General features: G+C 37.2%; 1 protein-coding gene across 1 annotated transcript; it reads right to left on the reverse strand.

Annotated features, from left to right (window-relative positions):
* Positions 1-12,609: 12,609 nt before the first annotated feature.
* ANXA1 (annexin A1) lies at positions 12,610-29,627 on the reverse strand. The gene is made up of 13 exons (XM_027616622.2): positions 29,477-29,627; positions 22,802-22,881; positions 22,603-22,711; positions 21,985-22,079; positions 21,008-21,121; positions 20,483-20,573; positions 20,162-20,241; positions 19,911-19,967; positions 18,018-18,111; positions 16,717-16,812; positions 15,337-15,395; positions 13,846-13,968; positions 12,610-12,955 (listed from the first exon to the last, which is right to left on the reverse strand). Exons 2-13 carry the CDS (start codon positions 22,865-22,867, stop codon positions 12,902-12,904), a joined length of 1,038 nt encoding a protein of 345 aa, XP_027472423.1. The 5' UTR covers positions 22,868-22,881; positions 29,477-29,627; the 3' UTR covers positions 12,610-12,901.
* Between the last annotated feature and the right edge of the window lie 42,462 nt (positions 29,628-72,089).

Here is a 72,089-nt window from a genome sequence, read left to right on the forward strand (position 1 = left end):
CTTGGAGCAAAGTTTAAAGATCCCTGGAAAGATGTAATTATATAATTACCTGATTTTATATCCTGTCAATGCATGCTTTTTCCCTCTCTAACATTTCCATTTTCAGTACTCTCTTTTCATTTCTCTTCATTGTGTCAGGTACATTTCCTCACTTTGATACTAATAGTCTTAACCATTTGGAAAATCCCCGTTTAGAGTGTGACCTGACTTTGAGCAATCTGCAGTAAACCCAGGGGTCTGTTGGCACAGCACAAGGGCGAGAAGCAAAGAATATTTAAAAGCAAGAATCATGCATCCAAGGACAGAGATGCTTTCTGCCAGATTTCTGTTTTCAAATTACTGAATTCTAAATGAAGTTATGCATTCTTATTAATAATTTGCAATCTTAATAACCAGCAAAATGCTCCTGGCTAGTCAACATAACTGGGATTTGTTTGTTTCTTTCTACCCCAGCATGGGCGGCAGTCAGGATCCTCACCGCATTTCTGTTTCTTACCAGCACAGTAATGATGAGTGTGGTTAAGACGCTGCCGTGCCTTATCCTGTCTCTCATAGATCCCTTCACTTCTTCAACAGGACCAAAATTCACGTTCAGATCGAAAGTGCAGATACGGTGAGCTTTGGTTCCCTGGAGGACATCCAAGTGTTCAACAAGGCTCGAACTCTGGGGAGTCAATGCTTACACAATAGATCGGACAGTCATCAAAATGTGAATGGAAGACAAAAACATATTTGTGGACGATATCACATGACCATTGGTGAGCCAAGTATACCACCGTGGTTAATGTAGACCGAATGTGTCCTCCCGAAATTCATATAGTGAAGCCTAATCCCCAAGCTGATGATATTAGGAGATGGGGCCTTTGGGATGTGCTTAGGTTTTAAGGGCAGAGCGCTCATGAATGAGATTTAGTGCTCTTATTAAAAGCGGCTGCAGAGAGACCCTTCACCCCTCTGCCATGGAAGGTTATGGGAAAAAGACAGCCAGTCGTCTCTGCCCTGGGAAGAGGGTTCTCACCAGACGCTGAAATTAGACTTCTCAGCCTCAGATCTGTGAGAAACAAATTTCTGTTGTGTCTAAGTCATCCAATTTGTGGTATTCTGTTAGAACAGCCTGAAAGGGCTAAGACAAGCACTAACACCTCAAGCCTAGGCAAAGGAAGAGGAACCCATTAAAAAGGAGGAATGGAGAGGACCGGGAAGTCACAGAAGGAGAGGATACGTAAAACAGCACATCAAACGCAGCAAAGGAGCCCAGGAAAATAAGTGCTGGCAATGGTGATTGCACTGAGAAAGCCACCGTGGGTTGGCCAGGGTCATTTCAACAGAGTAGCCAGGAATCAAGGGGAGTGAGGAGGCGAAGCTTGTCACTGAGGCGAACTCTCTTGGGAAGTATGGACTTGGGAGGACAAGAATGACTTGTGCATTTCCTACAAATCTACAGTGCAGTAATCAAATGCAGTGTACGACGGAATTAGAGAAAAATGGGTAAGTTGGCTTTCTACTGCCTCACTTCAAATAAAAATAATAAATATAATACATAAAACCATTACTCTGCTTTTAATACATACAGCTTTTCCCCTTGTTGATCATTTTTATTCCTTTCTATTATTTTAAAAATGTTTTCCTATGCTTCTCCTGTCAACAGTTATGTCTCTGGGCTAAACTGTAAACCGCAGGAGGAAACAGAACGTGCTGGTTCTGGTTCTTTTACGCTTCCTTAAGTAGTTCTTTGTATACACTTAGGAGGAAGTTCTTAAAGTTTATCACTAGATGGCGGTAAAGGTCAAAAGTTGAAGGAAACCAGGCCAGAAAACTTCCGCGAGTAAAAAATAATTTTGAGATAAATGATGAAGGTGCACGTTTGAAATCAATATAAAAGTTATACTGTCAAATGCCATTGATAATACATATCTGAAAATAATGCTGACACACTGTTGGTGCTTAAAAAGCAGATTCTCTTGGGGAAAGCGATGGAAATACGAAAGCCAAATGGTTAAAAAACACAACTTAGTAACGATGTGCCTGTTTGTATGACAGCTACACCCTCCAAGACTCCTAGACACAGACTTACCAGCTTTTTAGGCAATACGAGAATCATACCTAAAATATTAAAGTGCAGTTCCGTACCTTCTGTCAGAAAACATGCATTTCCCCAACAAGTAGAGTAGAGCAATTTCCTCACTTAGTATTTTACCATTCTTCATTCTAGCATTCTCTTCATTTTTCAGGAATAATTGGCTAATGCAAAAAATAGAAAATAACATTAAGACAATGCATAATAATTCTCACTGTATTTAATGGCATTTTTTCAATTTAAAATAATTTTACAGTCTCTAATTTTTTTGCCAGCCTTTTATTTTAGGAAGTTATGGGATTCTTTGCTGTTTTTCAGCATATTTATCATTTGATTCTTTGCATAATGTGAATAGTAATGATAAAACAATTTAGTTGTATAGCTTGCACTCCAAACAGCACCATCTGTGACCTTTGATCAGAAAGAATCACAAAAACATGATGGTTTAGTGAATAGCCTGGTGGATCGGATGTTCTTCCCCTCAGTCTATTTTGATGTAATTTTTCACTAAAGAGCCCCTGTGATGGTTCACCCATTAATTAATTGAAGTGGGTAGCTTATGCTTACAGTGGTATCAGACACCAGGGGCATATACTGAACAAGACAATATTTCTGTTCTTATCTTGTATCGTCTTTTAAGGTGGAGAATCCTTGAATCTTTTAAGTGAAGATAGGAAAGAACCAGTAAAGGGACAGATTTAAAATAACAAAAAAGCAATAATGAGTCCCATGAAGTATAATGCTTCCCTAGGAGATGCATTTATGTATCTGTTCTACATAATCCACCCAAACGCAGAGACACTAGGAAGCACAAGGGTCCAACTGTATCCACTTAAAAAAAAAACAAAACTTCATATAATAAATGATTTTACTTCAGTGTTCCTTTACATAAGAAATAAAATTTGTAATTTTACATGAAAGTGGGGATTTTCTTGTTTGATATTTTGTTTCAGGAAAAAGATAAAAAAAACTCACCCAAAATAAAATATCAATATTTACTTGTAAGTCTTTTTTTTTTTTTTAATCTTGGAAAAACTATCATACATGACTAGGTCCTAAATTTCACATGAGTCATAGCTCAGATGTAGGGTCAATGTACGAACACTTATTTTGTCTTTGGTTAATCAGGTGTTTCCCCCAAGTTCCCAAACACTGGAAGAAAGAATGATCTTTGTATCCTATCTTGTTTAAAATCTCTTAAGGGCAGTGGCTCTGGGAACCTATGGCCAGTCTCTCACATCCCAAGTTCACCTCCAATGTCAAGTGTCCTCCAGGTAGACAAGAGATGTCAGCCAGCAAACAGCAAGGCCAGGGGACACTGAGCAGAGACCTCAGCCGTTTCCTCTACAATGACACCCTTCCATTGAGCATACTCCAAAACATCCTGGAGAGTAGCCATGGGAAAAAAAAAAAAAAAAAAAGGAAGAAAAACAGAAACTAAGCTCTTTTTTTCTGGACAGGTAGAGGAGTATCTAAAAGATGATTAAATCAGACCAAAATTCACACCAGATGGCACTAAAAGTTCATGTTTCCCCTCCTTAAACTGAGTATGAAGGTTTCTGACAAGAATAGATTATTTTTAGACAACATAAAGGAGTTACGTTCTGGGTCGGCTTCATGAGTGCACAACCTCTGCAGTTGCCTAGGTTCAGAAATTGCCCCTTCAGAAGAGCCCCACATTTGGTTTAATGGTCTGCTCCTACCATCTTGAAATTGTTAAGTTTTGGATAAGGACCCTCACATTTTTATTTTGCCACACAGCCATGCTTGGCTATATTTTCTCTGCTTTATATTATGCTATGACTTCATTTTTTTATCCCACTAGAGAAAAGCGATGAAGTTGTTGTTGTTGTTGTTTTTTTCCTTTTCCTTTTGAGAATTACTGTAGCAGTTGGTTTTTCTAGGACTAGAGGGAGAAGTTTTGTGTGTGCTTCTGTGATGTTTTACTTCTATGGCAATAGATTTAGAAAGATTAAAGTAGAGGACTGAGAGTGGAGAATATAAAAGGAAAATGCACAGGATAAAGACATTAAAGTACAAAAGTTGAGACAGTTGAAGTCAATAACTGGTTTGCATCCTGACAACATGAACTTTCCAGTCGTTACAGTCTTCGTGAAAATGGAATGGCAATAATTACTTCCAGTTAGAAGCAAGAGACTATTTCCTTTAGACAGGTCCAAACAAAACAGCCTTCTTTCCAGATGGGTTGTTTGGTAGATGACTCAGCCTGGGACTAAGCTTGAATTTCTGTGGATTCCTGTGGTAGAGCCTAAAACACACACACACAGAAACACACACACACACAGACACACACACAGAAACACACAGACACACACACACACAGACACACACACACACACAGTGAACTTCTTGATGTGCAGATATATTCAAGTCATTTTCGTTTCCTTTTCTCTCATATCTATTTTTTGCATTCTGCTCTGCTCCTTTTCACAGATACTTCCCCTACCTTTACGTCGGATCCATGTGTGGTTCCATATTCAAAGAAGAAGATACTCAATAAGTAAGCTTTCCACTCCTTAAAAAGCTGATGCTATTGAATGTAATAATCTATAGTGACAGGAGAATATACAGGATATAATCCGCAACTAATTTACTCCATGAAACCATTTATTTTTGCAGTAGCTAGGAATGATCTGACATTTCTGATATTCTAGGTCATATTTATAACACACAGCCATAGTAAAGGAGGGTTTTATTGGTAGAAATGCATTGCTAGCCCCTTCATAGTAGCAGCTGCTACTATATATTCTTTATTTCCTGAGTTTTCTAAGTGGTGCTAGAAGCTGATTATCTCACTTAACTTTCATAACAACTCATCATTACAGATGAGTAAAACTGAGGCACAGAGAAGGTAAGAAACTTGGCCAAGCCCCACAGTCAGTGAGTGGCAGGACTGGGCTTTGCGTCAAGCAGCCTAATTCTTCGTTATGGTTGTGAAAATGCTGACTTGTGAGTCAAAAAGTAAACAGCGGTGACAATTGTAGGAAGGCGTGTTGTTTACACATCAACGCTAAAGAAAGGATTTAGAAGGTGGGTCACTTTGGTTACTGAGTCAATATCTAAGTTTCCACCTGACTGCGTTTTAGGTTTCTAGATACCCACAAGCTCGCTCTTTTCCTGTATTTCTGGCTCAGCCTGAAGGAGGTACGCAAACGCCAGGACAAGGATTTCTTTTCAGACCCTTCAGTATTTTTTTTTAAGTCATTTTAGTTTGAAGCTAAGAAGGAGCTTCGTCCAGTTTAGTCACCACAAGGTTTATAGCAAGAGATGGATGGAAAATAAAAATTCATTCAATCGTATTGACTATTTGGCCTATCATTGTTAATCATCGTAGTGTTTGGAGGCCCTAATTTTTTTTTTTCACTTTCTCTCGGGTGGTTTAATGTTAGCTGTCCCTCCAATTTCTTGTGCACCTATTAAATGTCACTTGAACTCCATTAGGTCAATCCTTACAGCAACTCTGTAAGGCAAGTATTAGTACCAACAGTACTAGAAGTAGCAGTAGTAATGACAATCTTACTGATGAAGAAGAGTAGTTTAGAAAAGGTCATTATTATCCTCAGAGTCATTGAATAGGCACTGGAGGTTTGGTTAGAACTCAGATCTCCCTGCTCCCAAGTCACTGCCCTCTGTACCACTCCACTCCCATGTGATAATGAACCCTTAGAAAGTATCCACATATGTCTTCTCTTCTCCCTTTTCTTTGCTAGCAATGTTCCATGATTTTCACAAAGGAAAAAAAAAAGCATAATTAATCTCAACCCTCATTTCCTAAGCATGATCTTTTGAACTATAAAGTAGTTATGCCAGTAAATTGAACATGCCTAATCAGCATCCCCACAAATATTTTTCCCAAGGTAAGGTTATCTAATTCTTGTATCACAATGACCAGAATAGGAGACTCATGACTTTTTTTTTTTTATGTTATGTTAGTCACCATACATTACATCGTTAGTTTTTGATGTAGTGTTCCACGATTCATTGTTTGCATATAACACCCAGTGCTCCATGCAGAACGTGCCCTCCTTAATACCCGTCACCAGGCTAACCCATCCCCCCACCCCCCTCCCCTCTAGAACCCTCAGTTTGTTTCTCAGAGTCCATCGTCTCTCAGACTCATGACTTTTTTAAAGCAATGCCGGTTTGGGAACTTGCATAGCCACCCCATGGACGATACTGCAAGCAACAGTCCACGGGAGGTCACGACATGCTATTGCCCTACCTGTGGCGTATCACCTTTTTACAGCAATGGCTGTCGCAATATCACTGTTCTTCCCCAAATCATCCAGGACCCTGCTACTTTCTCTTTAAGGGCAAAATGTAATTATCCTCCCCCTTGAATGTGGGCAGGATTGTGACTTGCTTAAAACTAAAATGGTGTGTCAGAAGTGACGGTGGGACTTCTGAGGCTAGGTTGTAGGAGGTGACTTAGCTTCTGCGTTGGTAGCCAGGATACTTCTGCTGGAGTCCCAAACTGCAGAGTCAGCGGGCTTACTTCCCTGAGGACACGATGCTGTAAGGAAGCTCAGTCTAGCCTACTGGGAGAAGACTTATGCGTATTACCATACAAGTATGCCTTATACGGTATGCTTGGCCAGCCCTTATTTTTCTGGCTCCGGTGAACTACAATTGTAGGAGATTCCTCTAGCCAGAACTGCCCAGCCAGGAAGAGAGAGGATTGGCAGTGATTCTCCACAGAGGTCTTCGTGACAGCAAAATAAGAAGCTTGCTATGCTTTTTTACTCCTGCTTCTCATCTCGTCACAGCTCCCAAGGTTCTTGCCTATTTCTAAACCTGGACTCCTGGTCTTCTACTCATTCTCAGTCCCTTACCCCAACACACCCATATCTGTAAATCCCTCCTTTGTAAGTTAGCCAGTTTCAGTTGCTTGCAACCAAAGACCAGACTGATTCTCCTGATTTTTAAGCTTATAGATGCCTATTGCTTCGTATCAGCACATACGCATATACTCATCCAGCTTCATGTTTAAGTAAAAGGATGAGTTTAGGGAACCTGAGTAGTTCCCAGACACAGTGAACCCAGACATGAGGTCTGAAGCTCTAGGCAGCCTCGTTGAGACCATGAGATAATCAACATAAGGCAAATGCCAGATAATCATAAGATTTCCTGATACCATTCAGCCTCAATGCAAGCAGTGGTCTTCCCCTGGATTTCTTGTGGAAAAAAAATTTTTTTTAATTTATTTAGTCACTGTTAGTCATCTTTTTCTGTTAATTACAGAGGACCACAAAATTAAGTGATAAATACACAGAAACGATCCTTGTGCATTCCACAGGAGGTCTCTAGGAACAAGGACAGAAGAGGAAGACGAAAAGTCAAAAGGGAGTCGTTCTCAAAGTATTTAACCTTGACATTCTGGTGACAGAGGTTTCATTTGAGGTGCCACATAGGATATCAAGAGCAGAGGTGGGTCTCTGTGAGGGATAGTCTTATTTAATCATAAGAAAAAACCAAACGAGGATAAATAAAACTAATATAGAAGCAAGGAGCAACTACCTTAGGAGACATTTTAGCCATAGATGAAGGATGCAGAGCCTGTGTGTGTTGAGCCTAGATAGAAAGGGATGAAAGGCCAATGAGTAATATATGGGGTATGGATGGTTTTGCAGTGTTCAATATTCTCTCTTTTGTATTGTTCCTATATTTATACTGATCAAAATATCATCACTATTTCGTTTGAGAAACTTATCATTGGTAATATATAGTTTCTATTCCTCCATGCCAGAATCAACAAGTATTCTGTGTGTGTGTGTGTGCGTGCGTCTGTGTGTGTGTGCGTGCGTCTGTGTGTGTGTGTGTGTGCGTGCGTCTGTGTGTGTGTGTGTGCGTGCGTCTGTGTGTGTGTGTGTGTGTGCGTCTGTGTGTGTGTGTGTGTGTGTGTGTGTGTGTGTGTGTTAACAAAATCACCAAAGGTTTACAGAAATTCACGTATCAGACAACAAGGGATTACGGAAGTTTTTTTGGCAAATGCAAAATGCTGGCTACCTGTTTTATGTGTTTGTTTACGTATTTGCATATTTAAACATTTAAGTGTATGTTATCTACTAGGGACTGGGTAGGGTACCAGAAAAACAGAAGTGAATAAAACACAGTCCCTACCCTTAAGAAACCTAGAGAAGGGAAAGGACAACTGAGCCAGCAATTGTAATATGGTATAATGGAAGCATCGAGGTGGAAGGCCTGACCAAGATTTTGAGTTTCAAGGAAGACTTTTTGGAAGAACTGCTGTCTTGACAGAGAGCTGAAGCCTTAGTGTGAGTTAGACACACAAATAGAGGGAATGGGGGGGTTTTCCTAGAGTTTAACCATTTTATGCATAATACTGTCAGAGGTTTAATCTATACCACAGTTTACCAAGAGGAGTATCTTGTCCACATGGAAAGACTGATTTTTTTAGCATTGTGTGTAATTTCAGTATCTGATCATGGAGCCTGAGACTTTTTTATCATCTTTTACTTTCTCTTTGTCAATTAAATCCTGGTAATAAATACACTTAAAACTAATAGTTGACATTTATATCTCCAATCATTTTTTCTTTTAAACCTAGACATTAAAGGGAAATGAGCTATCAAAAAAGAAAATTGACAGTGAATAAATTGCTTTTCATGGCCTTCTGAAGTAGATTCATACACACACACACACACACACACACACACACACACACACACATCACTGTAAGCAGAAGAGGACATTTTTATTTTTACTTATTATTAAAATAACATCTTTGTCAGAAAAGTGGCTTCTGAACTAGCTTCTCATTCAGTCTCACTCCTTCTTTGGCCTTCCTTCCCATACAGAACTTCAGTGAGATGGATCTGGGGTCACGAGACCTGTGTTCATATTTACGTTCATTCATTCACATACTGTGTGAAATTGTGCAAGTCAAGTGACCTTTGGGAACTTTAGATTTCTCATCTATAAAAAGCAGATAACACCTCCCTCACAGATTTGTCTGAAGACGAAATAAAATAAAATCAAGCATCTAAAAATAGTTTTTAACAATGAAAGCTTCTTGATAAACAAACTTACTCGTTTAATCTTTCAACAAAATGAAATACCACTCATTTTTCAGGCATTCCCCATTTTGTAGCTTTTTCCCCAATTCTGTTACCTATTTCCTGTTTTGCTAAAATATTTCATGTTTCTGTATTAATAATCATCATTACATTATACTGTCATCTTTTGCACAATTCTTTGCCTCTGGATTTATTTTGAGCTTCAAAAGTTGAGAACTGGTTTTTAATACACTTTATTTTTTTAGGACACTTTCAGGTTTACAGCAGAATTGTGCAGAGTTCCAAACCCCCTGTCTCTCTCTGTCTCACAGTTTTCTTTGTTATTAACATCTTGCATTAGGTGGTACGAACTGTAACTCATTGTTACAATTGCTGAACCAACACGGATACATTATTATTAACTAAAATCCATGATTTACATGGTCTATGATGTTTTGGACATTTCTGGAGGTTGTATACTTCTCTAGGTTTTGACAGATGCATAATGTCATAGATCCACCATTACAGTATGATACAGAATAGTTTACCCTAAAAATGTCCTGTGATTGACCTATTTGTCCCTCCCTTCCTCACCCTAATCCCTTGGCAACCACTCATCTTTCTATTGCCCCTGCAGTTTTCCTGTTTTCATCACATCATATAGATGGAATGATGTAGTGTGCAGCCTTTTCCAACTGGCTTCTTTCACTGAGCAATATGTGCTTAAGATTCCTCCATGTCTTGATAGCTAATTTTTTTTTATGGGTGAGTAATATTTCAGTGTGTGAATGTACCACGGTTGGTTTTTTTTTTTTTTATCATTAATCTTTTGAAAGACATCTTGATTGCTTCCAAGTTTAGGAAATTATGAACAGACTGCCGTAAACATCTGTGTGCAGGTTCCTGTGTGGACATAAGTTTTCAGTTCGTTTGAGTAAATACATAGCAGTGTCATTGCTGAATTGTACAATAGCACTTTTGAAAGGAATTGCCAAACTGTCTTCCAAAATGGTGGTACTATTTTGCACTCCTATTAGCAATGAATGGCAGTTCCCATTGCTCCACGTGGAATGGATTTTGGGCAATTCTAATAGGTGTATACTAGTATCTCATTGTTTTATTTTGCAATTCCCTAATGATACGTTAAGTATCTTCATATGCTTATTTGCCATCTTTGTATTTTCTTTGATGAGGTGCCTCTTCAGGTCTTTTGCTCATTTTAAAATTAGATTGTCTGTTTTTTTATTGTTGAGTTTTAAGAGTTCTTTGGAAATCAGTCCTCTATCAGATATTTGTGTTGCAAAGAATTTCTCCCAGTCCGGGACTTGTCTTTTCATTCTCTTAGCAGTGTCTTTTGTGGAGCAGAAGTTCTCCATTTTAACGAAGCTGACTTTTTTTTTTTTTTTCCTTGCATGGATCATGGCGAGCTGTGTATTTTTATCTTCTAATGTCTTCATATCACTACTTACCTAATACTCTTTCTATGCAATTGTGTGTCTACTTACCTACCTATCCTAGTGTGTGGAATACAGTCAGGAGCCCCTCGATTAGTTTTTGATAATAAAAGTAGTTTAGCACTTTGGGAAAGCACTATCGATGGGGTCCTAGCAGAAGACAGGTGGCACATCAAGCTGCAAGTTTTAATGAGCGTCTTAATTAAAGAACTGTTTTCAGAGGTGTGAGCAGATTAAAGGACCCCACATGGAATGTTGCAACCCCCAGGAACAACAGCAGGAACCTCTGGGCCCCAGAGGCCAGGAGAGGAAAGTGTTGAGAGCTGGAGCCGTTGACAAGAAATTGTAATTGTAGAAAAACAAAAATGCTAATAAATCTGCGTAGAATCAGGGAGGGAGCAGAAGGAACACCTCCTCCTGATCTCCCACCTTCTACCAGTAACTTCAGCCAGAAGCTGGAAGGCAAGAGAGCCGGCATGACAAAGTCTTCCGAATCACCTCCTAGAGGAGAGCAGAAAGGAGCAGACAACGGACAGGGATGGAAAGGCAGGCAAACAGATAGTAACTCACTTAGGCACTTTCTCTCAACTTAATTCGGAAGAAGAAGAGGTGTGGATACTGTTTTGACTAGCAGAAATATTCATACCACCTTGACGCTATTTTTTAGAATAGTGCTGATAAAAAAATACCTTGATAATTTCATCCTGCCTCGATGTACCAGCCCCAGGTGCTCTCTAATTTCCCACGCAGGTACTTCTCCAACCAAACAAGCACACGAAGGAGGTATCTTACATAATGACAAATGAACTAAAAAATTCAGAGGCTATAATAAGCAGCGTATCTGCCAGCCTCGGTTTGGCTGATATATTATGGCCCAAGTTCATGATTGTTCTACAGGATGCACGGGACCAGGAAGAGGTGAAAGAGAGTGAAGGGCAGGGATCAAGGCAAATAAAGCTACCATCAGGTGAATGCAGCTTGGATGGTCAGAAACAAACACCCAACTTAATTCGTTTGGTGATGAATAAATTAAATTAAGTTAAATTAAATTATTGCCTATGTGGTAAGAATACTCTCAGGGGGAAAATAACTGATTTCTTTTCCAGAAGCGCAAGAACAATTCAATAGAGGAAGGACACCCTTTCCAACAAATGGTGTGGGAGCCATTGGACATCCATAAAAAAAGAGAGAGAGAGAGCTTTGACCTAAGTTTCACACGTTACACAAAAATTAGTTCGATATGGATCACAAACTTTAAATGTTAAATGGAAAACTATAAATCTTCTTTTAAGAAAAAACAGAGGAGAAAATGTTCAGGGATTAAGGTCTATAAAAAGTCTGTCGATGTGACACCAAAAGCACAATCAATAAAGGAAAAAATTGAAAAACTGAACCACATTAAAATTTAAAGTGTTTGCTCTGAGAGAGATCTAGTAAGAGTAAAAAGCCAAGCTGCAAACTGAGAGGAAACATTTGAAAACCGTATATTTGACAAAGGAGTATATGAAGAATTCCCAAAACTCAACAATAAAAAATAAAAAATAAACAGTGTCAAAATGCAAAATAGTGGCAATATCAAATGCTGGCAAGCTTGTGGAGAAACTAGATTGTTTATACATTTATTATAGAAAAGTGAAGTAGTGATCTAGCTACTCTGGAAATAGCTTGACAGTTTCTTTGAAAACTCAGCATGCAACTACCATTTTTTTAAAAAGAGAGAAATTTTCATTGCTGTTATCATTTCATCTTCACACCGGTTTGTGAAACACAGCAGAATATTCAACTGTTACAATGCTGATGCAATAAATCCGTTATTACTCAGACATGCTCTCAATTATCTGCACCCAGATGATAAAATATAAGTCCATTTTCCAACTCTGTGAATATTTTTTAATTTCTTAATAATTTTAATATGCAAAATCTTATTTCATTAAATGACTACAATTTAGGATTCAAGCTCCTTTCCCTTGATACAGTTAAACCACTGCATTACACACACACACACACACACAATCAGAGTAGAAGAACCAATGACACACAATTGTCCTGCAAAATCATTTTATTTTCTACTGCACAAACATCTTTCTCAGGTAATGTTACTAGAACAGCCTGTTTATGAGGCTTTTATAGTTTGGGATAAATATAGTTTAAAAAAAAATTCTGTTATATGGAGTTGTGATATAAAAATGATTTATAGGCTATATTTTTCAAAAAGCATTTAGCTAGACTGTAATCCTGCTGAGAAAACTTTCCTGTTTAAGTCTATGATATGGAATGAAAAGATACGATTAAAAAATCTTCTGATCAAGAAGCTTGCGATCATCAAAGGAATGTTAGTCTCCACAGAGAGCCACCAGGATTTTTTCATAATCTCCCTTGGTTTCATCCTGTTGGTTAAGAAAGAGTATGCTTAATGATACCTGAAACCATAATCAACATACGGTATTTTTAATTATAGAAGAATTATGTATTTGTAGATTAACGGGTGGAGAACATATATCACGTTATATAAGCCCGAGGATCTTTTATAATTATATCATTTATTTAAGTAATACAATTAATATAGCAGATAACTGATATTTGTTAATTGATTATTACATAAAAAGCAACAGCTTTCAAGATTCAGATTATATTGATTATGTTGTATATTAGAGCCATTATTTTCCAAGAACTAAATGTCACACAGAATTGAGTGAGCTTAACACAGTATAATTTCATATCATAGTGAAGGCTATCTGACTCACTCACCAGGGAGAAACTGATAAGCCTGTGATTTTCTCACCTTTTCTTGGTAGATTTAGTTATCCGGTATAAGTGACAACTTAACTTGAATTAGTCATCTATCTTTCAGTCTTTCAATAAGTTTAAAACCCTTGACTTGTCTTCTTATTTTTAACATTATAATGAAAATTTAAACATGCATGTTTTATATTTTACATATCACAAAATTCAGAAAGCTTAGAATAATAAGTTTCTAATCTCTGATCAATATTCATTGCAAAATAAATCACTATATCTCCCTACTAAAATATTTTGCTTGCTAACTTTATGTATGGGAAACTAAATATTTCCATGGCTACTGAAAAATTTGTGTAGTTTTTCAGTAGAGAACTCACTAGTCCAGTGAAAGTTCAATTTACTTATAAATTACATATCCTAATATAACAAATTAATCTCACATCTAAAATCTACAGGTACATAAGTCAGATTTTCTCTTTGGAGAAGTTGCAAAAAGACTGCCATTTGTGGAGGTGGCATTATGAAAATCACAACATACCAGGATGGCTTGGCAGAGAGAGACACCATACAATTTCTGGTAGCATGCTTTGATGTCATTCATGTCAATTTCAGAACGGGAAACCATAATTCTGATCAATGTCTTATGACGAGTTCCAGAACCCTGTTTAAAGCAAATGATGGTAAATATCATATTCAGAGCATACTCTTAATAAAGCAGGTATGGGTTTGAATGGGAAGCTCTTTTGTTCATTCATTAAAACACACACACACACACACACACACACACACACGCACTTGACACAGGTGGAAATAAAATGGCAGGAACCCAACTGCTGCATCAGCTATACGGAAGAGCTTTTACAAACTCCTCATCGGTCTTCCACCATCCAGTCTTTCCTAGGTCTAAACTATTCAAAAATTACAAAAAACGTGAACCTTCTAAATTGCAAATCTGATCATTGAATCCATCTATTTAAAACCCTCCATGGTCTTTGGTTGCTTTTAGGATGAAAATGAATCATTTTATCTGGGTTTACAATGCCTGTCTAATTCCACACCCTCTTCTTCCACTGCACCATCCCTCTCATGACGCTTATTATCTTGAAAGAGTCATGCTAACTCTTTCCCTGGACCAACTTTATCCCTCCAACTCTGCTCTCACCTGGCTAATTCCTCTTCAAATATCTTAGTCTTAGCTTAGCGGACCGCAAGTCTACATTGATTCCTCCTGCTCTTCTGCCATACCAGGTATTCATCCTTACCCACCCAGGTAATTACCCCCCTAGATAGCAGCAAGCATGAGGTCTGGGACTCTACTGCCTACCACATGGTGGTGTAATGCCTATCATTTTAGCATTTCAGAAGGACTCTTCCTATTAATTGAAGGGTTAGATCTCTCTCCCTTCCCTCCCCCTTTTCTCTTGAGACCTCCTTATTTTGGAGTTGCAAAGGAAAAAAAAATACAACCTAATAACTTTCACAATACCTGTATACAGGCGGCATCCTGATGCATGCTAGAGAATAAGGTTCAAGTGAAGTGGCTGAAGTGGGATTGCAAATCTATCTCCATAACACCTTCCACTTCGTATTAAAATGACATTTTAAAATCTTAGCGTGAAATATGAATCCAGGGCATGGATGGCAGAATAATAAAAAAAGGCAAGTGAAACTTAGAAAGGAGGAAATTATAAAACCCACAACTTTAGCAGAAGTAGGTTACTAAAATCACACATTAAAAGAAAAAGTACAGAACCTTTCTCTACTGGCTCAGGTTTTATGCAAACAATGAGTAAACCACAAATTACTGACAAGCTCACCTTACTACCTTACCTGTAAAAAAACTACAACAAATCTGACAATTTTATTCCAATAAGTATGTGTATTGCCTCTTGCATTACATGGAACAGTGGTTCTTTTTAATGGGAAGATAGGAAAATAAGTGTGGCTTGCAAACAATACGAAGTTTTCTGTTTTTCTCTCCACAAACAATAATTTCGGCCCTCAGCAAAGCATAAAAATAGAATGTTACCTTCATGGCCTGATGAAGCTTCTCGGCAAAGAACATCGGTTTGCTTGTGGCACACTTCACTGCAAGACAGGCACACTTTAGCGGATATATTTACCATACGAGAAGAAAGATGCATGTGAAAGTTTTACCAGAAAGACTCCATTCTCCATTGCTGTTCCTCATCCCCCACTTAATAGGGGATACTTGGCCTATAAAAAGCTTTCTGTAGATGGTGGTCTTGAGGAATCTTCCCTCACAACATCACCATCTCCTCTATCTTAAATCCACTCAACAGCAACTTCAGTTCATGGTATTCTAGAATATCCTCTTCTTGGAAATGGGGAAACTGGCAGGTGTTAAAGGGCATATGGGCATACAGTAAATACTTTTTTGTGTGTCATAATAAGAATTTTTTTTTTCAAATGAAATAGGACTTGCCTTCAGTATACGGCAACTGCCATATAAAACACTAATAGACGCAGCCATGAGTAATATTCTCTACCTTGCTCCTCAAAGTGTGATCGATGGACCAAACGTATTGGCACAAACCTGGAGCTTGTTAGGAATGCAGAATCCAAAGGCCGCACTACAGACCTGCTAAATCAGAATCTGCATTTTCACGAGTTTTCCAGGGGTTTTATGAGCACATTCCCTGCTTTAGAACATAGGTTCCCGGGTTCTTGGAATAGCATGGGAGACCTTTAAAGGCTTTTTCTTCTGAAGACCTTTCCAGAAGCCCCTGGAGACCTACTGAGCTAATCCCTCTGGACTTGTCCAAGATGACTCAATCAGCAAGTGACAGACCAGGATCTGACTGTGCATTTATTTATTTCCAAACCCCATGTTCTTAGTGATCACTCTGACTTTCCCTGAGCCATGCATCACTTGGCATAAGTAAATGCTCAGAAAGCATTTCCCATCTGTCCATCTTTTTGAAGAATTGTTATTTTATTATAATATTATAAATATCATACTGCGTATTCAAATATCATATTATTTAATATATTTTAATGTAATTATTAAGATGGCCATCATAGACCGTTAGCTAAATATTTATAGCCGTTATCTTCCACATTGCCTCTATATAAGACATAAGTTTATTATATCTTAGTTTTTTGGGTCTTTTTCATTTTTATTTTATTTATTTATTTATTTTTAAGGAGACTCCACACCCAGCATGGAGCCCAACCCAGGGCTTGAACTCAGGACCCTGAGACTAAGAGGTGAGATCAAGAGTCAGAAGCTTAACCAACTGAGCCACCCAGCGCCCCTGTTTTTTGTTGTTGCTGTTGTTTTTAACTGTGGGACAGCACTGACCGTTTCCGGTTAGGAAAGCCGCCCCTTCCCTGACCACACACCGAGAGCTGCGAGGCGTTTCTCAATGTTTCCCTGACCACGTACCGATCGCCGTGAGGCATTTCTCAATGTCACCTTTCACCTCCAGGTCCAGGACTTTGTTCATGTCGTGATTACTGTACTTGCTGTACTTCTGAAACACTGAACATTGAATTTAAACTAAGAGAGGTACAAAGCATCCTATTCCTCAGCAAACTAGCAAAAGCAGGGGAACTGACGCAAAGCCTTCTTTGGAATGACTGAATTTCAAAACACACATCTTAAAGCTAATTCTTCAACTGGGTAAATTTTGGATACTTCATATGTTTTCCTAGGAATGTAACTCATGTGGCTATTTCCTGTATATTTGGGGGAAGTTTTCGCAAGTGTTGACATTTATTAGAACTGGCATGTGATTGACAACTGTGACACTTACTACATCAGAGCTAAATGCCATACGGAATGGATCTTCCCTTATATAAAGATCTGTGGAGTAGATGTCTCTTATTTTTATCCTTAAAAATCAGAAGGTGCTATTATAAGATAATGAACTTCCAGCAATCATTAGGACTTCCCCCTTTGCCTTGGAAAAGGGGAACTGCCCTTTGCATGCTAGAGAATACAGTTCAAGTGAAGTGGCTGAAGAGGGATTGCAAATCTATCTCCATAACACCTTCCACTTCCGTATTAAAATGACATTTTAAAATCTTAGAATGAAATATGAATCCAGGGCATGGAAGACAGAATAATGACCAGGATCTGACTGTGCACTTACTTATTTCCAAACCCCATGTTTGGAAATGGATCTTCCCTTATATAAAGATCTGTGGAGTAGATGTCTCTTATTTTTATCCTTAAAAATCAGAAGGTGCTATTATAAGATAATGAACTTCAAGCAATCATTAGGACTTCCCCCTTTGCCTTGGCTTCCAAACGGGTCAGAGCTAAGTCTAGGGCTCGAAGGAAAGAACTCTTGTTTCTTTGTGTTTGGGAGCATCTCTATGCTTTTTTTTTTTTTTTCCTTTTTTCCACTTAGCCCTGAGTTTAATGTTTTACTTCATTGTAATTTCATTCTGTTGTATGTGTATATTTTGTCACACCTATTCCACATATTTTGGGGGAGTAGAAATCGTCAAGATAATTAAGTAATGTTCTGCCTGCCAAAGTCACAAAGGGTGTTTCAAATATTATAAAATGGTGGCTGTACAAAGTTGGACAAATGCACAAATAGCAGTAAAGGGTCAGGAGCACTACAGTCACTTGGTATGAGAGTGACACTGATTAAGGCTTCTCTCTTTCCTTTCTTTTATTTGTTCTCAAAAAAATGCATCTACTATAAACAGTTTTCAGGAATTTTTTTTTCTTACCTTGGCGAAGATGGGGATAGGTTCTGGTGGTAAGGATGGTAATGAACACATTCACATCTGTCCCTTTTCTCCTTTCTCCTGCTTCATATAAAGCCTATCAAGAAACACAAACATAGGGGTGCCTGGGTGGCTGAGTGTCTGCCTTTGGCTCAGGTCATGAATCCAGGGTCCTGGGATGCAGCTCTACATCGATCGCCCCTGCTCACTGAGCCCCCTGCTTCTCCCTCTCCCTCTGCCAGTCCCCCTGCTTGTGCTCGCTCTCTCTCTCTCTCTCAAATAGATAAATGAAACCTTTAAAAAAAAGAAACGTAAACATTTGACTATCTGCTGACTTGACACTTGCACAAGAATGTTAGATCTCTTCAAAGATTTTCTAGGCAGCTGCTTTGTGTCCAATTCAATCATAGTAGGCAATGCTGAGAATGCAAGTTCCTTAAAGATAGGGACCTTAGTTTGTCAAGTATCTTCCACAGTATGTCTCAAGGCACCTTGCAAACAGTAGACTGAATATATTTTTGCAGAATAAATATTTGCTGGATTAAATTGCTTTCAGATTATGCTCTATATCATGGCAACTCCGTGGAACTCTCTAAAAACTTTTTTTTTTTACTCTTAATTGTTCAAAGTAACTATCAGCAAGTGGTACTAATACATCGATAATACAAACATAACCTAGATCTTGAATTTTGATATTAAAATTTCTGGATTCAAATTCTGACTCTGCAACTTAGCTGCTCTGGACTGTTAGATAAACAATTTAACCTTATGAAACTGCCAACTTTCCTCTTTTGTAACTGGAAAAGGTAATCCTTGCCTTATTATCACAGGCATGCTCTGTTAACTTTGAAATGTTAATTGCCATCATCCTCCTGGGCCACGCTAATCCATGTAGCTGCCATAAATATACATCTGACAGCCCTGATATAGTCTTAAAATGGAAAGCAAATTCAGAAATGTCACAAGCAAATAAGAATCATTTTTTATTATGGGCAGTTAGTCAAATATTAACTTTTTTTTTATATGCTTGCACAATTTCTATTAAAATGGCCAAACTTCTGATGGACATAAGTTATTTTGGACTTTTCAAGCAAACGTGGTGTATATGCATTTTTTTCAACAAAAAGTTAATGCGTACCTTTTATGTGAAAGATAATGTTCTGGTATTATGAAGGGAGTGGGTATGGACACATAAGTTTCTCTCCTATTAACTCACTGTGATGAATTTATAGACGTAATACCATCCCATGAGGAAAGCATATGCAAATAATAGTCAGTTTGTTTGTTTGTTTTTTTTTACAGAAATTCCAGGCCCTAAAATGGCACAATTTTTCTAATGTTGCCAAGGGACTGGTGTATAAATAACCAACAACCTCACTGACACTATGTATGTCAGTATACTTGAAAGTATATAAAAAGGTTATTATAATTTTTATAATTATAAGATCATTACTATAATGTCTTTACAATATAAACTTACGGCTATAAACCACTCCATTGTTCACTCTTAAATGAATGTTTGATATGCTTACTCTTTCCACTTAACTTAAAAAATTATTTTTCCCTTTCTTATACATAGTAGGATAAAAATTCAGAGTTTTCTCAACAAAACAGTTAAGAATGACAAATCAAATTCTCATTCTTTTCTTTCCATCCTTTCCCACTTTGTAAATAGTGAAATCTTTTAAAAACATAAAGACCACATTTTTGTCTCTTGAGCTATTCAAGTACAGGAGGGTGTGCATCATTCAGGGAATGAACGTTAGGGGCCATTGGTCTCTCAGAAGGTCTTAGATTTGCTTTCAAATAAAGGCATCAAGTGGTAACCCCATCCAACACAGGAACTATCTGACACAGGAAGGTCAACTCCAGGAGTATTTGTAAGCACTTGCTTACCCTAGCATCTGAATCAGCCAAGTCGTCATTCAAGCCAAAATCCTCAGATCGGTCACCCTGAAAAAAAATCCCATTCTGTGGTAAGTTGTTTTCTTAGCATGTAATCACATGATTTGCTTTAGTTCCCTTAAAATCAGATAAATACTGCTTTTTTGAGAAAAAGAGAATCAAGTGCTTATTTCGTGAGAGAGGGCATCTCCTTTTACTTTTCATAAAGGAAGAGGTATGTCCTGAATTAGATGAGGTTGTACCTTAGCCAGAGAAAGCAGAGCATTCCGATAATCTCCAGATGTGTCTGAGGTGATATCTTTAGCTAGATCTCTCTTCAGTTCTGAGGAACGAGAAAAGTGTATTTTGCAGTAAACTGGTGATAAACTGGCACCCTAGCAACTTGAGTGCTATCTGGTAACAGCGTGCATGCCCCAGACACGTGCCAAACAATGAAGAAATATTTTACTATGTAGACTTTCCAAAGCCTCATCATTAACATCAATGACATTCAGTTTTAAGAAATGTGTATTAGATTTAGTTTCCAACTAAGGTAACTTGGACTGTTGGGTATTAAAACGTACCTTCTCTATAGACTCTGTTAATTTCTCTGATTTCTTTGTTAGTTCTTGATACCAAAATTTCATCCAGAGTGTCTTCATCAGTTCCAAGGCCCTGAGTTAAAAAATAAATGTAAGAAAAACTTTGTTCAAGAGCGTCTGCTAGTTTTTGGGTCTCAGAATTCACTTGAATCTAGCATTTAGTAAATTTCCCACACTATTTAGTAAATATCCACAATATTTAATACTTACAATAAACTCTATTATATTGCTCTAAAAACAAAATGGGTTTAAAGCCATTATTTTGCACAAAGATATAAAAAGTGAGGTATAGGATACATGCAGTGACAGATAATATAAGGAGATTGGAAATAATACAGCTGCTAACGTCCACATTTCATTCATTCATTCATTCATTCATTCACTTATTTTATGCCCGCTGATTGGCATACCCTGTACTAGGTGTGAGGGTATAACAAGATGTATTAAGTAGACTTGACCTATACAGTCCGTGGAGGAAAGGAATTTTGCTTAAATCAGGTTATTTACCTTCATGGCAGCACGAAGTTCATCAGCATCAAACTGGGCTGGAGTTTTTAATAGAGCCAAAACAACTTCCTCGAGGTGACCAGAAAGGGCTTTCTTCAGAGCTTCATCCAGGGGCTATAACGAAGAGATTATAGAGTTAAGGCTTCTAGTAAGTAACATGCTGGGCAATAGAGCAATGTGGGGTTACCTAACATTTAGGTAATCTTACTACTGATTTTTAAATCCAGCCATCTTTTAGAGCTCCTTTCATTCAGATACAAAATACGACATTTAGAATGTTACCTTCATTTTTTTAGATAATACAGTGATTACAATGCAATGTACTGCATTCATTGATAACTTCTGAAAGGATTTCTTTAAGGGTTCTCTTGATCTTTTACAGGGGGAGGAAATCACAAAGCTCAAAACATAGGGGTTTTTGTATATGGATAGAAACAGAAGTAAGAATGCTTTAAAAAGAATGCATTAATAATTTTTCAGCCTTTGGAGTTTGCAGTGATCAAATAAGCACCGTAATCAGACATTGGCATTAGATCATTTTCTAACTGCACGCCTTAAAAAAATTACCCATTTTTGGCATAAAAAAATACAAAGCTTACTTTTAAAGTAGAATTATATGTATAAACTTTACATTTAGACATGAAATTGCTGTTTAAATTTCAGCAGAAGACACACGTCAATCAGAACATATTCCTTATTGCCAATAGTACCCTTGATATTCGTTATATTCAAATTAAAAACTGGTCTCCATTAGAGAAGTCATCTGCAAAGAACCAAGACAGCTAATGTCTGAAACCAGAAATTTGCTAGTATTGATTACATTGCAACCAAGTGGATAAACACTGTAATTCTAGTCTTGGTTGTAAAGGGAACACAGTGTTAGAGACTGAAAAAAACTAGGTAACTGGGCTTCAAAATCCGTGTTTAGACATAAGTGTAATTGAAATCGAATATCTAAATTTCCAACTCCAACCTACCTTCCCTTTTTCCTGGAGATAGGCTGCTTTGATCTGCTGACGCTGTGCATTGTTCCTCTTAGTTAGAATGTCAATGATGGTTGCTTCATCCACACCTGAAAATAAAAGGCCACAAGGCTTTAAAATCAATTTTCTTCCTCATCAGTAATGGACATAAAATAATTAATTCCCAAGATGGCCCAAATGAAGTTCTAGGAAGCCAAGAAATAGAAAATGACAGAAGCCTAGGACATGGAGGTGACATTAAAGGGAAGCACTTCAGATGGCACTCTATCCATTTGAAGGAGAAAGAAAGAGGAAATTGTTCCCAGCCCTCTGTGCTGCGGTGTTTGATCCTGCCTGAAACCCTAAATGTGAGCAGAGGTGTTGATTTCAGCATTGAATTTCTGCTAGAAATGAGCTGGTAAAAATACCAGTCGTCTCAACAGAGATTCTCCTGATTTGCCCCACATTTCCTAAGTGTTGAGAAAGGAAATATATCTTTGTTTGACAAAGAAATCTTTTTTATCTTCAAAATGAAACAGACTTTTTCCACCACATATGTCCCCTTTTTGATAGCCATTCAAATGGCCATTCTGAAATGTCCCGGAGGGTTCTGTTTTGGGAAGACGTAAATACCTTTAACTGTTATAGCGTTATGCAAGGCAGCAACATCCGAGGATGGATTGAAGGTAGGATAGGGGCTCACTGCTGACCCAGGACCACCTTTGGATCCTTTCACAGTTTTCTGTGGATAAGAGAGAAATAGAGTCATGTCCACTCACTCTCATTAGTTTTCCGCTATTTAACCAAGTTATTGTATGGTCACTTGACTTACAATGTATTCCTGCTCTTCATTTTCAATAAACCAGGCCTGTTTGAGGAATTCTGATACCATTGCCATTTTTAAAGAAGTATCTGGAAAGAAAACAGGTAGATGCTATTACAAAACACAAACCTACCACACATTTATATCACTCTACTCTCTCGCATACGCAAGACACAGAGTAGCCTTGACCTTACTTTTGGATTAATTTTAGGAGCATAACAAAATGCTAGATGTAAGCTTTTTGCAAGGAAAGTCTAACCCTTGAACAGAAACCCCCTAGCCTCCACTCAGACATTTGGCTCTTTCTTAGCATATTCAGTCCTAACCTTTAGGGGTCAGATGATTCTACAAGTAAGCATATAGGCTGAAGAGAGGGGCTGGCGATTGATTTTACTGATCTAAATTTATACACCATTCGCCATAGGCCAAACACTGAGGGTTCAGGAAATACTGAAACATCATCCGTGCCTCAGCTAGTGTGTGCTTCCTGTGGGAAAAGACGAAAGCTAAGGGGTCGTGCTGGCTGATCTGAGCCTCTCTTGAAATGAGTCAAGATTAACCTGACAAAAAAGTTAAAGAGAACAAAACAGAGAGAAGGTTGTCATATTTGGGACACGGAAGGAAGTCTACCGAAGCAAAGAGTGTTGACAGAAGCCCAATCAAAGAAGTCTAAATGTATCTCCAAAGCTTTAGGAAAACATGAATGGATTTCTAAAAAGAGAGCAGCATGATTCCTTTTATATTTCAGAAAGATCACTCATCCTATATCATAGAGAGTGGCTAAGAGATGGGCAGGATGAAAGATTAGAGACTGCTTAGTAGGCCTTTAGAGAATCTGCGTAGGATTGGTGGGGGCTTAAAGAAAAGTAATGGCTAGAGAAACAGCATAAAGTTTTACATTTATAAGGTAAAACCATCTGTGGCAGTCTGCTATCTGTCTCAAAATTCAGATTCAGACTCAAAATGCTAAAGAAGTTTGATAAAGATTCAGAAATACCATCTGAATATGGTATTTCTCCCTCAAATAATTCAGTTTCCTTTTCCATTCCTTAGTATAAAATTACTTCAGCATTTGGAGTAATTGCTACACTCACATTTCTTCCTAGTTGAGCCATCCTAAATACTAGTCCTTCGTGTTTTTCCACCCAACACAAAAAACCCACATTTTCTAAAGGGTTCTTTGTTCTGACAGGAAGCATCAGGGTGAAAATGCAACATAGATGCCCGCTTTTGGCAAATCCTACCTTGAAATTTTTTGAATTGCTATCATGGTTCAGCAGTATTTTTATTTGATCAACCATGTATATTTTTAAAACCTGAAGCACGTTTCAAACCTAATGCGTTCCCTGTTTTGTCCACAAAAGAAGCTATCAGTGATCCTTTTTGTCTGGGGATTTGTTTTTAGGAGTCCATACTCAAGGTCAGTGTAGCTCTCCATACCCTTTGTTTATCCCTCTGGAGACTATGACCGTGAATACATCTGAAAGAGTTTGGAAGGGTAATCTCAGTAGTTTTAAATTCTTGATATGAAGCTAAATGAATCATGAGGACTAAAACCCATAACCTGATTTTTCAACAGCATGTTCAGACAAAGTATTTCAGCCACACCTGCTGAAAAATAACCTCAGTTTCAAGTAATGAGATTAAATACGTGAGGGAAATCATATCTAGAGCAGAAACTATCTCCACTTAATTATCATGGGGATTGTTCAAATTACTATTCTGTCATCTGTGAGAAGAACCAATATATTGTGCATTCATTTAAAGTAATCTCTTCCCCACCCCCCAGCAACTGATAAATTTGAAGTTATTTCCTGAGGTAAAGTCATGATGTACAATTTTGCACGAGGTTTTAGTTCCCATTACAGTCGTAATCTGGTGCAATTGCTGTTGGCATGTGGAGTTTCATTTTCCAATTATTTAATTGGCACATCCAGAGCTTCTAGCAATTTCTGGCAAGGTTTCAGGTATTTGAAATTTCCATTTTTATAATCTCATCTATGCCCTTCATAAAGTAGAAGCCTCAAAATGACTGATGTGATTGGTCACTTAGCAAAGAACTTTCCCCTCAGTGAAAGAGGCATTCCAGTATTTCCACTCTTTTCAGTTGGAAACAAAACAAAACAAAAAAACTTCAAGAGAGACCAGAGACTAAGGATATTGTCAGTTTTAAAAATGAATCTCACAACTTCAAAATAAATTTTGTGAAAACTTTACTGTGCTTCATTTTTCCACTTCTAAAAAATGCTCACATAATGCATCAATTTCTTTACATAACACAAAACAACAAAAATAAGGGGGTTGAATAATGTATGTGACACAACAGAGTCTATAGAGGAGACAGCTTTGGAACGTATCTTCTGAGTTTTTAGATCTTATAGTCTGAAATAATTTGGATGTTCTAAAAGCACAGTCTGGAAAAGAAAATTAGTCTGAATAGACTATCTCAGAAAAGCAATGAGAGGAAAACAGAATCTCAGTCCAGCCAAATAATATCTACTAGCCCTTAGCTTCAAGACACAGGGATAGTGGCAGGATATAAGAAATTGCCCTGGAGGAAAGAGATTTTATCAGGTACTAATAGTTAATTGTTTAATGTCAACTGCATATACTAGTAGAAATCTTTAACAGTTGCAACATACCTTAGAAATACCACAGCAAAAGTACTTTGGCCAAAACAAAGTGGGGGAGTGGGACACCTGGGTGGCTTAATCGGTAAAGCCTCCAACTCTTGATTTCTGCTCCAGTGGGGATTTCAGGGTCAGATCAAGCCCCCATCAGGCTCCACACTGGGCGTGGAGCCTGCTTAAGGTTCTCTCTCTCTCTCTCCACCTCTGTCCCTCCCCCATACACTTCTGTCTTTCTGTCCATCCCTCCCACACCCCCACAGTGCACACATTCTCTCTCAAAAAAAAAAAAAAAATTTTTTTTTTTCTTTTTTGGCCAAATTGAATTGCTAAACCATTCTGTCTCTTCAGTAATTACCCTCTGGATGAAAACTAGCATTTTGTACTTGATAAAACCGATTCAATAATTGGAAGGTAACACTTGGCTTAATTATAGATAAATAATGCATACAAAGATATTCTATAGACTGCTACATGTTATACAAATGTCAGATGCTATTATTCTTCAGAGAATAATTTGGTCTAGAAAATAGAACTGTACAGTTAAAAAAAATAAAGTAGGTAACCCTATGAATTCACACAAGATTTTCTTTATTCTGGCTTTTTTTTTTTTTTAGTTGCAACATTTATAGTAGGTTCTTAAGAGTTTATTTTATTAATATACCTTGGCTCACTATATATCTAATCTGGCTACTACTGAGCTCTGAAACCAAGCTTATCTCAGTTCTTAACATCATCTAATTTGAAGATGAAATTGGTCATTTATGGGTTGACTTATATGGAAATTGGGAATATTACTGAGTTTCTTCTAATAAATGATCTGTTTGTGAACATTCACTGCCAATCAATCTCCTTTATCTGTGCATAAATGTGTAACTTTCTAGAGATGGGTATTTTTTTTTTTTTTTGGTATATTGTGTTTCAGAAGAGAGCTTTCTTCATCTCAGTCAGCAAGGAATTAAAGAGGGCAAATACGCATAAAAAGTATGCCCAGGATGTTAAGTACAATGCAGGAGCCATGCTTGCTGAATTATAAGATAAAGGTATTCCAGAAATGGTACATTAGTAATTGCACCAGCTCAAAATTTGAGAAACTAAGGCTTGTATCAAAGTTAGTTTCCTGATTTTTCAAAAACTGCACTATTGTTGTGTCCTTGTTTTTTAATATATACAGACAGAAGTAAGCTAGGGGCATAGGGACATCACATCTGTAGTGTTCTCTCAAATGTTCCAGAAAAAATATAGTGAGAGGGTGGAAGGGGTAAGAGAACAAACAAATGTGGCCTATTAGCCATTGGGGGATCTGGGTGTAAAGGATATGGTAATTCTGTGCAATATTCTTGCAACTCTTCTGAAGGATTGAAATTATTACAAAAGTTGGTTGTTGTTTTGTTGTTCATCACAATTTCTATCTCTTGGCCTCATGAAAGACTACTTCTAAGATCTGTGACAGAAGCTGAGTTTTGGGGTGTCTCATGCCTTCCTAGAATGATCTAGAATGATCAGTTATACAGTCATACCAGCAGCAACCAATCGGTTGCACAGGACAACACCCTTATTCCCATTCTCTACCTGGGAAAAAACAGTGTGATTTCCTGGCCGTGTTGTAGACAGAAGTGGCAAGCATCAAGTCATACATAAATCCATGCCTTCCGATTGCATATTCTTTTAAACTAATGACCCAAAGACAGTGGCAGGGGTGTTATTTTTAATAGCTCACACTTGAGAATCAAATTCATTAAGTGAACCCATGGAGACTGGGGCAAGGTTTGCCCAAGTCGTCGTCGGGTGTTTATTTTTCAACAAGTCCTTCCCACACCTACCCGTGTGAGAGAAGGCAATTAGACTATACAACGGCATGATTTATGAAGAACCACTTTATGAAAGGTAGTCATCTTTATGAATGTTTTGCTTCTGGGTCTTTGGACAGGGTGTTTCCTTTGCCTGGAATGCTGTTTCTTCCTCCACATTCGCTCTCCTATGCCAAACTGTTCCTTCTAAAAGGACTCAGCATAGACCTCTTCACATCCTCCAGAAAACTTTCATTGGTTCAACACTCGGCTGGGTGCTCTCCCAAGGCACCCTCCTTTTCCCCTACACTAGCCCCTACCGTTCTGGATTGTCACTTTCTGTTGACCTATCTATATTCCCTGGCAGCATTACCCGGAGAGCAGTGCTATTCCACCGTCCCTTACGTACCTCCAATCCCTAGCATTTGCTATGGTAAGAAGTGTTATTGAATGGCTAAACAGTGTATCAGTGCTAATTACTTAGGAAACATATCTATACACTTAACGAATATTTTCCCCTAACTATAAGATGTAAAAATAAGAATTGAGGAGTGCTGAGGCCTATTTTGATTCTCTTTAACTGACTGTATGGCCTCCAGAAAACATTTAACTTCTCCAAGGGTCTTCATTTGTAAAAATAAGCATGTTGGAATAAACAGCATCTAAAATGCATGAGAGTTCTGAAGTGCCTGTCTCAAACTTCACCTTGTGTGGATGGAGGTGGAGCAAATTAGCATAATTAAGGAAGATATCATATAAATTTTATCTGTTCTGATCTTCCTGATAAAATTTTGTCCTGTGTTCAAGAAAAATGAACTCATTTACTCCAGAAACCGCTTTGTGTTTATCACCGAAAAATAATAGTTCCATTGGTTTAGCTATTTAGCTCTGATTTTAAATACCACTCTAGGGTCTAGGGAATATTAAGAACAACCAACTCAGCAAACTAACATCATACACAGAAATGAAACTTTGCAGATCTTTTGATCGAGAAAGCACTTAATAAGCCTGAAACTCTTGAATAATGTTATTTTGAACTGTTTTGTCCACATCAGTCTGATGTTGGCTAGCTGCCTCATGTGGTTGAGCCCAGGGCCAGGGTGGTAACATAACTTCTGGAGAGGAGACCATTTCAGAATTATGAAACCAGCCCTTTACCACATTTGCATCATTTTACAATGTGCCTTCTCTTCCAGCTACCAAAATACATTCCCGGGTGCAGAGGGGGAATGTTACTTTTTCAAAGTCCATGTATAATTTTAGACACAAACAGAGCAAGAAAAAGTACACCTTTCTTCATCAAGCTAGCATTAAAAGTGAGACATCAGGACATTTAATTTAACATTCAAAATGGGCTAAGAGAAAAATTCTTGCTATGAACAATAGCCAGATATATTATGATTCAAATTCTCTCACTTTTGCAAATATATCCAACGCCAGTAAAAACTCTGCTTTAAATTTGCTTTGTGCTTTTCTAAGGAGTTTTATGGCCATTAGTTCTCATTCACAATCTAGATGTTACTAAGTAGAATAATTTTTGGAGGACCCAATTGGCATCCACAGGAAGAACTTATCGGGCACCATCCAGAAAATATTTCCCTTCCCCTTACGTTTTCAAAGCAGCACTGGAAAAGCCTGCCTATGACACAGACTACAGGAATAAGAATATGGCCACACCCTCTTTAAATGAAATGATTAATAAACGGATCTTCTTATTTATTTATGCTGCATGAATAAACATAACGTAATTTCAGTTGTTAATTACAAAGGGCATGATTATCACTATGATGTCTGAATCTATTTGATTTTTACCAAAAAAGAAAATAAAATAGTCCTGTTTTGAAACAGTTTCCTGAAACCCACCTCTGGCACTTCTGTTCTTCTATGCTAGCTGCCCCCAAGTATCCACCCTCCATCATGATTTCCATGTAAGACACACAGAGCTCTTGGAAATGTCTAACTTAGTAGGAGGAAAACACATTCTTTCCTTTTTTTTCCCGTGGTAACTCACCAACAGTACAAAATAAGCCAGTATTAAGCAAACTGTCCATATGTGTAAAACTCTTATTTCTTAACTAAGTAAAATAAAACATTACGGTTTTGTGGTTTCCAAAATATAAATACCCAATGTGATTTTACAGAAAGATTTATCAAAACATATGAAATGCAGCCAGCGATAAACCCTGGAGAAGCAGTAACATGTAACATCAGGATGGGAAAAGTTTTACAAACAATCAAAACTAACTAAAAAGAAAACTAAGACTTACCCTTTTTCCCCACCTTCTTCCAAAGCACTAAAGAGAGGTTCTTCTCTGAACGTTTCCCACTAGAACTGAAGCGTTGTGCTTCTGATTTTATAGAGTTTGAAAGGGGGCCACACCTAGCAACCAGAAGTTAGTAATTGGTTGCCCTTTGTTTGAAATACGTGGCTCAGCCTTGCCTGAAACAAAGTGAAACAAGTCTTGCAAAACTACTCACTAAATCAACTCCTAGCTGACAGCACAAAGGGGGAAAAAAAAACCCGGAAGGACAGACTTTTTTTTCTTTTCTCTTTAGTTTGCATTGCCTTTTTCCAGAAAAAGTAAAATGCAATAGATTTTCAAGTATGCAGTACTGTTTACCCCATTCCTGCTACTAATGTTTGGCACCCTTCTTTAAACAGATTGTAAAATGAAAAATGTATAAACTTCAAAATAACCCAAGAAAACCCTTTCATTTTGAATCCAAGCTCCATCACCTATTACTATGTGACCTTGGGGACATATTTAATTTCCCTGAACCTGTTTCTACTCTTGTAAAATAGGATAATAAAATCCAAGCTGTCTAAACACTAGAATTCTTGTGACAATTGAGAAATAATATATTTTCGTAAATTTTAACATCATGCAGTGCTGATTAAGTTTTATTTACATTTTACCAGCCTTAAAATAAAAGACTTCTTGGGGCACCTGGGTGGCTCTGTTGGTTGAGCCTCCGACTCTTGATCTTAGCCCAGGTCCTTGATCTCAGGATTGTGAATTCAAGCTCTGCACTGGGCTCCTCACTGGGCATGGAGACTACTTAAAAAAATAAAATAAATAAAATAATAAAATAAAATAAGATAAAACATAAAATAAAATAAAATAAAATAAAATATAAAATAATAAAATAAAAAATACTTCTTGTGCTTGCATATAGCTTGTGGATATAAATAAGAAATATAAAAGAAATAAACTCCAGATCGTCCCCAAATTGTAAACAAAGTCAGTGCTAGAAATATGATCATTATGACATTCAAAAAAGGCATTGGCATTCGAAGAAGGCCTATTTACAGTAATTCCTTTATATAGAATCAGTTTTACAGGTAGATATGCATAGCTCCTTGACATTCTAGAGTAGTTGAACAATAAATCAAAGCACTAGAACTGTAAAGTGAAAGGATGAATGAAGCTATTACAAAACAGGTACCTTAAGAAATTTCCTACTTAACATGAGGAACAGAAATTTGTTTTGGTAGCCTCGATGGTAATTCAATTGTGTTCTTCACAAAACTTTACAAAATTTTATATGATATTTCAATTAAACTATGCAGAGATATAAATTTTTTCATAGTGTGTGCGTCAATTTACGGGACATTTTAACATTTTAGTGCTTTGTTCTTTTGCCTCTTGTAGATATTTCAGGTAATCATATATATGTTATTATATATATGTATGTCAGCTTTACAAAAATCAATGAAAATGCTTTCTTAAGATTGTCAGTTTTTGTAACACATTCTATAAATTCTCAATGCTAATTTCAATGATGTCAACATATCCTGACTAGGATGATCAGCTAATCTAAATATTTGAGAAAATGCCAATCTATACATTTGGCACTCACCATAAGTATGTGTTGAACGAATTAATTAGCTACTAACTAATTAATTGTTTCATATTATTGTATTACATTTTGACAGATATAGACAAGCCTTCCAATACTGCATTTATTTTGTCAGGTGCAAAGGGAAAAGACAATGAACAAAATTTGTTTCTCTGTGTATATTTATAGTCCTAACTCTGGTAATGGAAAAGTTGGAATCTTTCTGCACAGAGACACTCTTGTGAAATGAAGATGAAAGTCCGTGTACCTTTTATAAAATATAACAATGTAAAAGGAACATATAGGTTCATTTTGTTTTGGTTTTGTGGTTACCAATAGCGTTAAGTCCAGAGGAATTGCTTTATCTACTTGGATTTGTAAGGCACTGGCTAAACTTTTTTTTTTTTTTTAAAGATTTTATTTATTTATTTGAGAGAGAGAATGAGAGAGAGAGAGAGCATGAGAGGGGGTTGGGTCAGAAGGAGAAGCAGACTCCCTGCTGAGCAGGGACTCGATTCCAGGACTCCAGGATCATGACATGAGCAGAAGGCAGTCGCTTAACCAACCGAGCCACCCAGGCGCCCGGCACTGGCTAACCTTTATAGCAACAGTAAATGTGGTCCTTGTGGACGAACTGAGAAAAAAAGTTAGAAGAATTTTTTTTTTCAGAATTAACTTTCAGCTATAACTCTAAAAGCAAATGAAACTCCCAAATATAAAAAGTCAAGAAAGTCACTAATCATATAGGAATATTGATGTGAATAATCTGTTAGAAACTTTCTGCCCCCCCCCATTCCAAGTGGATTCGTGGAAATAAAAGAAAGCATAGCATATATTATCATTAACAGCTGAGGGATAATCAGGAGTTAAATGTTTTATGTATTTGAAATGCCACATACTGCAGCCTTGGAGACATGACTCACTACTCTTGCTGCTTCTAGAGGATAATGAGTCATCAGCTCCAGCTACTTTACGGAGAGAGAACAAAAAGTAAAGGAAGAGAAGAAAAGAGAAAAAAGATCGTTAAAAGCAACCACTATGTGTTACATTTTTCACAGCATATTTATTTCTACTCCTTTAGTGTAGGCCTGGTAGTGAAGAGGAAGCAAAACGATGAGACAACATACAGTGTCTCTCACACACATTATGTGTTCACAGAGCAAAAGTATGTGCCTAAGACTCCAGCAAAAGATCTGATTTACTAAGGGATTTCCCCACACCCCTTCATGTTAGGCTCTGTCTTTTTTTTTTTTTTTTTTTTTTGGAGAGAATGAGATAGAGCATGAGAGAGGGGAGGGTCAGAGGGAGAAGGAGACTCCCTGCTGAGCAGGGAGCCCGATGCGGGACTCGATCCTGGGACTCATGACCTGAGCCGAAGGCGGTCGCCCAACCAACTGAGCCACCCAGGTGCCCCTGTTAGGCTCTATCTTAAGCATTACTCTTCATATGGAGAAAGAGAGATATTCAGAATCACCAAGAACAGCATTTCACTGAAATCCCAAACTTCCCCACACCCACTATCCACAGTCCGTGGAAACATTGCCTTAGTTGGCATTTGAAATGTGTTCACAGGTTAAAACATTTTGAGAAATAGTGTTCTAAATGGTTTTCCCTTTACCTCTAGATATGTCAATAGTCAAATAATTATCACATGTGCATGTGTATGTGTGTGCGTGCGCACACACACACTGAGTTAGTGGGATGATGATGATGATTAATACTCAGTTATTCCCAACATCACATGCAATAGAAAAAAACAATATATATATACATATTGTTTTTTTTTTTATTTTACCTGCTCAAGTTAATGAGGTAATCAAGTGGATAGTTGAAGTTCAAATGAGTACATCTTCATTGGACCTCACTTAAGGAAAAATAGACAAAACTATCTGTATAGAACAAGTGGAGGGAACTTTGTTTTCTTAACACATCACTGTAGGGAGGTGATTGACTGAGAATGTGATGGATTAATATTTGATAAGTTATCTTGCTCTCTTGCTACGGATTCAACAAGAAAAAATGAAAGGAATCACCCTGCCCTCCCCCCACAAAGTAAACTATGATTGGAATTCCTGAGATTGGAATTTCCTTATCCCTGTGGGCTTTGGAAAGAAAAAAGAAGTTTCTCATTAGGTCAGGTCCCAGCAAGACAATTTTTTGGAGTTTTGAATATCCAGACCCATCTGTAGCAGCGTGTTTCAGTGTTTAGGTCAAAATCATTAGTAGAGTATGAAGTCAATTTACTGTATACTGACCAACATTTAAAAAAAAAATAGAAGAGAATAAAATGAAAAGGAAGATCATGGAAACTACCAGAGCGTTTCACATATTATAAAGTAAATATTATTTTATGAAATCTTGGCTTATAGTGATATGTGTATATACTTATGAGTGCCTGGTATAAAGATATAAATGTATTCCAACTGAATGTTGTGTTTAAAAAAGCTTGAAGATGAGGAGTAAAGTACATGTACCCAAGAAAAGTAGAAAGTGTTGTGTCTTCCTAGTTATATAATCCAGAGAATATAATTATATCATAAGGAGTCGTATATACATATGAAGATTGAAATATTGTTCATATTATCCCAAAAAATGAAAACAACCCAGTTATCTATCAGTAGAGGAATGGATAAAAAAATGATATACTATGAACAAACTAGATTCATAAACTTGAATCTATGCTGAAAATGTAATGGCAATCAAAAAGAGCAGTATCAAAGGATGATGCCTCTGAAGAAAAAAATTTAAACATCAAAACAGTAGTATATATTTTAGAAATGTTCACATATGAAATATTACAACAGTATGATTGAGAAGGATGATTACAGACTCTGGGTAAAGGTTAACCCTGAGGAGAAAGGGTTTTGCACCATACCTAAAGCTCTCTTTTTTTTTTATAAAACATTCTAAAATAAGTAGCATTTGTTAAACTTAAATGTTGGATACAAGGTGGTTATTATGGACTTCCTTATTACTTTCTATATGTTTAAAAGTTTCAAAATTATATGTTTAAAGGAATCAGACATTGTGTCTGAGTTTTTTATCCAATATCATATTTATGAGATTCATCCATATTATCACATATATTATTGCATATATAAATTCTTTTTATTATTCTCATTGTCCTATGGTATTCCATTGTATAAATATCTCACAATTTGTATGCATTTTTTTCTAGTCAAATATTGGATATTTCTAATTTCTGGCTCCTACAAACTATGAGGTTGTAAGTATTTTATATGTATCTTCCGATACTTTTGCTAGTTTCATGGGGTATGCATACATTCAACGTTAGTCAATACTGCCACATAGTTTCCCAGAGTTGTGCCAAGGTACACTCCAAAACAACAGTGAAGGAGAAATCCAGTCATTCTTTAGCCTTCTCACTATTTGGTACTGTCTTTTTTCATTTTAGCAGTTCTGGTGTTGTGAAGTAGTATTACCTTAGAATTTTAATTTACCTTTCTCCAGTGACTTAATGAAATTGAACATTTTTTTTTACATATGTGTTTGTTATTGGATATTCTCTTTTTTGGACTGCCCGTTCAAATTTTTGGTCCATTTCTCTAATGGACCATCTGCCTATTCCTTATTGATTTGTAGAAGTTATTTATATTTTCTTCATTCTTTGTACAATGTTCACAAACAGGTAAAACTCATCTACTCCAGTGTTTAATACTTTAAATTTAAATAAATTTACTTACACACACTCCCCATATGCACAATATGATTGGTCTAATCTAAAGGAGTAATTGCAGAATTCTTGGTCATGAGAGAAACAAGGGCTTTGACTTCTCTAGAACAGATAGTCTACTTGAATCTGCTCAAATACCCTTGTAACACATTAGCATGGCCACAGAAGGGGTTAATGTTGGGGCATTAATGCAGGTCCCCACTACTGAGCTGGTCATCAGCAGGTGAGATCCTTGGGAAAAAGAACAAGGTGGTCCCGTTTCCCATTTCAGTAGATTTTCTGAAACTTTGTATTCTGGTACGACCTAAGGATAAAAGAAAAGGTGCTGAAAACTCATTTGTGTTGGACTTACTGCTATTCTCCTGTGTGAGTTTGGAGGTAAAGGCTAATTTTATTTATAACTTAGATGAATGCTACATTTTTTCCGTTTTAGTGTGATAATTCCGATGTCCACAAAACAAAAACAGCTAACATACTTGGGCTAAGGTCTTTCTGCCTTTCTATATTTTCTTTTGTAGTTGAGAAATCTTAGAGAAGACAGAAACTCAGATTCAGTGGTAGCTTAGTATCTATTCCTGTGTGACTGAGGAAAAGTCAGTGAATGATTTGGTGAGTCAGTTCTGACACTTCCGTCTGCAGGATCATGCTAGAATTAGTGATTTCATGTTGCATAAGTCTGTTTTATCTTTGAATATGATATCCCCCTTCCTCTCTTTTTATCCTAAAAAAATAAAAGAGAGAGAGAGAGAGAGAGTATAACATGGTCACGTTGGCTGTTATAACTAAATTTATTCCAATAAATTTTCAAGAAGTTTTGGAGGAGGAAAATTAAGATGTATGTTAAGATCAGGAGGTCAAACTCTGTTTTCTAGGCTCAAGGAGAGCAATGGAGCTATTAAAATCCAAAGTTGTGAAATTTCAGGTTTCCTAAAGCCAGTTTAACTATCACACATTTTGTACACATATTCTTCTACAACTCTTGGTAATTTGTGCCATCACAGTGATGTTTCCTTCTATGTCAACACACTTGGAGCAAAACCTTTTGGTGGGAAAAGAAAAAAATAGGAACTCATTGCATAACAATATTTGTATGAGCAATAGATATTACTTATTCAAAAGCCCAAATGACAAGAACACTCATTCATTGCTGGTAGGAATATAAAATGGCACAGCCTTTAGGAGATAGCCTGTCAGTTTCTTACAAAATTAAACAAAATCTTATGATATAACTCATCAATGGCACTCCTAGATATTTATTCAAATGACTTGGGGAATTTATGTCCACACAGAAACCTGCACAAAAATGATTATAGCAGTTTTATTCACAATTGCCAAAAATTAGAAGCAACTACGATATCCTTCAAGTGGTGACTGGATAACAAACTGTTGTACATCCACACAATGGAATTTTATTCAACGACAAAAGGAAATGAGGTATTAACCCTGGAGAAGACACGGAAAAATCTTAAATACATATTGCTAAATGACAGAAGGGGTATGAGAAGGCTCTATACTGTATGATTCCGACGACATGACATTCTGGAAAAGCAAACTCTAGAGACAGTAGAGAGGTTCATGACTGCCAGGGGTGAGGAGGAGGAGAGTGGGGACAAGTGGGTGGATTTTTAGGGCAGGGAAACTCTTTTGCGTTATACTATAATGTTACATGCATGACTGAAGGTACCGCATGGGAAGTAAAGCCTGATGTAAAACTAGGGCATTAGTCAATAATAATGTATCAATATTGGTTCACCAGTTATAACAAATACACCAGATCAATGCAAGATATTCATAATAGAGGACACCAAGGGACTCCTGGGCGGCTCCGTTGGTTAAGCGTCTGCCTTCGGCTCAGGTCATGATCTCAGGGTCCTGGGATCGAGCCCCACATTGGGCTCTCCTCTCAGCGGAAGTCTGCTTCTCCCTCTGCCCCTCCCCCCGCTTGTGCACACTCTCTCTCTCTCTAATAAATAAATTTTAAAATCTTTAAAAAAAATAATAGAGGACACCGAGGCCAGTGGAAGAGGGAATACGCAGGAACTCTCCATACTTTCCTACTCCATTATTCTGTAAACCTCAAATTTCTCTAAACACGACATTCTAAGAATAAGAGTTTTGGAAACATCATGGAGAAAAAGTGGTTTGAGAAGAACATAGGAGCTGAGAATGTGGGGGAAAGTGTAGGCAACTCTTAGACATACGCATATACTTGCATAACATCGTGGGAAAATGGGGAGCAACAAGATATTAATTGTGATGTAGGATTAGAAAATCTGAATCTATTTTTAATTGAAAAATATATAAAATCATTAAAGGAAGAGAGTTGAAGGTACAGGAAAAACAGGATAGTTAACAGAACAAGCTTCCAGACACTTTTGGGAGAACAGAGATCTGGTACGGAACAAGAGTTACTACCTTTTAGGATGAGGGGTATCCCTTCTGCGGAGAAACTTCTCACAGCCTCCTTTTCTAGTTGACTATTTGATGGGAGATAAAAGAGAAACACCACGTCCTTGGGTAGAACAAATGTAGTCCTGCTGAGGGCCAGAGACAGAAAAGTGGTGGCAAGAAACCTCACCTATGTTCAAAGGGAAGACAATGTGAGGATACAGGGAGAAGGCGGCCATCTACAAACAAAGAACATTTTGGAACAAGTCCATCCCTCACGGCCCTCAGAAAGAACCAACCCTGACAATACCTTGATCTCGAACTTCTAGCTTCCAAAACTGTGAGAAATTAAATTTTTGTCAGTTAAGCCTCCCAGTCCATGTTATTTTGTGATGGCAGCCCTAGCAACTATTACAGACGTCTTATTTAACCAAGGACATGCTTGATTAGATGCCCCCATATAGACTTAAAGCCCCACTAACATATGATTAATAATTTTTCCTTGTAGAAAATTCAATCAAGTAGCTAATTGTGTGTTCAGTAATGTTTTTTGTAATTCCTGCTAAATCTATGAGCCCAGTGTCCAGAGATAAATTATAAATATATTATAATGGAGAGAAGATGGAATGTATAATGGATTTCTGTGAGAAATTTCTCTTCTTTTGAAAGATATTGCTACTTGCCTCTTACTTAATCCTTTCCAGTGACCCTCCCTCCATGATGTAATGGAATTGAGACTAGAGATTCTTGAAGTCTTAGGAGAGGCAACGGATGGGTCAGAATGCCTCCCTCAGGAAGCCATTGCCCTGTCATGCCTACAGAATTATAGCTAAAGATCAACAAATCACTTAGTGTGCATCCCCAAGAATGTGAGGTCCAGAAACTTCTTACAGTTGAAAAGAAATTTATCTCACTGATGAAGAATAAAGATAAATTTTGTTTGCACTACTTTATATAAAAAAAAATAGCTGGACAGTAAGATAAACTTTTGACTGATATTTATCTTCTGGTGTCCTGAAGCATTGATATCACAAAAATATTAAAAATATTTTATATGCAGTAAATGGTTATCTCTAATTTTGACAAAGTCCTAAAGCAACCTCTTTCACTTCCCTATTGCAAGACAGATGTAACTTAGTTTAATGGTAACAGATAATGCTTGGGTTTTGCAACAACACACTACCTTTTTTTCCTCCATGCATGATGCCATGAAATTTAAGACCAATTTTGATAACAGAATGATTTGAGATGCCTTGCAATGCCGTAATTGTAAAAAAAAAAAAAAAAAAAAAAAAAAAAAAACTATTGGACGTGACTTCTGTGTAGCTAGTTAGTATATAAAAATCATCTTTGAATTTTTTTAGATATTTTATATTTTTATACATCCATGCAAATATGGAAGATCATGAAACTGTCATAAAATAAGCATCAAAATATAGGATAAAAAAGGGGGGAAATGCTGCACACATTTTATAACCAAGATCATCTTTAAGCTCAAAGCCAAACATGCAAATTCTAACATTTTCCCTAAATCTGCTACATAACCAGGAGTCTTTTGGAAAGACTAAAAATAAGCAAAATGTGAAAAAGAAACAATTCTAAATTCCTCATATGATAGCCAGATTCAGAAGAACCCCAAGAAATTTAAATTCTGCTAATGAGTGTACAGTGGACAACCGAGAAAATTAAAGATCCTTACACTTCATTGGTAGCTCTTCTTCCTATTTGAAACTATATCCCTGTTGCCTGGTTAAGGTCTTGCATTTTTAAGAGGCTGTGGCAGGTGCTTGCAATATGCACATTGCAGTTTAATTTCCATCTGGGTGAACAAGAAGTCAGCTGCCTGGAGCTGAGGCATATTTGCTGTGAACACAGGTAAATTTGTTTAAAGTACTCTAAGTGTAAAGAGAATAAGGGCTTAGTTGGGTGAAGAGGGAGCACAAAAAAACTCACCAGGATTAGAAATGATGGGTTAAGCAAATACTCTTTACAGCATTTGATATTTGCAATATGGAAATGAAATGAAGATCAGAAGAACTGCCTCATGGACTTCTTAAAATTCAGTATTTCCTAAACTTCCTTTAAACCAAAACATCTAAGTTACATTTCTATGTAGCTTGAGTGTACGAAGTTTCATATCACTATGAGATATTTTTTAAAACTCGATAGATGGGGTTTTGTGAAAACAAGTACTGCTTTGAAGAGAGCTATTGTATAGTGAATGTCACTACTGTAAAAAAGGCTTTCTGAGAAAATGAGTGAGGAGTCCATTTTGTGAACAAACCTGTTTTGCTGAAGGAGTTACTAAAGTTCAGGATGTGTCACTGTGGTTTGATGAGTCACGACTTTAAAATTTGCCCCAAAGTGCGGAAGAAGGGGAGGGAGATTTGCAGGGGATAGCATAGTCCTGTCAGAAGCTAAGTAATGGCAATATAATATCATTCCTTTGCTTGAAATACCTGTATTTTTCTTAATAGGTAGTTCAATGTTAACATGGCAGATGCTTAAAACGGAAGCCTGAACTCTTAAAAAAAAAAAAAAAAGAAGAAGAAGAAGAAGAAGAAATGTATTTTTCAAATGACTCATTTCTCTTTAAGAAGTGGTAGAAAAGTTACATTTTTCCCCTGCAACTCAGAACTGCTTAAAGTACTTGGGTCTTGAAGAGACCAAAGTGCTTAATAAATTACAGTCAAGTTATTTCAGCTATCTGAGCACATTATGTTTTATTTCTGCTGGTCTCGTGGAGACTTAGAAAAGACATTAAGACTGATGTCTAGGACAAGTCATTCTCTGACTTTGAGCTTCTCTCTGTTGAAATCCTGTTCATATTTTCAGACCCAGTTCAACAGCCAATCCTCTATAGCATAACTTCAGATCTCTATAGAAAGGAGTGTTGGCTTCTCTGGAAAGCAAACAGCACATTGGTTGGATCTTGAATACAGAATCATTTCATTTGAATTTTCAGTATGCCTGTTTTTAATATCTCTCCCCTCTACTAGACTGTTTCTTCAAGATGAATTTTTATTCATACCCAAATTGTCCACAGGGCTTTGCACATTTTAGGAGCACACACACAAAACTTAAAACATGTATTCAATCATTTGGCAAAATGATCTGGATCTATCCAGTCATATGCAAGTTCTCCAAAAAAATGTTAGCAATCACATGTGCTAGCTGCTCTTTCAGGCATGGGGAGAACTTGGTTAAAAACAATACAAAAATTTACCACCCTCACAGAACTTACAGGCTAAACACACAAGTTGCCCTATGTTAGAGAATCTATCCTGGAAAGGAAGCTTACCATTCTTTGCTCTATGGAATTTCCAAATAGTCTACTCACAAATAGTGCAGATTTTGAAATTGTACTTTTGACTCATGAGGTGATCTCAGCCAGCAGATTATAAATGGAAGATTGTCTGATGGCTTAGGTAATACTCTTGTGGGCATAGCCAATATCTTCCATAGACAAACAAACAAGCAAAAAGGAAAAAAAAAAAAAAACAAGAGAAGATTGATAACATAAGGCAACAATAGTTAAACCTTTGAAGGCATCAAAATTCAATTCTCTGCCCCTTGTGGACATGCTGTGAAGAAATCACATCTACCCCTCCATAATGTCAGTCACAAAAAGGTCCTGAGAAAAGGAAACTTTGGAAAAAACCATTATTAGCATTGTGTCTAAGGGTGAAAGTTACATTCAGGAGGAATAGCTTGTCCTACATGGGCCAATAAAAGCAGGAGCAGGGTGCCTGGGGGGCTCAGATGGTTAAGAATCTGCCTTTGGCTCAGGTCGTGATCTCCAGGTCCTGGGATCCAGTCCGGTGTCGGGCTCCCGGCTCAGCGGGGAGCCTGCTTCTCCCTCTCCCTCAGTTCCTCCCTCTGCGCTCTCTCTCTCTCAAATAAAAAAAATCTTAAAAATAATAAAAGCAGGAGCAATACAAGAGGAGGATCAGAAGACAAATCAATGAAAGCCAGCTGTAGTAGCTCTCAATAGAGGAGGGGCAAGAGACCAGACTGTTCCAATTCCGTGTAAAGGGCCAGAGAGATAGTAATATGGAATTACTAATACTTAGTGAGCTCTTGCGGTGAGCCAGGTAATGGCACATAGCCTTTACTAGGGAGGCGGGTTCAAGACAGAGAGGGAAGAGCTTAGCAAGGTAAGCATTGCGGGATCCTCAGTAACTCACCAGAGAAAATAGCATTAGGAGCAAGGGAAGCTTTTCAACCAGCTTGTATCATTTTGCTATTTAATTAACCTCTCCTTAATATCAGAATAACCTCTTCATATATAATAACCTCTCCTTAATATAACTGATATTGTCGATTTGTGTTTGGGGATTAGTTAGGATTGCTAGTGCAGCAGCTGAACTCCAGCAAGTTTAGTCAGAAAGAGGGATGTGTACAAGAAAGATACTAGGGTGTCTTTGTAACCCGAGCATAGATCTGGCCCTCAGACTCCTAGAAGTGGGAATTAGAATGCAATTAGAAGTTTCTTTCTTTCCCTCATCTCCATATTAATCAGAGTAGCTTTTCTCCTAATAGAAAGAAACTTGACAGCCACCGTTCTTGTAGTTCACACTTCTGGATGTTTCTCTGCTGGAGAAGCATTGTTTCTTCTCCTGTTTAGGAAGAAAAATCCTAGAAAAGTGTTCCAGTTGACCTAGCTTGGATAAGTGGCCTATAGTAAATTGTCCACTGTGGACAGAGTGTTGATGTACTATAATTGGAAGACCCTACTAGAGCTTGTTGGTTGGTTTTTATCCAAAAGAAGATATGGTTGTTCTTAGCATCAGAAAGAATGCTTCTTAGACAAAATAACAAATGTTCACAACATTTTTTCAGCATTGGAATCCACTGTCTTGTCCTCAGTACTTCCTTTTATTCTGTGGAAAGGCTTAAAATCTATAAACTTCAGTCTAAAATTGATTGCCTTTATCTCTCCCTTAGTATAGCTGAAAAAAGTCTCCTGTAGTCTCTATAGTGATTTGTGGATAATAGGGAATTCTAAAATAAGTAAACTTTTTCCCCATTGCTCCCATCACATAGCAATAGGCACAGAACAAATTCTTCTGGTACTGACTTAATCTGAAAAAGTCAAATCCCACTTTCAGTATAAATATCATCTCATTATTATTTGAGCACCAAGGTTAATTGGTTTAATGTGTATGCATTTGAGGTTTTTGCGAAAGTGGTTCTGTAACCACTTGTGACAACTATAATATGACAAAATTTGAAAATTTACGTAATGAAAGCCTTTTTTTTTCTTTTTATAATCGTCATAGAATCTCATTTCCTTTATTCTTTGGCTTAGTGAAATATTGTGAAGATGGGGCAAATACGGTCCATATCCCTGCACAACCACCAACATGATCTTTTGTTGTTCTTTTGACTTTGTTACTCTAATCACAATCCTTTCCGTTTTATAGTACAGCACTGTTTGCAAAGTCCCATCATTTTACCAGGTTGTCTGTCATGTACTTTTTTAGCTCAGCCTCAGTCCAACATAACTTAGCCTTTGGGTTAGAGATTTGTTGACTATGAATAAGGTATGCTTTATTGTATAGATATAGACAGAGATAAAAAGGATTAGAACTGAATTTTCATGACCTTCCTTGAGATGTATAGGTGGAGAGCCCTTAAAGCTACCAAACTGGAGAGAATTAGAGCTTATTAAAAGCATGCTTTTTGTGAGAAGTTTCATGGCTGGTTTGTCATGCCTTCAGTCTCTGTCAGTTTACTGCTTAGTTTGGTGGTCCATTTGTAGTCAGAGGGGATGAGAAGTATTCAATTAAGGTTTATAATCTACCCGAAATTCTGGAAAATCCATCCCTGATAATAGAGACGTAGAATGTCCATCATTTTACACCTAGGAAAAGCACCACTTTTCATATGGAATCTGGGACTTATGTTCAGATGAGTTCTTAGAATTCACACGTAAGTCAACAGTGCATTTACCTGCCTGACTCAGTCAGTAGAGCACGCAACTCTTGCTCTCAGGGTTGTAAGTTCGAGCCCCACATTGGGTGTAGAGATTACTTAAAAATAAAATCTTAAAAAAATCGTGTATTTACCAAAGGTACTGATTCAGTCATTTTGTAGTTATAACTCTAAATAATATATATGTCACTGATAGCTCCAGAAGGTTTGACCCAGGTTCTGAAGACTAGAAAACAATTGCCCAAAGCCTGGGAAGCTTCATGTGCAATATTACATTTAGATCTCCTTTAAAAGAAAACCAAAATATGACTCAAAATATTTATTTTGTTTTAAGAAATAAAGAAGATATTCTTCCCTTAAAAAAGAAAGCAGTCTTTATATGGAGATCGGCACTGTGAGATTATTAACCAACATCCCTTATTTTAAAATTTCCTTTCTCTCCCAATGGTTATTCTTTTCATGTTGTTTTATTGATGCCTGAAGTAATGACCCTCTTTCACACACATTCATAGATGGTAATTCATTATAAGGGAAAGTGATGGTTTCAGGTAGAAGTCTATAGAAGAAAATTGGTGAAGGTGGGTATATAAATATATATATTCCATCAATGTCAAGAATATATGTATATATATGTATACACATATATACATACATATATACATATAGTGAAATAGTGAAATCATTCCTATTTCTAATAGACCCTCTTAAGCAACCTCTCTATTCATTAAGAGCCTGTTGTCCTGGTTCTGTTCCTATCCTTAAAATGAAAACTTGTTTTGCAGTTTTAGGGAGAAACTCTTTCCCTCACTATCATTTCTGAGGGAAAGCACAGAACACATTTTTACAAAGTAAAAAAATAAGAGTTTCATCTCTTGCCTTGATGAAAAACAGACCTAAAACTGGGAAGATAAAGCAATGACTCCATATTATTTTTGTTCGTTTTATTTTATTTTCTTTTTCTCATCCCATAGTTAAGAGCTAAGACTCTGATGAATTGCCTCTTTCTCTCGCATTCTACGTACTTGGCGCCACATGCATCCCGAGCCTAACAAAACCAAATTGCTACCATTTTTCAAATAATCTTGAATCCCACTTGTGCATATGTGCTCATCATGTTCCGAGTAAAGATGCTTCCTCTCTTCCTCCCCATGTTTTTATATTCTTTCAAGTCCGGCTGCAATGTACACTATATACTCCTTAACTTTGTCATTCAGTCCTTTGAGTAATCAATCATATTCTTGTTTATATTAGTACTTAGCCATTCCATAATCTTAGAAACTTCTTTAGAGCATCCATTCCTTTTTAATGTCCCTTTAATTTAAACCTTAAAAAATCCTATTAGAAATCATTACCATCTCCATCTTTCTATTGATATGAGATGAGGCTCACAGAATTTCAGACATTATTTTTCCTGAAGGAAGAGTGAATTAAGTGATAACAGTTGAAGTCAGTTCAGTTTGTTGTTTAGGACTACCTATCTACCTACCACATGGAACTGGGCTCAAAATGAAGTTGATGTTTGAATTGATTGTTATTCACACATTATCATTTAGAATTAGAAGGAAAAAATTAGAAAACTATAATTAAGTCTTAAGAAGAAGATTGCGCTGGGGCACCTGGGTGGCTCATTGGTTAAGCGTCCAACTCTTGATTTCGGCTCAGGTCGTGATTTCAGGGTCCCGAGATCAAGTCCCACTTCAGGCTCTGCACTGGGCATGGAGCCTGCTTGGGATTCTCTCTCCCTCTGCCTCTGCCCACCCCACCCCCACCCCCCACCCCCATGCAGACTCTCTCTCCCTCTCAAAAAAAAAAAAAAAGTGTGCTGAACTTCTTTTTAATGAATTTGGTGTGAATATATAGTTACGTGTGCGGTTATCTATGTAATTACATGTTTGATATCTATCTCCCGCAACAGACTGAAAGAAGTTCCTTGATTTATTTCTTATTAGTTTCCTTTTCTGGCACAATGCCTGGCACATAGTAGGCACTTAATAAATACTTCTTAAATGAGTAATGAACAATGAGCTACCTCTATATTAGAATGAGTTCATTTGTCCAAAGAATTCTTTAATAATAAGTAATCAGACAGGATGATCTGGTTTACTTTCCGTGATTGGGAAGCTGATAATGTTCTCTGACAGTAGCCCAGAGGAAATCTCCTGGGAGTGCTTATACAGGATAAAGGTGAGCAACATAATACAATGCAGGTTCTGGGACTGAACAACAGATATGGAAAATTGATCTCTTGAAATCAATTCTAGTTTCGGTTTCTGCATTCTAACATTTGTCTCCCTTTCTTCATCTTAAGATGAAATCCTTCCCTATTAATGATATGATGACAATAATGAAGAATGGCTTTCTTGTTTAATAACCCATTGTAGACCTGTTGTTAACTAACACAATTTCTAGTGATCAGAATAGGAGTTAGAATGATTTCATTGCTAGGGGCGCCTGGGTGGCTCAGTCAGTTAAGCATCTGTCTGCCTTCGGCTCAGGTCATGTTCCCAGGGTCCTGGGATTGAGTCTCACGTCAGGCTCCCTCCTCAGTGGGAAGTCTGCTTCTCCCTCTCCCTCTGTCTCTTCCTCTGCTCTCTCTCTCTCTCTCAAATAAATAAATAAAATCTTAAAAAAAAGAATGATTTCATTGCTAGGGAAAATAAATATTTAGGTATATAAAAACAAACAAACAAAAAACCAGCACTGGGAGGTAGGGGAGGGTGGAGAGGAACACACGAAGGGTGAAGCTAACAAAGAAAATAAAAGATAAAAGAAGCACTATTAATACCTGCCTGACTTGAATAAGTTTGTGAGTAAATAAATACTTCACATGGGGCTAGTGCAGAGAGATTTGAAATTGAATGAGTAAGGAGGAAATTTAATCATTATAAACCTGAATTAACCCTCTTTGTTTTTTTAATGCTCTGGGTTACTGATGATATAAAGGACATCTACAATCAATCAGGGTTTTTTTTTTATCTACCCGTGACTCTGAAACTCTGAAACCTAAATCTTGCTGAGCATCTGCCTAGGTGGGCTGGTGGCAAGGTAATGGCGTGATTGTTTTTATTTATACGGCTGACTGGCTGACTCCTTGTGGCTTAAGATTGAAACTCAACAGATTCCACCCTGTAGTGTATACTTGGCACAAACAGATCTCTGAGGCATGCTTGAACTTTCCTCAAAAGGGCAAATGGAAACCAAGGAGGGTAGGAAGGGACACCAGCAGCCCCATGTCTGTCTCTGGCAACTTTCAGAGAATAAGCAGCTCTCATTCCCCCAAGGTTCTTACACTGAGTGGTCCACACTGCTGTAGTATAAATGTTTTACCTCCCATAACAAGGTCTGATCATTTAAGTTGTAAAACTGAGTTGGTTCTGTTCTGCTGCAGGACAGATGTGTGTGTGTAACATTTACTCAGTGTCAAGGTTCCTAGATGACAGTTAACTTACATCTTCTCTTTATTTTTATGAGGGTCTTTTTTTTTTTTAATTTTATTTATTTATTTATTTGACAGAGAGACAGAGAGAGCACACAGGCGGCAGAACGGCAGGCAGAGGGAGAGGGAGAAGCAGTCTCCCCGCCCCAGGAACTTACATTTTCTTATTATTTTTGACCAAATGATAATTGACAGCATTGCATTCGGAAAAGTTTAAACACATTGGGACAGTAGACTCAGCTACTGGATCTGGATCAAAAGGGACCACAATTATCACATTATGTTCATTTTACTTTGACTTCTGCATACAGTATACAGTACTGTATAGATTTTTCCAAGAACAATAAGGCAAGTAACGATTCAAAAAGGTAGGTCTAATCATGGTCACTATTCCACTTAAGGCCATTTTATTTAGAAAGTACATTAGAACTATGCTTACTAAAACTAGGAACAATTATTTATTAATAATTTGCTACATTTAGGGGCACCTGGGTGGCTCAGTTGTTAAGCGTCTGCCTTTGGCTCAGGTCATGATCCCAGGGTCCTGGGATCGAATGAGCCCCGCACTGGGCTCCCTGCTCGGCGGGAAGCCTTTTTCTCCCTCTCCCACTTCCCCTGCTTGTGTTCCCTCTCTCGCTGTGTCCCTCACTGTCGGATAAATAAAATCTTTAAAAAATAATAATAATAATAATTTGCTACATTTATAAGACATCTCAAACAAGGCTTCAAACTACTTTGTTGAATGGAATAAATATGTATATACATATGCATATCTATTTATATGTATATCTATCTATTCACTTATTTTTATGAGTGTAGATGGTAAAGTTGTCTTCATGCTAAGAATTATGTCACTATGCCAATTAAGTATATCATTGATTTTCTGGAACTTTAGCTTCTGACTACCTGATTCTTAAACTGGGACAATAACCCCCTAAGAGCAGGTATATTAAAAATCTCCTAGGGGTACATGGGTGGCTCAGTCAGTTAAGCGGCTCACTCCTGATTTCAGCTCAGGTCATGATCTCAGGGTCCTGGGTTCGAGCCCCACATCGGGCTCCATGCTCAGTGGGAAATCTGCTTGAGAATTCTCTCTCTCCCTCTCTTTCTGCCCCTCCCCCTGCACATGCTCGCACATGTGCGCTCTCTGTCTCTTAAATAAGTAAGTAAGTAAATAAATAAATAGTTCCTAGCATTTTTGTCTCAAATATACCACTATGAAGTCTTTTAAATCAAAGAGATAGAAGTGAAATCCTATCTGTTACATCTGTCAGGAGAAAAACTCCCTATTAGTTTACTACTTCAGCAGTTACAAAACTTTTTTATATATATTTATTCCAGCCTCACAATTATACTGTGGGAAAGGTAAGGGAGGTGATTATTACCATTGTACACATTTCAGAACTGAAGCCTGATGAAGTTGAGAGTTGGCTAAAGTCAATGATTAGTAAATAGAGGAGTCAGGACATGAATTTACATCTTCTATCTTCTTTGAGAGCAGACCATGGTGCCTACCTTAGCTTAGGTATTTGGAGGCATAAAATTCATAAATTCTAAATATAGATTGATAAAACATTATAGGAAACATAATTATACATTGACAATAAAATCCAAAAAATGAGACGGGAATATGAGGACTTCAGTGACAGTGAACCCATATACATTACAATTGAACACTGAAAAATCACATAGTTAACTGTCCTATCTATAGTCCCATTCTCAGAACACATAGAACTATAGGCATCCACTTTGTTTCCCCTCTTTAGGAGGGTGTGGGAGCCTCAAAAGGACAGGTATGTTTCTAACTGCTACATCATTATTTAATTTCTGGCATGATTCTTGAAAAACCAGCTCTCCTGGAGTCAGCGTTCATTGTGTGTTCATTCTATTCAAAGTTTTCCTTCTTCTTGAAATTTTGTTCTCAGTAATTTTTCATAGCTGACAGTTGAAACAAAGCAAGGTGCTAAAATAATGAGACAGTTTGATTTATTCATTGCCATCAGAATGAAGGGAATGCAATGTAAAGGCATTGTGCATGCTTAGTTTTTGTCCATCTGACATTTTTTTCTCTGGGTTGATCGGTCCTGAACTCTATTGTTTTTCATAATTTTGTTTGACTTTTTCTGTGAAATTTTTCATCATTGAATTACCTTTTACTCTTCAGTTCCTATGTTGAAATCTTTCATTATTTCTTTGCTACTATTCACTAAAATCATTGACTATAAATAAATGCTTAGTTTCCAATTTTCTTAGAGTTTTTCAGAAACATACATAAATAAACTGACTCTCCAGACAACTTTCTTTGTATTTTTGGTTTCAAATAAGTTATAAGCCCTGCAGAATTGTCAAGAATAAGTTCTATCGATTATAGCAAATGTAATACAAAATGTCAGTATTCCAACTTCAAAACAAACCAACCAGAAAAATACCAAAGCATAAACTGAGTCAAATAGATAGATGTCATGGTTTACTTTGATCTTTAATTAAATGAACTTCTGAATACTCTGCCACTCTGTATCTGAGATGTATTTAAATTACTGATGACACTATTGATTGGAATTCATGTTTTATTCATCTTTCTAGAAATTTAGAAAATGTTATGATGTAAAATACTTTGCTTGCATTGATGACATGAATGACATAATTTGGCAGAAATACTAAAAATCCCATCTTAAAGACTTTACTAATTGTTAAAGAGCAAAAAACAAATCATTTGATTTTCATCTTTCTCAAGCTACTGGTCTTAAATTTAAAAATAAAATTATCGAGATGTTGATGACGATGCCAAAAGAAAAGAAACCTGAAAAATTCTATAGATTCTGAGAGTAAAATATAGGAATGATTTTTAAGAAACAAACTTTAGGAAACCATGGATTTCTTCTTAAGGAGATAAATTTAGGAAAGAAAAAAAAAAAAAGCAACCCAATCTACCGTGAGTTTATCACTTTCAAAGGAGAGGAGGTTTCGAAACTTCAGATGGGTCATTGGTAGATTTCTTTGCCTAAGAGTGTGGTAACTCACGTAGCACAATTTCAGGTAGAGAAACAATGTCATTGAGACAGGTTCCAGGAAATACCCCGTCCTGTTTCACATGCTACACATCTGGTGTAAGGATGGCATAACTCCTCTCTGAGCATATGGCAGGACATATGCGGAAATACAGGGAGTACCAGTCAACGAGTACTTCTTGAAAGTATCTGGATTGTAGATGGTTTCCTCAGGTGTCACCAAACAGAAAACCGCTCTGATGAGTGAGTATAAATGCCAGGACTTGCTGCAACCAGCTGATCAGGGTGGGGCCATCATCATCAGCCAAGGCAAGAACTACATCACACACCAATTGCAGGCATCATGCTGGTTCTTGGCCAAAGTCCTTAATAAGATTATTAAGAGATAAATCTCTTCATTCATTGTAGCATGTACAGTGTGAATGACAAATGTTCATCAGGGTAGCTGATCCTTACGAGCATTACGAGACTCTTACATATTACCAATAGGGTTGTTAAATGTAAAGGCTGTTCTGCTCTTTGGCTATTTTGATTACAGGACTGGACACAAAGAAAAACTCATAGTTAGGAACAAATTTACCTGAACTTTACCAATGTTTAATGAAACATTGAGTTATGAAGTCTTTTTATTAAATTATTTTTATTTAAGCTGTAATTTAAAATGTTAGATGAAAACTAGAAGTAGCGCAGAAAACAAAAAGAATCGAAAAAATAGAGATCATAATCCAATTTTATAGAATCAGTCATTATAAAGTATATATATATAAGTTATAGAATAAAGCAATGACAGGTAAAGATTCAAAGCTAAAATTAGAACTAAACCACTTCCAATCATACCTATTTCTCTTGTTCCCCACACTTCGTTTTTTTAAAGATTTATTTGCGAGAAAGAGAGATAGAGAGAGAGAGCATGTGAGAGGGGAGGGGCAGAAGGAGCGGGAAAGTGAGAATCTCAAGCTGACTCCCCGCTGAGCCAGGACCCTGAGATAGTGACCTGAGCAAGAACCAAGAGTCAGACACTTAACCGACTGCGCCACCCAGGTGCCCCTCTATTTCCCACCCCTTCTGATGTAGAAGCTGAACATTATCCACAGAGAAATCCTGTCATCCATTCAAAATCAGCTTTCATACTTTCTGTCTTCCAATTTTGCTTCAGGCCCACCTTAAGTAATAAAGGCAAAAGATAACATTTACTGCTTACATACACACTGTCCAGCATTATGCAGAAAGTTTGTAACGTATATTCCTGGAGGTAATCCTCCTAACAATCTGCAAACTGGATACCACTATTATCCTTACCTTATGGGAAGCCTCACACTGATTGGTTAAATAACTTGCTGAAAGTCTCCCAGTCCCTAAATGGAAGAATTAGAACTTAAACTCTGGGCAATTATTCCCTAAAGACCATGCTTTGAAAAACTATGCCATAAGCTATCCAAGAGCAAGCTTCTTTCTTATAGAATTTGAATCTGAATTTGAATACAATTTAGTGTTAAGTGAGCTTCAAAATTTATGAGAAAATCAATTAAGCTAGGGGAGTAAAACTATATGTTTCACACACACAGACACACACACACACACACACAGTGTTCGTTTTTTGTTTTTTGTTTTTAGCCATTTATTATAGAGGTCCTTAGACAAGTGACTTTACATCAGTTCCCTCATCTATGAAACAGAGATGGTGTCACTTACTTCTTTGTGTCCGTGTAAAGGATGTAGAAAATGATATATATTTTAAGAATGATGAGATGACAAAATAAGATAAGAGCTAACAGCAGAGATTCTGGAATCCAATTGCTGGACAACAAATCTGATTTGTTACTTACTAGCTTTGTAACTATTTGACAGAGAGAGACACAGCGAGAGAGGGAACACAAGCAGGGGGAGTGGGAGAGGGAGAAGCAGGCTTCCCGCTGAGCATGGAGCCCGCCGCGGGGCTGGATCCCAGGACCCGGGGATCATGACCTGAGCTGAAGGCAGATGCTCAACGACCAAGCCACCAAGGCGCCCCTAGCTATGTAACTTTTAATAAGTTTTGTAATCTCTCTGTGCCTCAGTTTGCCATCTGTAAAATATACATAGCAGTTAGTATTCCATATAGTTGTTAGTGGATTATAGGAGAAAATCTGTGTAGAAAGTTTCGCGTAGTATCTGGTACATAGACATTTCTCGAAGATTCATTTTTGTTTCCTCGCATCAAATGGACTAAAAACTACATTCCAAAAATAAGAACAAAACTGGTTCCTAATTAGACCATATTAAGGAAAATAATTTATATAGCTTTAAACGGGACAAGTAAAGATTTTCATTCAGAAATGGTTATTTAACCTTTTTGCATTTTTTTTTTCCATAGTGAAAATGAAGTCATGTTGGGGAGTAGATTCACTTTTTGTACTTCTTTGATGTTCTCTGAACTTCTTTCAGTTTTTAAAGACACATAAGAGTTTGACCATTAAGAAAAATAGGGTAGAAAAGATCTTAAGAACCGGAAAGAAAATAAGTAAACTGTTATTCCTTCTCCCAGTCGTGATTATAGGTTGCCATTCAGAACAAGCAAGATGTTTATAATATTATGTCATAAAAAACCAGGAAAGAGGGGTGTACCGTAAGTGATTCTATGGAAAACACTGAAGAGGAGGAAGCATAATATTAGGGAAAATGGCCATTGGTGCTGCAGTAACAGGACTCCTCCTGGGAGCCAGGGAGAAGGGAAAGACCACAGCAAGAGCTTCTGCAGCTGCCGTGTTGAACACTGGAAACCGGAGGGGATACGAGCCCTGCGGCTGAGCTCTGAGACGGTCACAGCATGTTTTCCTTTGGAATTCTTGTGCTGTGAAGGCACTTCCTCAGCTGGTTGCTATAGGAATGATTATACCACAGAACTTCGAGACTCCAAAGCAGATGGGTGGTAGAGATGTGTTGGCTCTAACATCCTTAGGATTCAAAAGGACAGAAAAACAAAACGCCTCCTTATCTGAACTGCAAATTTAGAAATGCGGGCTTCCTAGTTTAACCAGGTAGCTCACTTCAGCACAAGCAGACAGTTAAGTGAGGGCCATTTTCCAGGCTCTCAGAGTAACCCAGCGAATGCCAAAGAAAACAGGAAGTAGGGGCCCCTGTCAAGTGAAGGGATGTCTGATTTTAATCAAGAAACTGAGGATAAGTATATCTTTGAAGAGATTATATCATCCTGTAAACGATCTCATTTTAAGTTTGTGGTATATGCTGGGTTGGCACTACCTTGGAAAAAAAATACTCAAAAAAAAAAATCAAGCTTTTTTTTTTTTTTGCTAACACCATAATCACTTTGATTGTTTTTAAATTCTTTTCCTGTGAGATTTATCATATATAATGAAGATTTTATAAGCCATATACTTATGTGTGCATGTGTATATATGGGTAGGTAGATATTCTAGTCTGTTCCATCTATATTTTGATCTTTTTCTTAACCAGTACCATAGAATCTTAAATTCTAAAGTTGTCTAATGTATTTTGATATCAGCTAAGGCAGTTCCAACATCTTCAAGTCTCTCTGGACCAAGACACTTTGATAATTTTCGGCAGTTAGGAAACAGCTGCTAGTCACATTTCCCACATTGGCATGATACTTTACGAAAGGATTCTATAATAGGTATTTTAGGGTTTAAGTCATTATGAAAAATTAGATGACAGAATTACAAAAGGGCCTAAATTGTAATACTGTGTATCTGTTCTGTTGTGGCTCTTACCTTTCCTATGACTCATCTGATACTGAAAACTTATAATTCCAGTTTAAAAATAAACAGCCCTAAATTTAATCTACATGTATATCCAAGTTAATCAGTCCATATTAGGTTCTCCTATCTAAGTTTATTTCAAGGATTTCAAGTAATTCTGCCAATTAAGAATCTAAGATAAATGTATGGGTGTAATTGCATGTTTATAGGCAGTGATAAATATGTCCATTCCTAGTTCAAAGAATGGAAGGGATTAAAATGCTAAATGGAAAATTCTTTTTTTTAAAGATTTATTTATTTATTTATCTGAGAGAGCGAGAATGAGAGAGAGAGAGTACATGAGAGAGGGGAGGGTCAGAGGGAGAAGCAGGCTCCCCGCTGAGCAGGGAGCCCAATGTGGGACTCGATCCCAGGACTCCAGGATCATGACCTGAGCCAAAGGCAGTCGCTCAACCAACTGAGCCACCCAGGCGCCCCTAAATGGAAAATTCTAATTAAGATTTTGTTACACACAGAGCATTGTAATAAGTTGTGGGCTCTAAGATTAATCCTGTTTGCAAGGGTCTAAGAAGTAGGTTGGAAAAACAGACTTTCCTTTATGTATAAAAATTTCAATAAACAACCAAGGCTGAATAGTAAATGTGCAATGAACAGGATTGCTGTTTAGGGGTGATGACCAAGAGATGGGAAAGGCTTTATTGAGGCTTTAAAACAGAGTAACACTCACATAGAGAGAAGGTGCAAAAGGGTGTTCCGGAGATGGGAAGCATCACTAGCCGATACAAAGAAACTAGAATGTTCATAGAGGACTTGCCGATTGTAATTTCAAATTATATGCAAAATACATAAGATTATATTACAGAAATATAGACAGGATATACTTGTGGCATTGTAAGGGCCTTCTGTGGGTATAGGGACTAGCTCAGGTTTGTAAACTGGATGAGGAAGTAATGTTCCATGGGCAATAAGGATATCCAGCTTCTGCTCATCCAGTTTTAATACTTTTTTTATTATGTATATCAAACCATGCTCTTGTTGGCTGTGCAACTTTTTTTCCTTAGAAACACCTTGGTATATTAGCCATCACCATAGATCTCTAATGTTTCAGTACTGCCCTTGCCGTCTGCTATTCTGGAATCCCGTCATTCCCGCTAACGACCGTTCTTGAACGATATTGTCTGTCATCAAACCTGCTGCAGCCACCACTGAGCTGCTCAGACATGCCAATACCTCTATTCACTGGCATATTCCTTATGAGGAATTCTTGATGACAGCGTTCTCTGGCCCTTCCAAGAGCATTCTCTGGTTTCCAAAGAACCCAGCCAGTTGGTGGGCTCTCAAGGGGTAGACAATAGAACACTTCTAGCATGTTCACTCCTCTGAACCTTTCAATCCCCTTCCTCAAAACTCTGCCAGGGTAGTTCTGTCATTTGTACTTAATTTGATATGATCCTTTTGTTCCCCACAAGCTTCTAGTAACAATCCCAGCAGTATATTAGGACCCTTTCTAGGTGCTCTTGTCAGTCATGGGAGAATGCTCCCTTATTGGCCAATTCTCCTTTATTGAGATTATCTTTCACCATCCCCAGCCCCTCCCCGAGTCCAATACTATCAAGATCTACTTGCTGGCATGTTCTCCCAACTCCTGCTTTCTTTTGCTGCAGTTAATCATGTCCTGAAGTTTCTTTGGTGAATAATTCCCATGCTGAGACTTGATGCTAGTTACAGAACTAGAAGACAGGAGAGGAAGTGGGTCAGATTTTGAAAAGAATAATTATTATCTTCCAACCCATCCATCTCAGTTGATGTTTTGGCATGGTCTTCAGGCAAGAGAAGGCTGCTATTCAGCAAAACAAAGTAGGCCATACCTGCAGGCCCAGAGGTTCAGAGGAATCTGAGGGTCCCCTGTTCTTGAGTACATCCATGTCCCCATCTAGTGCCTTAGGGCCCCACTCCTTTCCTATCAGGGTTTTGATTTTAGCATTAAAGACTTGCCAAAGCTGTGAATTCAGTCTTCATTATAGTTTCTACTATTTTTACAATAAAGTGCATGTTAAATAATAGAAAAATATGTATATATTATATGAATTAATAACTTATATATGGATGTATATAAATATATTTAAACCATTTATATATGGTTTCTGTCCTGGGTTCCTGACACAGAACTCCTAAAACTTTGTGATTTCCTGAGTGATAAGAGCACTAGGAGCATATTTTGTTCCAATATTTGGTCTTTGAAATTGGTTCCTGACACAGGGCGCCTAAATCCCTTGGAATTTACTAGATGATAGCAGTATCTTTTGTTCGAATGAGGTGATTCTTGGCGGGCTCCTAGATGGCGTTGGTCACCAGAAAGACTCAGCCATGCCTAGAAGTTTGGTAAAATGAGGCCATCTGGGTGATCCTTAGTCCAATATGACTGGTGCCCTTATAAGAAGAGATTAGTACACAGATTGCACACAGACAGAAGGGTGGCCATGTGAGGACACAGCCAAAAAGGGACCATGTACCAGCCAAGGAGAAAGGCCTCAGAAACTTGCCACCAAACTTGCTGACAACTTGATCTTGGACTTTCAGCCCCCAGAACTATGAGAAAACAAATTTCTCTTGTTTAAGCCACCTAATCTGTGACGTTTTGTTAATGCAACCCCAGCAGACTCACATTGACAGGCATACAGGTGCCAGCTCATGGAAGTGAGAGCATCCTAGGGGCAACTCTGCATGGGGCGGAAGACAAACTAGAGGGCATGTAGAAAGAGCACCATGGTGTCTGCTCTGGCCTGGGACCCTTAATTCCCAGGAAAGCATTTCTAGAATGTGCGCTTCTTGTCTCTACAGCATTGGTCTTTGCTCCATTCAACATTGTGGTTTCCAGAAAGGACATAATAACGGTTCTACTGGAACCTGAAGCTATGACTCATACTTTGTCAGAGGGGGCTTTGAGGCATTTACTAAGGCTTGCTTTTATACAATGAAGGCAGAAACATATATCTGGACCATGGGAGATTCATTTGGATGCATCTTTTAGTTCTACACCTGAAGATCACAATGAGTGGGTTGATACAGCAATGGCCATAGGATGAGGGCAAGGTTATCAAGAGCACAGGCCCTTCAGAGTTGAGGAAATGGGTCACCCCACAAAGTGATCAACCTAGACCAGGTGCAGTTTAACCATCAATGAGGAAAATCTGGGATAATTAATGGAGGAGTAAGGAGAACCCTTAGTTGATTGGTTACTATTGAAAACTCGTTGCTTAGTTCAGTATATCTTAAATTCTATTTTTGTATTTGCACAGACAAGGAATTTACATCACAGTTCTAAAAAATAAAAGGTATAGCCGTATTTGAGGCATTGTGGTCTATAGATGGGAAAATACGCTAAAGAATCACACAAGACAAATCTCTTTGCTTCTATAAAGGACTCGTTGTAAGACTCACATATAGCCTGTTAGGTTAATTCCGATTTTATATGTTTTTGTTTCCAAATCTAAGTAGTGTATGTCACTGAAAGGGTGTTCTATATAATACAATATTGATAGTGCAAAGTTGATCTTACTTTAGTCATTTCTAATCATAGCTCTATTGCTGGCACAATTTTAACTTTACTTGAGAATATAACTGTATATATTCATTTCCCACAAAAAAAATTTACTTTGGATCTGTAACTCAAAAATTAAATTATATTTTAAGTATCTTACACATTTAAAGAAAATTGTCACAATAGTGGTAATTCAGCTCTCAAACTTTTAAGAATAAAATATAGAAGTTGAGTTCCTATTTTAGAAAAAGGAACAAAATGGTAAAGGCAATATTACAATGTTGTTCCTTTTCAAGTTAAGAATACTTTGAGTAAATATATACAAAAGCAGACAATTATGATTTTGATTTTGTCAAGAATAACAATGAATGTGAAATCACTTGGTATAATTTTTAATAATAGAAATTGAAATTTTTGCTTGTGTGACTCTATAAGTGGTTTAAGAAAATTATAGCTTATTGCAGGGATGAATTCATTTAGAGACATTGTTTATAGTCATAGAATGGCAAATATTCCAAAATAATTCAACCCTGGTAGAATAATCTTCAACATATTTTCAAAACTAAAATAAACATCTAAATAAATCTTACATTATGTTCTATCTGAATAATTATTTTGATGTTAATTCACAAAAGTTTTATTCATACCCAGTGTTAATTAACTTCCAAACCTATTAATTAAAGCAGGAGAATTCCATATTGTAATACAAATATAGAGACAATTTTCTTCTGAGGGAGCCAAGCTAAGTTAGTATTCAGAGCCTAGAAACAGAATATAGACAAAAATATTAACATCCCAACTCAGCCAACATCCAATGAACACATGCAGGAAAAAACAGATTAAACAAAATTCCTAAAACTGAATAACATATAGGGCATTAGTTCATGATGAAAGACGAAGCAAAAATTGCATGATTCTTACCTAATTAGACAAGTTATGAACTGATGGTGGAAACATTTTGTAAAAACACAAATTAGTATATGTTCTAATATTATCTCATTTAAACCTCATGAATCTACCATCTTCCTCATTTTCTCTGATCTGCAGACACTCTCCCTTTTTTTCATCCCTCATCTCTGACTGTCCCTATGGAAGTCACCGAGTCCAGTGGCTGAAAATAGTTACTCAGAGGACGGACATCCACTTACCTTCTCACCTAGGTAGCCAATAGCAATCATCCAGGCAGTATTTTGGGTACTGAAGATACAGGTGTGAACAAAAATCCATTCACCTGTCTTCATCAACATTATATATTCATTGTGATAGTCATAAGTAAGTTAAAAAGTAAGTAATGATCTTAAAATGTTGACTCTTACCATGCAACTTTGAGTAAGTTATTTACCCTACTAAGCCTCAGCTATGTCTTTAACCTGTAAATGGGTATGATAATAATTGCTTACTAATGGTTGTGTGTATGTGTGTGTGTATAATATATTATATACAATAAATAACATATGCTACATATATTATGTATAATATTATACATCTTTATGTCTTATATGTATTATATATATGAGTATATATATATATCTTCTTCCTTGAGATAAAATTAGCCTTTATTAGAAGGGAATTATAAATCACAGTTAGCCTGGTCAAAGAGCCTTATGTAGACAGAAATCAAGCTCATGGAACTAAATATACCTTACTCCGATTTTGGATACAAATTGCCTCTGTTGACATGATCAATTATAAAGAAACATATGAATTATGGATAATCCAGTGAGCAAAGAACCTTGTTATCTGACTCCTTGGACTGATTCCCCAGAAAAAATCAGAACACGTCCTGTTCTTTATCCTAAGTTGCAGACCCTTTGTCTGCCTTTCCTGACAGTCAGTGTGAAGATGGTTAAGACTCTCCAACGTATCAAACCATTTTACTAAGGAGACCATCACTTTGTGTTAACCCCAAATCTCAGAAATCTTAATTTAAAAAAGGTATTAAAATCACAACTGTATCTATTGTGTGAAATGATGTTCACAGATTTTGCCTTTTATTAATCATTGAGCTTGTGAATAAACTCAAGAGTTCTTTTTTCTTTTCCTTTGATCTTCCAGTCAGTCTGAAACCTCTTACAGGGGAGAAGCCCTTGCTCAGAAGCTACTTGTCTCGGGCAGGTGTTAAAGTCAGCCTTTGCTGACCATGCACACAGTGGAAAGCTTTGATTTCTTCCACCTTATTTCATAAGCTTATTGTGATGTTAAAGTGAGATAATCCATATCAAAATTTGTTGCACACTGCCTAGTATATAGTAAGTGATCAATAAGTATTATCTGATCCCCTTCTTTATCCTACTGGGCTTACCATAGTTTAGAATCTTAGTACTTTTTGCCTTGTTACATTTGCAATAGCCTCCCAAAAGGTTTTTCCATATCTAATATAACCTACCCCCACCTTCCATACATGTTATGTATTGCCACCAGGATTAAATGTCCTGATTAATAATTCTGGACCATTTAGGTTACTGATCAGATGCCTTTAATGAGTTCATACCTTACTCAGGCATTCAAGACCTGCCACCACCTCAGTCATTTCCCTTTCTAATTTTAGTGCCCCTTATGCTTTATACTGAATACTATATTCTGGTTAAAACAAATTGTTTGCTCTTCTTTTAAGTGACTCAACATTTTCTTTCTATCTGGAATGCCCCACTCAATGCCTCACCCCTAGCTGGCCCACGTCCACAGTCCCCATCCTCCAAATGTCTCTTCCTCATAATCTACTCCTCTGAAAGCATGTTTTCTCCCTTCTTTTACTTTCCTTATAGTCCTTATCAGTCTCTAGTTTTCACCTTCTAGCACTGTTATTTGCGTACCTGCTTTATCTCTCCTAGTGGAGTGTAGGTCCTTGATGGAAGAATCCATATCTGGCTCATATTTTCATTCCCAACATATCCACACTGAATAAATATTTGTTGGCTAAATGAATGAATTAATGTTCCAATTCTCCAGGCCAGCAAAGTGAGCAGGTTAAATGTCAAATATAAATAATATTTTACTACAAGGCTGGTTTCTTAACCAGAGAGGTGCTGACTTAATTTGTGATATGATTTATGGAGAACAAGGGAGATCACCTTGTTCCAAAATATCTTCCAGACCTTAATATTCTACGAGTAGAAAGCAGGTAAGAGTTGATTTTCTTAGTCTTCTGAATGGCTTTTAGTCAGTTTAGGTTTCAAAAGACACATACTTGGCTCAATAAAGTTGCTTGCTGGCTTACAGACCATGCAGGAGACAAGGAGGGTAAAAGGGCACCGAAGGAGGACACAGAATGGTGCAGAAGGCACCTTTTGCCTACGTTGAACTTTTTAAATGGATAATCCCATTTTAGTATTTGGCAGTGATGTAATTTCTCAGTAGGATGTGTCAGCATTTATCCAGCATGAGCCAGACTAGCAGCAACTTCCAAGAACCTGCCAGGGGGCAGAATCAGAGGGTGTAGCTGAACCTGGAGACGATTTGAGGGAGCCCCGAGGCAGGCAAGCGTCATTGTGAAGAGGGGAATGGCTGGGCCAGGAAACAGAAGACGGGGCTCGAGCAATTCGTGTTGTTTCACCCATGCAAATTCAGAAGTCACTGCTGAGTCAAAGCAGGCGTGAGCAGTCACATGGTACCTTGGGAAAATCCTCAGCCACGGAAACAATTATATTAAGGTGGGAAGAGAGAGTCACTAAAGCAGGCTTGAAAGGGAAATAACCCTGCCAAACTGGAAGAAAAACTGGGACCGACATGACCTTGTGTCAGACACTCTATTGCTCTGTCCTACTTGTATTACTGTTTATGCCATACACAAAGCTCTTCAACATACCTTCAGGACCTCTTATAATTATGACATGTTATTCATGCTGCCCGGATGTCTCAGATTTCCCTGATCTCAGACCATAGAGAGAAGAATTAAGTAACACTTCCTTTTCATTCCTAAATCATGATGGCAACAGTCCATCTACTTGATTGGTAGAATGTAATGATCAGGAAAGTATAAGGCCACCTGAAGTGTCTCATGTGCATCTTAAGTCAGTTTTCAGCTACAGTCAGGATATGAGGTGTGTGACCAGTGCTGTGCTCGAGTGTGTTCCTATAAGCTCACAAGAGCCAGCTGTGCACATCTCTTCCCAAATCTATGTTCAGTGAATTTATGATGGTAGCTTGACATTGGATATGGGGGCAAAAACTAAGAGCCATGCCTTTTTCTCAGCATGTTCGCACTGGTCTTTTTTTTCTACCAGCTCTCATTTGTGGTTTATTCCACTGCCCATGAAGCCATCTGGAAGAGCTGAACCATTGTCATTCTTTTCCATGAGTTCAATAGTAGTGCCCATAGTATTGTTTCCAGATGCTTCAAAAGCTTCCAATCTTGGCATTGCCAGAACATTCTTGGATTCCATGCAAAGATGGGGAGAATAACATATCTCAACTCTTCATTTTGTCACTGGGACTCTGCAAACCCTTAATATTCCCATGGTTTCTCAGTCTACCTTACTGACTTCTTTATGGTGTCTCCAGATGAATCCCACAAGCCCTGTGGGAGATAAACACTATTTCGCCCCTTTTCTTATTTGTTTTGCTCCTTAAGGGCCTCCTGCCAACTATGAAAATGTGTTTCTCCTTTCCTAGGACAAAACAAAAAACTTGAGGAATGGAGGGGCAGATGGAGTCCAGCTTACCCAGAAAGCAAGCCTGCCATTTGAATTTATTTTTAAAAACTATGCAGTAGTTGTGCTAGATATATATTTTTTGCCTCCTTTCCCAGGTGACCTTTCACCCTTTTTCATCCTGCTCTGTGTTCTGGGAAATTAGTACATAGGGGCTTCTTCAATGGTTCCCTTTTCCTCTAACCTCCTCTTGAGTTTGGCCAAAGGAAAACACTAGCAGGAGATTTGGAAGTCATTGTTGAGTGGTCTTCTCCATATAGCTGCTCTGTCTGGGTTCTCATAACTGTTCTCTCCTCTGCCCCTCTAGCCTAGAGGGAGAAACAGCTCCTTGTTTTTGGCAGTCCCAGGAAACAGCACCATCCCTCATTGTCTTCCTAAAGCCTCACCATATTCCTTTAAAAAAGAAATCTTCTCTATTAAAATCTCATCAATTATCCAGTTTGAGTATGCTGTCTTTATTCTGCTGGAATCCTGGCTGATAGGCTAATCACAGGAAATCATGACCTATGAAGCTTAATGTTCTTCTCACTACAGAAAGGTATTTCTATTTGATATATTTAGGAATCACATACTCACATTGTTTCAACTACTGAAAAGAACTAATAATCATTATGCCAAAGATAGCTGTTTATTTGACCTTAATAAATCTGCCCCACCTGTAATTTCATGAGCTCTTGTCAGGGTTTATTAATTTTTTAAAATGCATAACTCCACTTGAAATAAATAGGTACTTGAAGAGAAAATCAGGAATAATAAAGGAATATTGAGGACACAGAATCTTATCATACATATGAAAATATTGTTGATACACATGGGTATAAGAAAAATCTAGCAATTTGGGGCACCTAGGTGGCTCAGTTGGATGAGCATCTAACTCTTGGTTTTGGCTCAAGCCATGATCTCAGGGTTGTGAGATTGGGCAGCCCTCCCCTGTAGTTGGGCTCGTGCTCAGTGCTCAGCACGGAGTCTGCTTGAGATTCTCTCTCTCCCTCTTCCTTTGTCCTTCCCCATGATCACACTCTCTAAATAAACAAACAAACAAGCAAACAAATAAAAAAAAATCTTAAGAAAAATCCAGCAATTTTATCAGAGTATTAAATACCCAGTGATGGATTGGAATAAGCTATACCTCACAAACATTATCTCTGGATTCAGTTACATTAAAGTGAAAATCGAGTGTGTAACTTTGGTTTAACATGGGGTAGTGTTAGAAAATGCACTCTGATGTTAGCAGGACCTTGAGTCTCACATTATTTGGGTGAATAGGTTCTGGAAAATATTTTCCAACTCACCTATCCAGGAAAAGCAGCAAGTGAAACAATTCAGGTGAGGAATTAACTGGGATAGGTTTTAGACTCTCTAACCCTCTATGCCCCAGGCCGTCCTGAATCAGTCATCAAACCAAGCTGCTCCTCTAAAGCTGAGGCAGTGTCCAGAATGAGAAAGACAAGGCACCCTCACCCTGACCTGCCACTAGAGACTAAGGGAAAGGTTATATGACATGACTGACTCATTGTGAAAATGTGGGAAAGGAAATACTGTTTCATTAGATTGTATCCCAGTGACTACATAGTTTGTAAAACCTATGTATTCAACTGCATAAGAATTATGTTACCTTAAAATTTACCTTCCTAATGATACACTTTCTACTATCTTACTTAATGGCTCTAAAGAACGTGATCTCATAACTCTGTGTTTAAATGTAGTTAACAAATAACGTGATAAAAATGGAAAACAAAGCAAAGAAAAACAAAAAAGAAAGAAAAAAGAAAAATATGTTAAAAAAATGATGCATGACAGGAAAGGCCTAACTTATTACCTTACCCATCCCATCCCCCAAAGGGCCTAACCTAATGATCTGAACATATTAGGACTTCAATACCTCTTTATTAAATTTAATGCAAATATTCAAAATGAAATTAAAATCAGACTGGCTATTTCTGGAAAAGTTCCAGACTTAAGCATTTGGTTTTCTTTACATGTCACGAAAAATTAATCTGTTTACAGAATCTTGGTGACTCTAAGAAATCCAATGAATCTCTCAAGGAGCTGAGGATTACCTAAAAAGGATTGTCATCTGAGCCATGACATAGGTAGTCATTGTCCCTGATGCTTCCTTGCCTGGAATTGTTCCTGATGAAATGCAAGCTCATCCACCCTGTGTGACTAAAGGTTTTAAAAGCAATGAAGAATATGGACAGGGTAAGCCATGATTAATCGCTTAGCACAATGAAACTAATCCAAAATGTACATGAATCTTAATTTAATGCTCATTATAAAAAAGGGATCTTTGATGTTTTAACACACCTTTGAAACCATTACCTTCCTAAAATTTTCCACTCATAAGCTCTCAACTCATGAATGACAATAATTCCAGAGAAATTGAACAATCTAAATTAATCAGGTATAAACTTTCCCAGGTTGTTATATTTATCTAGCATGACGAGTTTTAATGAGATCTAATTATACTGCTGTTTTTTATTTAGAGTTGTCTATAGATTGATAGGTTAAAATATTTTCTTGCTTCTCTTGAGCAAACAAAACAAAAAAAAAACACGCATTCCCCTCAGGAACCCCTCTCTGAAGCAACAGCTCTTCTATGCCATTCTGGGCTGTGCCCTCTTGGAGGCCATGGGGCTCTTTTGCCTGATGGTGGCCTCTCTCATTCTCTTCGCCATGTGACAGAGCCATCTCCACCTCCCATGGGTCTTTCTGCTGAGGCTCCAAAGTGGCATGTGTCCTGAGACACGGACCATAGAGTTTGTCAAATATTGCCTGGGTTTTCCAACCTATCCCAGTCTCCGTATGGACTACTTTTGGCCAGTGGGCTATGAACTGAAATGGTGTGTCACCTCTGAAATAAAGACTTTAAGACCCAGTGTGGGGTTCTTCAAGCTCTTTCTCCCTCTGTCATGTGACTGCAGTTCCACATGGTAGAACTATAAGGTTTTTTTGTTTGTTTGTTTGTTTTGTTTTTTTCAAAGAACCTGATCCTCAAGTCATTGTTTAGAAGGGAGCTACCCTAGGGAGCCCCTGGTCCTATAGATGGTTCTGTTCAGGCAAGAGAAGAGTCCAATTGAATGTGCTAAGTCTTGAGATTTGGAGTTTATTTCCACAGCATAACCCAGGCTGTCTTTACTGATGTCTCCAGGGAAGATGAGCACGTCAGAATCAAGTCTTCCAATGGAAGGGGTTCCGTGGAGCTGTTTTCTAGTATCCCACTGTTGTTGAAATGTATTATAACTCAAAGTAATAGCATCACATAACCAGAGATAACGTTCTATGACTGGAAATGTGTCTATCCAGTTTAGAAGCTGCTATATATTTTAAGTATAATAAAAGAGCTAGTTCTCCCAAGAACAGATTTTATCTTACCCTTAATAATTTTTTCACCATTTTTCCTGGTAAAAATCTGTGTAACGTTTTTAACTGATGGCCAATAGATATTTTCATAGTAGACCTGAGTGGCCGTTTCCTCACGGAAAAGAATAGTAAACCTCCACACACTCAGGTCTTTTTATTAAAATAGGTCTTCCAATCACCTTTTCTGACACATCAAAAATAAGTTCAAGTCTATTTTTTAATTGAGCATGATGTAGATTACAGAACTGTCAACTCATAATCTCACTCCCTGTAGAAAAAGACACTGTTAGTGTTTTTTAATATATTGGCTTCAGATGTGTTTTCAAATATTCAGCAGTAGAAAGGGCCTGACCCTCTCTAACATTGGAAACAATTCATGTTAGGTATTCCTAGGATGATCAAGGCTATAAAACTATTTTTAATAACTGCAGATTTTAGTTTAAACATAATTGCACATAGTTTGCAATTACTTAATGAGACACAGACATCCTTGCCTCTGGGAGAGCCAAACCTCATGATTTGGAAATGTATAGTCAGAGAAACCATTTATAATTTTGCTTTTTTGCTTTGCTTTTTTTGGATGTTTGCTTTGGATGCTTTGGTTTCAATCAAGATATATGAAGTCAGGTTTATGACTGAAAAAGCCACTTTTTCCCTCTCATGCAATTAGACAGTTAGCTACAGCTAAGCATAGATTAACAGAGAGAATTGCTAAATTTCCAAATACTTTCCTTTTTAAGCCAATAGAAGAAAAAACAGCATTCAAGTGCTACTTTGAATTTATAGAACTATTACAAACCTAGGAATTTTCAACACCCAAAGCAACGTAAGAGAGAAGACCCAAAGATATCTTTCATAAAAGAATATGGAAAATGGTCATGTTGTGAAGTGATGACAATAAAATATTTCTCTCCGTGTTTGTGTTTCTTTAATAATTACTTTTAAACATATTAGTCTTTTAAACATCTTACCCTTTGTAATGGTCCAAGAAAAAAAATGACAAGTGAATATTCAGAACCTCTTATACTTCTCACATCCCCGGAAATTTATTTTTTTCTTTGTCTCCATAATTTGGGGCTTGGCCGTGCGTGCAATCTGGAATGATGAGTGAGAAATGAAGCAGTTAAGAACAGTAAGCTGAAACCTGCCTGACTACTTTTCACTGTTCAGGGCCGGGAGTTATTTGTAGAAAAGGAAGGATAAAAGGGCAGGCACAAGAGAGGTGAGACATTGGGCTGGGTTGAAAGAAGAGATTTAAGAAGATTTTAGAAACTGAGGGAGAGGGCGCCTGGGTGGCTCAGTTGGTTAAGCGACTGCCTTCGGCTCAGGTCATGATCCTGGAGTCCCGGATCGAGTCCCACATCGGGCTCCCTGCTCAGCGGGGAGTCTGCTTCTCCCTCTGACCCTCTTCCCTCTCGTGAGCTCTCTCTCTCTCATTCTCTCTCTCTCAAATAAATAAAATCTTAAAAAAAAAAAGAAAAAGAAACTGAGGGAGAAGATTAGGACTAAGTTGCCAAACGGTGATGAGTGGGTGTCTGTAAAAACTGAAGGGTAGGCAGAGAGGATTTTTAATGTTGAGTTAGGTGTTATGGATGGAAGTCATCTTTTGGAGCGAATTCAGTAAAGATTAAAGAATCTCTCTTTCTCTCAGAGCCCCTGGGTGGCTCAGTTGGTTAAGTGTCTGACTCTTGGTTTCAGCTCAGGTCATGATCTCAAGGTCATGAGATCGAGCCCCGAGTAGGGCTCTGCGCTTGGTGTATAGCCTGCTTAAGATTCTCTCTTGCCCTCCCCCTAAAATAAATGAATGAATAAATAAATAAAAGAAACTCTCTCCCAATAAGAGATGATGTTTCTAAAAGTAATCAAATGCTGAAATGGGCCAAAGAATGATCAGCTTTACAGGTTGCTCTGACTTATTACAAGATATTTTAATTTTCTATAAAAATATAGTGAAGCAGACATCATTGTGCTCTACCAAGCTGATAGGAAAACACCAAATAGTGATGGATCGACATGGCCAGTCATTAATGAAAATTGCCAAAATAACGGGCTAGAATCAGGATATGAATTTCAGTGAGGAATGCTTCCACGTACAAGAAAGATAAAATTTGTCTAACGGGAGCTTAGCAATAGAGAGGCACTTTTCTTACATAACAAGAGGTCTGAAAATGGGCCTCCCTTGGCATTTGTTACTTTCCTTACCTTTCTGTCATGATTGAAGAGCATCTCTGACACTTTCCAGTGGCAGGTCCTTGAGATGAGAATAAAACTAGTTTGTTGGCAAAGGAGGAAGAGGCATAGAATGTGGATTGACCTCAAGAAGATAGTAGAAAGGCTTCTGTGTAGTTGAATAGTACCTACTTCAAGTTTGGTTTCTAGGGGTATCCCACAGAGAGCAATATTTTTGGATTTTTATGATTTTCCTGTGAATAGTTTCACAATTCAGATATTGCCCATTAGCCTGTTTAATACCAGGTCAAAACCAGTCAGGGAACAAGGATGTATCTGGGCCCTGAAGCATAGCTTATCCCTTCCATCCACTGTCTTTCCCAAATAAAAATCTTTTCACAAAACAGTATTGATATAAACAACTTGGCATGTATCTGTGCCATTAAAAAAAAAATCAGGCTCTTTGATTCTTAGAATGAATGCCTCTTGGATCATAACAGAGGGGAAAGTTGCATCATCAAGAATGTTATTGGCAATGTGAAATAGTTAGTATGTTTTATAATTCTAAGATCTTTAACAACATTAAAAAAAAAAAAAAAACGGGAAGTTCCATAGGCTCAGATTGAGCTTAGTTTGGATTGTGACTCAAACCTTTCGTATTTCCACCTGGATGATGGAGATCTGAAAACCCAAGGGGTTTCCAACAAAACAGAGTGAAGTCAACATAACCCAGGCCACTTACTAATTAAATATGCTTTCAGGTATGTTTGAAATAACCCAATAGATTATAGCTTCCAACATCCTTCCATTGGTGCAACAGCATGTTTTTTTTTCTATGCAGTTGTCTAGTAGAATTGCTTTGGTCTGTCCCTGCTCAGTAGATAGCATCTTTCATCTGAGACAGATATCTTGAGCCGTAGTTAGGAAGTAAGTGTTCATTGCAGGAGTATGTATTTTTGTCTTCATTACTGTGTGGGGATTTCTTACCGCATCTCTTATTTAGGGTTGGCTTGAAGTTAGACCTTGATCACTTGCAGATCATTCCCATGGATGTTTTTCACCTGAGTTCACCTGTCTCTTTTGAAGTGGAAGAGCTGGGAGTAGCCAGATGAATAGATTGGCATCAAAAGAAAGCTGAGTTTTCTCAGGTGGCTCATCGGATAGAAAGAAAAGTATACAACTGTGGAAAAGGTATTTTTATTACACAACCGGTAAATATTTGTATTAACTTGTAGAACAAGTTTGATAAAACACACCCCAAAGCCAGATAAATAACATACAAATAGCCTATTCTTCCTACTAATTCTAGCACAATAAAGAATGTTTTCAACTTCCTTATCATTACAGAGGATATTCAAGAAACAGCTTTTGGCGCTGTATTGACAAAATCTAAAGATGGCAATAATTGATATAATCTAAAGGTGATAAGAATAGGAATAAACCATATACAAAGAGGTGTTCTACTGACATAAGTCAATAAAATACAATCCATTTTCCAAAAAAGTACAAATTCTTTGTATTTATTGATAATGATGATAATGATGATAATATAATAATAATAATAACTACTTTTAAATGAATGGCTTAATAAATATCTGGTGACAAACAGATTTTATTTAAAAGTAATTTTTTTAAACTACTTTATTGAGGTATGATTGATGTACAAAAAAACAATATATAGTTAATGCGTACAACTGGATGAGTTTAGGGATAAATATACACCTGTGAAAGCATCACCACCATCTATGCTGTGAACATATCCATCACCACCAAAACTTTCCTTATATATATTTTCATTTCCAATTGTAGCCCATTGGCTCCTCATACCAACCCTAAACAGTCAGTAGGCATTGGAGTGCTTTCACCACTTTGCAAATGGGGAAAAATGTGCCTTGAAAGGAATAATTTGCCTGAGGTCTAACTGATTGAATGTTGTAGAACTAGGAATGGAGCACAGGTTTTTAATGCTTCAAAGCTCATTTATGTAACTATTATTATTGTTGTTGTTGTTATTTGCTTCTCAAGCTTTAGAATATATCTAAAGGAAATAGTGAAAAAGAGTAAAATAATTATGTATATGTATCTGCATATTGCAGCATCATTTATAATAGGGAAATTTTGGATTAAAATCTGTGAAGCATGCATCAATAAGTAAAAATGCTTATAGCAGGATGCTAAGTAAAAAAAAAGCTCATTGTACAAAAGATAGCTGATCCATAACAATAACTAATGATTCTGCTTCTCTGGACAGAGATTTAGAGATACATAAATAAAAGAAAAAAATATTTATGAGGTGTTTACAAGATTTAAGCATTTTAAGCTATCATACACTGCTTTCACTGTCTTGTTACATGGACAATGGAGCAAGAATAAAGGCTAATTGTCTTCTTTTTAAAAATGCAGTAGTAGAAACTTTCATTCATAAATTCAAATTAAAGCAAAAGTTACAAAACCAAACAAGCCCCTCTCCCTTTACCCTCCCTCTAGTGTCATGTTCCTTGTGGATTATCTTCCAAATTCCTAATGGTGGGAGGCTCGCAGATATAAATTATCAATTGCGATTTTAGACCAGTGTTTTGGAAAAGGGTACTCTAAAATGAGGTGGTTTACCCAAATAACCTGAAGTGAGCAAGAGAAGGCATCCACATCCTGGGAACTTGCAGAAACATCAAGGTGGGATCGAGGAATATAGACAACTTCTGAGAAATAGAAGAGCCTTTGAAGGAACCAGATAAATAGCAAGAAAATGAGGGCCAAGACCTTGGAAAGAAGAGAGAACAGATATATTCAGGGCCACTTTGCTAATTCACAAGCAGCAATAGAGAGGCTAAGATACCAAGCAGATATTTATCTGCTTGTCTTATGGGGCTAATGGAGAAGAAAGATGAGGTACAGTTTGGGTACTCTTAAGGAACAGAGCTCTGGTAAATTTCCCAGCCTTTTAGCTTGAATTCTTCCTCCCAAGAGCTATTTCTGAGGAATAGAGAGAAAGAGATCAGTCCTCATAGAGGCTGAAATTCAGCTTTAAATCATCTCAATCCTTGATTGGAATGAGGTGGTCTTCTACCCTAATTGCCTCCCAAACGCAAAATAAGGCCACCATGGAGGGAATAATATCATCAAGAGATTTAACTGTCACCTAAATGTTTCACACTAAATTTCCAGCATTTAATAAAAATTACCAGATATGCCAGGATACAAGACCAAATAACTAAAAACCAAAGGAAAAAAGCCAGACAATAGAGAGACACAGAAGTTTGGGATATTGGAATTTAAAATAGGTGAGAATAATAGTCTAGGAAATTGGATGGCAGAGATTTTCAATAGAATACTAGAAACTAGAAAAAGAATCAAATGTATATCTTAAAACAGAAAAAAAAATAGCTAAGATTAAGAAATCAATAGTGGCTTAATAACAGATTTTTACAAATGAAGGAAGGAGACAGGAACTGAGAGACAGGCCAAAAGAAAATATCCCAAGGGGGGGAAAATGGATGGAGATTATTTAAAAATGTGTAGAAAACATACATAAGTGATGTGGTGGATAGGTCTAACATATGTGAAATTAGAGTTCCAGAGAAGAGGGAGGGAGTGTGGCAATATTTCTTCAAATATTTGCCCAAGATAGTGGGCAATAATTTATCAAAACTCTTCCATGGATTAGGAAAAGAGGATATACATTCCAACTCATTTTATGAGGCTAGTCTAATTTTGATACCAAAACTCAAGAAGAAAGATTACGTGAATGAATATAGACCCATCTCTTTTCTGAACATGTATGCAAAAACCCTAACCAAAATATAGGCAAATTGAACACAGAGATATAAGAAGGATGATATCTATCATAACCAACTTGGGGTTATTCCAGGAATGTAACAAAATAATGTAATTCACTGAATTAACAGAATGGAAGAGAAAAATTATTTCAACTAGATGCAAATATAATTTTATAAACTTTAACACATCCATGACACACAAAACCTCTCAACAAAGTAGAATTAGAAGGGAATTTGTTTAATATGATAAAGTTTATGTAATGAAACACTATAGCAACCAAACATAATAGTAAAATATGGAAAGTTTTCCCTGAAATGAATAAGACATGGAACAAGGATGCCCACTATCACCACTGTTATTCAATATTGTCAGAGATCCCAAGTAAATAAATGAAAGGCATATAAATTGCAAAGGAAGAGAGAAAACATTATAATATGCAATTGATATGATAGTGTACATTGAAATTCCCCCCCTTAAAAAGCAAACAAAACAACTATGGCCACATATTACGATTTGTAAATGTATTTAGCAGTGTCATTGAATACTGTTATTGAATAAGTATTCAAATATCAATACATTTATATTTGCCAATAAAATATATAAAAATATAAGTGAAAACAAGTATACGATACACTTTAAGAATGTATTCAAAGGTGAATCACATAATTGTTGAAATAGATGCAGAATATAAATTACAAAAAAAATGTAAGGAACATAATAGGTCTTGAGACATCATTAATTTTTTACAACATAGGAAATGTGTATTAACTAAGACTTTGGTGTGTTTTAGGCACTGTATTTGACTTAAAAATAGTATGAAGTGAGGTAAAGAACATTGGGTTAAGAGATGTAACCAATTTCTACAACTAAACACATTAATAACTAAAATTAAAAAGCAAAGACTTTGGGGGTACCTGAGTGGCTCAGTCCATTGGGCATCCAACTTTTGATCTGAGGGTCATGAGTTCGGGACCTGCAATGGGCCCCACACTGGGCTCCACACTGGATGTGGAACCTACTTTAAAAAAAAAAAAAAAAAGAGCAAAGACCTTGAACTAGCAAATAATTTTTTTCATAAGTTGGAAGTTGAGGGAGATTATAATTGTAACATACTGGTATAAGTAAAAATTCAAGGCAGGAATCTTTGTTTTGTTCATGGATATAGCCTTTGAATCTGGTATAACACCCAGCATGTAATAGAGCTCAAAGAATATCTGAGCTGCTCAGAATCTCACAAATTTCTAAATATTTGACTCAAATTAGACAAAAATGGCAGGCACAAATATAATTCTTATTTTGAACCAGGCCAAGTTCTAGGTGCCTTACTCATACTAACTCATTTAAATTTGTCAACCTTATGAA

Source organism: Zalophus californianus, chromosome 13 (assembly GCF_009762305.2).
Source record: "Zalophus californianus isolate mZalCal1 chromosome 13, mZalCal1.pri.v2, whole genome shotgun sequence".
NCBI lineage: Eukaryota > Metazoa > Chordata > Mammalia > Carnivora > Otariidae > Zalophus > Zalophus californianus.

Coding starts and splice junctions, on each gene's coding strand:
- ANXA1 (XM_027616622.2), bottom strand. CDS start 22,867: ATGGCAATGGTATCAGAATTCCTCAAACAGGCCTGGTTTATTGAAAAT. Junction 22,080..22,602: donor TAACGCTATAACAGTTAAAG/GTATTTACGTCT, acceptor TTTTATTTTCAG/GTGTGGATGAAGCAACCATC. Junction 16,813..18,017: donor CTATCCCCATCTTCGCCAAG/GTAAGAAAAAAA, acceptor TTCAATGTTCAG/TGTTTCAGAAGTACAGCAAG.